The sequence below is a fragment of the Sebastes fasciatus genome, chromosome 21, assembly GCF_043250625.1.
Source record: "Sebastes fasciatus isolate fSebFas1 chromosome 21, fSebFas1.pri, whole genome shotgun sequence".
In the NCBI taxonomy this organism is placed as follows: domain Eukaryota; kingdom Metazoa; phylum Chordata; class Actinopteri; order Perciformes; family Sebastidae; genus Sebastes; species Sebastes fasciatus.
The window spans coordinates 511,047-583,135 of record NC_133815.1 but is presented as its reverse complement, the minus strand read 5'-3'; the positions used below and the strand labels follow the sequence as shown (position 1 = coordinate 583,135).

The 72,089-nt window shown below is 43.1% G+C and overlaps 2 protein-coding genes and 1 long non-coding RNA gene across 6 annotated transcripts in view; all 3 read right to left on the bottom strand.

Annotated features, from left to right (window-relative positions):
- LOC141759878 (uncharacterized) overlaps window positions 1-2,854 on the bottom strand; it is a 213,177-nt gene extending 210,323 nt beyond the window's left edge. The window contains exon 1 of the long non-coding RNA XR_012592219.1: window positions 1,866-2,854. This is a non-coding gene — a long non-coding RNA (uncharacterized LOC141759878). The remainder of the gene's footprint in view (window positions 1-1,865) is intronic.
- An 11,168-nt stretch (window positions 2,855-14,022) lies between these two features.
- dipk1c (divergent protein kinase domain 1C) lies at window positions 14,023-56,430 on the bottom strand. 2 transcript variants are annotated; one of them, XM_074622305.1, is made up of 9 exons: window positions 55,829-56,430; window positions 48,536-49,881; window positions 25,446-25,649; window positions 25,306-25,359; window positions 24,610-24,803; window positions 23,495-23,804; window positions 20,738-20,902; window positions 16,806-16,880; window positions 14,023-15,963 (listed from the first exon to the last, which is right to left on the bottom strand). In XM_074622305.1, exons 2-9 carry the CDS (start codon window positions 48,761-48,763, stop codon window positions 15,739-15,741), a joined length of 1,455 nt encoding a protein of 484 aa, XP_074478406.1. In that variant the 5' UTR covers window positions 48,764-49,881; window positions 55,829-56,430; the 3' UTR covers window positions 14,023-15,738. The 2 variants fall into 2 exon arrangements, with proteins under 2 accessions (XP_074478406.1, XP_074478407.1); XM_074622306.1 differs by lacking the exon at window positions 55,829-56,430 and adding an exon at window positions 54,209-54,799.
- Window positions 56,431-60,881: 4,451 nt separating this feature from the next.
- tubb6 (tubulin, beta 6 class V) overlaps window positions 60,882-72,089 on the bottom strand; it is a 12,636-nt gene continuing 1,428 nt past the window's right edge. The window contains exons 3-7 of one of the 3 annotated variants that reach the window (XM_074622313.1): window positions 71,762-71,872; window positions 70,956-71,071; window positions 67,204-67,332; window positions 65,522-66,336; window positions 60,882-61,477 (exon numbers count right to left, since the gene is read on the bottom strand). In XM_074622313.1, the coding sequence (XP_074478414.1) occupies window positions 61,414-61,477; window positions 65,522-66,336; window positions 67,204-67,332; window positions 70,956-71,071; window positions 71,762-71,872 (1,235 nt within the window). In that variant the 3' untranslated portion in view covers window positions 60,882-61,413. Of the gene's footprint in view, window positions 61,478-64,829; window positions 66,337-67,203; window positions 67,333-70,955; window positions 71,072-71,761; window positions 71,873-72,089 lie in introns of those variants that run through there. The other 2 variants (XR_012592208.1, XM_074622311.1) reach the window with 2 other exon arrangements.

Below are 72,089 nucleotides of genomic sequence, written 5' to 3'. Positions count from 1 at the left end.
TCATTAGTGTTTATCACCTGAAGCTAATCGTTGTGTTTATGTTATCTTAGACCAGAGGTCAGCAACCTTTACTGTCAAAAGAGTCATTTTAGACAAAAAAACATCTGTCTGGAGCTGCTAAACATGTGATCATTGTGATGAAGGTAACACAGTTTACAGTCTAAGTATATAGTATATCAGTCTAATGCAGTGAGGGCCAAAGAGACAATGTACTACGGAGTATTAGGGCCACATTGAGGGAAACAAAATAAATAAAGTCATAACTTTACGAGAAAATCATGTAACGATGTGTGACTTTAGCCCACTGCTAGCGTTAGCCTCCAGTCTTTCCTTTGTTTAGCCTCCAGCTAACACCGTGACCTCATCATGACGTCATCACTAAAACGGGCCTTTAGATCGCTGGTCAAACCATCTGATTGGTGGAAGCTCTACTCGGCTCAGAGGCACAAATTAAAAAAGAAGAATATTCACATTTAAAAGTCGGGACTGAAGCCGAAGTGAATCCACCTCAGAGGATTTTAATTTCAGTTTAAAAAAGCGGATTTGAAGTCACGATGAAGAACTCCTGTTTGTCCTCGGGGGGGTTCAGCGTCGTGAAACCCGACTCTGTCCGCTGCATCGAGGCATCAGCACGTGTCACGCTGGTAAACCGGAGCCTGAGGCCACTGTAATGTTACACCAACAGTTAGTTTGACCTCCTGACCTGTCGGGGGTCAGGATCTTCTGGTTAATCATCTCGCTACGCTGCTCTGGCTCCCAAAGATCTGTGGGAACGTTAAGGACCAGCCGGTGCTGTTAGATCACTGACGTTCAGGAATTTAAAGAGCCAGTTTGATTAGAAATTAATCTACGAGGTTCCTGCGAACTGTTCAGTAAATCCTTCTTTACAGCTGTAAACTGCAAACATCTGTAGAGCCGTCAAACCGTCAACCAGGACTCTCTTTATTCAGTAGGAAGTCTTTATTAGCACGAGGACGCCCCGCGGTGTCTGGCAATCATTTGATTCCAGAGGTTTAGCAGAGCAGGAACATCTGGAGCCGTCATGGGCGAGTCGTTGTTTGCAGATTTATCCAGTAGCGTTCGCTGATCAGCTGGATCTGGGTCTGGATCTGGATCTGGATCTGGATCAGGTCTATTGATGATCATCAGATCAGTAGTGACATTATATCCAAACCCAGGAAACCCACATTTAGTCTGAATGTTGTTTTAATCCTAGAGTTTATATCCACGTTTGGACCTGATTCACATCTCAGTGATTAACATAGTTACTGTGTATCCTCTTCCGTCTGCCGATATCTCAGCATTTCTTTCATTTCTGTGAAGGAAAACTAAATGAAAATGTTATTTTTAAAGTTTGTATTATTATTTAAGATGTAAGTTATGAATTTGATAAAGTTTATGTTAACGTTTTAAACAGGATGAGGGCACGGTGAAGACCTGAACTCTAGTTATATTCACAGAAACTTCCCTCTCTGCTGAACAGCCTCGTCCTGCTTTAGAAGACAGTTAAAACACTTCAAGAGCTGAGGGAATAATGGCCGAGCCTCAGGGAGAAGAAAACACTGAACAGTCAAATGTCAAAACAGATGCCTATTAAGTACGTCTGATTGTTAGACATTTAAAAATATATATATATATATACAAATAACACTTTTCTTCTGTCTTTGTTTCTGACTTTTTTTTTGGACATTTTTCATAATTTTTTTCGGAAATTTTCTTGGGAATTTTTTTCAGATTTCTTTTTTTTTTACAATTTTCTGACCTTTTCTCAGACATTTTTAAGACTTTTCTTTCCAGACATTTTTCTTACTTTTTTTCAGACTTTTTTTTTAGCCTTTTTTTTTTTTTTTTTACATTTTTCTGACTTTTTTTCTGTCATTTTTCGGACATTTTTGAAAATGTTACAGACTTTTTTTCGGATATTTTTCTGACTATTTTTCTGAACTCTTTTTGAAAGTTTTCTGACTTTTTTCTCGGACATTTTTAAGACTTTTTTTTCCAGACATTTGTCTTACTTTTTTTCAGACATTTGTTTTTGATAATTTCGGACATTTTTCAGAAATTTTTTTTCAGCCTTTTTTTTGACATTTTTCTGACTTTTTTCCGTAATTTTTCTGAAAAAAATTTCGGACTTTTTTGAAAATGTTACCGATTTGTTTTCAGATATTTTTCTGAACTTTTTTTGATAATATTCTGACTTTTTTCGGACATTTTTTTTGATAATTTCGGACATTTTTCAGACTTTTTTCAGAACATTTTTCAGACTTTTTTGAAAATTTTCTGAATTTTTTTCAGTCATTTTCCGGACATTTGAACAAAAACCCTCACACGTTTACATATCTGGACAGTTTTTCCTCGCCAACATTTAGCGTAAGTTTGGAGCGTTATTTAACCTCCATGCAGAGAATTGTATAAAAGTTTCTAAAAATAACAGAAAACTCAAAATTCATCCATATCACAAACTTCCTGCAGTTATTGCGTTCAGTATTTGGGTTAATTGTACAGTTTATCAGTTGTTCATCAACACCTTTGTCCATCCTTGACATGTCCGTCTGCAGGTAACACACAGAGACACCTCTGTCCTCCGTCTCTGAGCCTCCTTCAGGCTGCAGCTTTGAAGTCTGCTGCTCTGAGATCAGAGACGCTGCAGCAACTGCAGCCAGATGGCAGGAAACTGATCACGTTAGAGACCAGGAGAGGTCACCTGTGGGTGTCTTGAGTTTCAGAGTGGAGCTTTCCTAACACGATGTCGTCAGCCTGCTCAGACTTGTTAAGATGCTGCGTCGTCGCCCGAAATCTAAGCTTTTAAGTGTCAAACACTCACCATCTTTGTAGAGTTGAAAGGCGGCTCTGAAGAGGTCAAACTGTCAAAACTGTGCAGCCCATTATCCCCAACATCAACTGCCTGTCTGCTGATGGGCTCTTATTCTGTCATATTTAGTGATTTATTGATTAAACAACTTTATTCAAAAGAGCCGGAGGGAGATTTAACTTTGATTCTTTTCACGCCAAGACGGCAGCATAAGAACAACGATTAATCACAAATTAATATATCATCTGTTCAAAATGTCCCTTAAAGGGAGATTAGTCAAGTATTTAATCGTTCAGCTGTCAGTGTGTCAGTGTGCTGAGTTGACTATGACTTGCCCCAAACTGCATGTGATGATCATAAAGTGGGCATGTCTGTAAAGGGGAGACTCGTGGGTACCCATAGAACCCATTTACATTCACTGATCTGGAGGTCAGAGGTCAAGGGACCCCTTTGAAAATGGACATGCCAGTTTTTCTTCGCCAAAATTTAGCATAAGTTTGTAGCGTTATTTAACCTCCTTCATGACGAGCTAGTCTGCCATGGTTGGTACCGATGGATTCATCAGGTTTTATAGTTTCAGATGATACCAGTATCTTCACTCTAGCTTTAAAACTACTAAAATGCAAGTCGTGTTAATGCGTTAAAGAAATTAGTGCCGTTAAATATATTTGTTATTATCGCGTTAACTTTGACAGCCCTACAATACGATAGATAAATTAAGTTTCATAAAGGTATCTGAATGCTAGAAGACCATCCTGATAAACAAAAACATCATTTGTGTTTCTGTTGTTTCAGATTTTAAAAGTGGGCGGAGAAGAACTAAACATCAGGAATGTCTCTTTTCGGCAGAACATCGGCTCCTTTGCTTGAGGTGATCGTCTTTTTATCTGTTTTTATTCATATTTAATATCAGACAAGATAGAACTTTATTTATCAGGAGGGATATTTCTCTCCAGCTTCTGAGAAAGAAACCAAACGACGATGTTAAAGTCTAACAGCTCTGTTAATATCTGTGTGAGGAGAGTTATATCCTCTGATGTCTCACCACAGCTCAGAGAGTTTATTGCTCCCAGTTCAGACTTAACACAGTGTGAAATTAGTTTCTGAAGAACAGAACCAACGTGCCGTTTTATCACCTTTTATCTTGTCTGTTTTAATTGAACTGGACTCCGAGATCAATTAATTACAGAGTTTAATACTGCATCTTACTGAGAACTGAATGGAAACAGCACAAAGACTCGGGAACTGATTTCACTGGAACTCCTTTCTACCAACCAACAAACAAAGATCACACTTTGTTCTGTTCATTATCCAGAGGAACGGGGACACTGCTGAATTATTTAAATCCCCTTTTTCAATGCAGTTACATATTTATATAAATAAAACCAGGGTCTGAAATTAGCACCCGCCAAACGCGGGTAAATTGTTGCCAGTGGCGGATAAAATCATCAGGACATCTGCCACTTTGGTAGACGGGGAAAAAGTCTGCTTTCCCATCTTCTAGCGTAAATAAATAACAACCCTCCCGTAGCACACTTTCTTACTTAATTTTACCTAACAACCGTAACAACGTAACGTAACCAGTGTAAATAATTAACAACTTTCCTTAGCGCACTTACTTGCGTAACTTTACGTAACAAACTTAAACAATTTTTTAATGTAACAATGCAACTAGTGTAAAAAAATTAAAACCTCCCTTAGCGCACTTTCTTACGAAAAAAACATAAGAATGTAACATAAGAACGTAACTGCCGTAAATAAATAGCCTCCCCAGCGCACTTTATTACGTAACGTTACATTACAACCATAACAACGTAACATAACAACGTAACCAGCGAATAAATAATAATCTCCCTTAGCGCACTTTCTTAGGTAACGTTACAAAACATTATGTAACTTAAAGTAACAACCGTAACAATGTAATGTGACAACGTAGCTAGCGTAAATAAATAACAACATCTTTTAGCACGTAACAACGCAACGTAACAACATAACAATGTAACAATGTAACGTAACAATGTAACGTAAAAATGCAACATAACTTAACAACGTAACTTAACAACGTAACGTAACAAAAATGTAATGTAACAATGCAACTAGCGTAAAAAATAACAACGTAGCGTAACAACGTAGCGTAACAACGTAGCGTAACAACGTAGCGTAACAACGTAGCGTAACAACGTAGCGTAACAACGTAGCGTAACAACGTAGCGTAACAACGTAGCGTAACAACGTAGCGAAACAACGTAGCGAAACAACGTAGCGAAACAACGTAGCGAAACAATGTCGCGAAACAACGTCGCGTAACTAGCGTAAATCAATAATAACCTCCCTTAGAGTGCTTTCTTAGGTAACGTTACGGAACATTACGTAACAACCGTAACAAGTGAACTAGAATAAATAAATAACCTCCCTTAGCACGCTTTCTTACTGAACGTTATATAACAACCATAACAACGTAACGTAACAATGTAACGTAAAAATGCAACGTAACAACGTAACTTAACAACGTAACGTAACAAAAATGTAATGTAACAATGCAACTAGCGTAAAAAATAACAACGTAGCGTAACAACGTAGCGTAACAACGTAGCGTAACAACGTAGCGTAACAACGTCGCGAAACAACGTCGCATAACTAGCGTAAATCAATAATAACCTCCCTTAGAGTGCTTTCTTAGGTAACGTTACGAAACATTACGTAACAACCGTAACAAGTGAACTAGAATAAATAAATAAATAACCTCCCTTAGCACGCTTTCTTACTGAACGTTATATAACAACCATAACAACGTAACGTAACAACGTAACGTAACAACGTAACGTAACAACGTAACGTAACAATGTATCTAGCGTAAATAAATAACAACCTCCCTTAGCACGCTTTCTTACGTAACATTATGTATCAAGCGTAAAGTCAACATTGACTTTTGGTTTCAGACGTTACACGGACGGCGGTCTCTTGGGGTAAAGTCCTGTGTTTGTTTGATCTGTCTGGGGGGGTAAGGAGGGTTGGAGTCAAACTCATCATCAATACCAGCCGTGACAGGCTGAACTAACCCTCCAGCTCGGTGTTTATAACACTTCATTCACAACCAGACCGTTTATTAAACTTCAAACAAACAACAACAGAGTGGGACTTCTAAACGTCAACACATCTTTGATGAATCATATATTCCACGAAGTGAACAAACATCAAACAAACACTGCAGATCTTTAATTATCTCATTAAGTAACCTGTAATCTGATGACCGTCTTTTGGCAAACAGGAAGAATTCCAGCGACGGCGGCGGCGGCTGAACTTGTCTCCTCCTGCATGAAGGGGTACGAGTTCGGAATGGAAAGACACTTCTGAATCTGACAGCCCGACACGGTAAGAGTTCACTGTCGGATACTTTCTGCTCTTTTTCTGCCAAAATGCAACTGAATCCCAACTGAATCCCAAAAAGCAGGAAACACCTCCATCAGTGATGTTGTTAAACCCGTTCTTTAGTTCTTCACTGGGGGGGGAACGAAACGATTTTATGATTTTTAAATAGATGTTTTAACACCAGAATGGATATATCTGCTTCATCTGAGTCTATGTGGAGGTAGAAGGAAGTTACCGCTTTTATTGTGGTAGTCTGAGTAACGTGACGTCATATCCGTTCCGTATCCGTCAACCAAAACAAACCTCAGAGAGTCTAAAACGTTGGAGGGTCGTCGTGGATACGACCTGCACCCTCCCATGTTAAATCCAGCGTGGTAAACACTACACATCCAGTAAAGGATGGAAACACTTTGGGTTTCACACATTGACAGGAAAAGCAGAGCTACACAGAGCAGAGCTAAAGCTGCATGCTAACTTCTAAAGGACAAAATGTGTCTGAAAATAAGGCGGAAAAATGCAGAAATATGTCAAAAAATGTCTGAAATTTGTCCGAAAAGATGCTAAAAAAATGCCGAAGTATGACGGAAATATTGCCCAAAAAAGTCCTAAAAAAAGGCTGATATATTTTTGAATAAAAATCTGAAAAATACCTGAAAAATGTCAAAAAAAAAGTGTGATATTACATTTTTGGGTTGCTGGATAATAAAAAATTCCTGACAATGATCCTGATATATTTGACTTCAGGACATCTCTGACTACATACATGCTGAAAATCAGACACTTTTACTGGATTCATTTAGAGATTTAACAAAGTAAAAGTCCCTAAAAGTGTATGATTCATCTGGTTCCCTTCATGGTCTAGAGGTAAAATAAGTTAACAACAATCACAATAAATCAGAATATAGAATCAGCAGCAGGTATGGTGATAGTATAGAACCAGTATTGAATCATCCCAGTATTCTCTGTGGATTCAGCTCACTCTGCCACCGGGCTGAGCGACACTTTAACCTCCTCTCTGTTTATACTCGGAGACTCGAGAAGTCAAACAGCTGATGATCTGTGACGCCGGTTAAACAACGCTGCTGTTGTAAAAGTCTCCCGAACTGTCTGCGTGTCCTCGCTCTGTAACAACCTGAAGTCTCCCCGTCTTAATAAGGTTGTGTTCAGGCCGACGTTTAGAGAGGATCACACAAAAAAAAGCTGAATCTTGCTCAAGCTTTGGCGCAACAACGTGTGCAACCCAATCCATCCATCCATGTTCTGCCTCTTGCCAAGATGGTGACACGCAGCTGACGTGTAATCGTGACGAGGAAACGTCTGGATCTTGTATACTCCGTGTGGGTTTCTCCTCCCGGCAAACCGGACGTTATCCATTTTCTCCACCCATACGTAGTTAGAAAAATTTGGATGTGCACGGACGGACGAAAACCTGCCGCACCGAACGCCTGCGAAGGGTCACATCTACTTACTTACTATGTATTGAATATTATGAGAATAAAGTCATCTAATTCCTGCATAGCTGTGTATTCTAGATATAGTTCCCATTGTGGAGACACTGCTCTGAGAGAGACGCAGGATGACCTGTGTTATCTGGAAACACGCGGCACTCGCCATCAAATACGTGCATGCGCTCATTTCCTAATAGGTTACCTCGTAATTTAGTCTCAGCTGAGGTTATGAGTAACTCTGAACCTGGATGAGCAGCAGTAAACTGTTGGATGAGCAGGGGGAGACTGTTGGATGAACAGCAGTAAACTGTTGGATGAGCAGCAGGAAACTGTTGGATGAGCAGCAGGAAACTGTTGGATGAGCAGGGGGAGACTGTTGGATGAGCAGTGGGAAACTGTTGGATGAGCAGTGGGAGACTGTTGGATGAGCAGCAGGAAACTGTTGGATGAGCAGTGGGAGACTGTTGGATGAGCAGCAGGAAACTGTTGGATGAGCAGTGGGAAACTGTTGGATGAGCAGTGGGAAACTGTTGGATGAGCAGCAGGAAACTGTTGGATGAGCAGCAGGAAACTGTTGGATGAGCAGTGGGAAACTGTTGGATGAGCAGCAGGAAACTGTTGGATGAGCAGCAGGAAACTGTTGGATGAGCAGCAGGAAACTGTTGGATGAGCAGTGGGAGACTGTTGGATGAGCAGCAGGAAACTGTTGGATGAGCAGTGGGAGACTGTTGGATGAGCAGTGGGAAACTGTTGGATGAGCAGCAGGAAACTGTTGGATGAGCAGTGGGAGACTGTTGGATGAGCAGCAGGAAACTGTTGGATGAGCAGTGGGAAACTGTTGGATGAGCAGTGGGAGACTGTTGGATGAGCAGTGGGAGACTGTTGGATGAGCAGCAGTAAACTGTTGGATGAGCAGTGGGAGACTGTTGGATGAGCAGTGGGAAACTGTTGGATGAGCAGCAGGAAACTGTTGGATGAGCAGGGGGAGACTGTTGGATGAGCAGCAGTAGACTGTTGGATGAGCAGGGGGAGACTGTTGGATGAGCAGCAGTAAACTGTTGGATGAGCAGCAGGAAACTGTTGGATGAGCAGGGGGAGACTGTTGGATGAGCAGTGGGAGACTGTTGGATGAGCAGCAGTAGACTGTTGGATGAGCAGGGGGAGACTGTTGGATGAGCAGCAGTAAACTGTTGGATGAGCAGCAGGAAACTGTTGGATGAGCAGGGGGAGACTGTTGGATGAGCAGTGGGAAACTGTTGGATGAGCAGCAGGAAACTGTTGGATGAGCAGTGGGAAACTGTTGGATGAGCAGTGGTAAACTGTTGGATGAGCAGTGGGAGACTGTTGGATGAGCAGCAGTAGACTGTTGGATGAGCAGCAGTAAACTGTTGGATGAGCAGCAGTAAACTGTTGGATGAGCAGCAGTAAACTGTTGGATGAGCAGCAGTAAACTGTTGGATGAGCAGCAGTAAACTGTTGGATGAGCAGTGGGAAACTGTTGGATGAGCAGCGGGAAACTGTTGGATGAGCAGCGGGAAACTGTTGGATGAGCAGCGGGAAACTGTTGGATGAGCAGCAGGAAACTGTTGGATGAGCAGCAGTAAACTGTTGGATGAGCAGTGGGAAACTGTTGGATGAGCAGTGGGAAACTGTTGGATGAGCAGCGGGAAACTGTTGGATGAGCAGCGGGAAACTGTTGGATGAGCAGCAGGAAACTGTTGGATGAGCAGCGGGAAACTGTTGGATGAGCAGCAGGAAACTGTTGGATGAGCAGCAGTAAACTGTTGGATGAGCAGTGGGAAACTGTTGGATGAGCAGTGGGAAACTGTTGGATGAGCAGCAGGAAACTGTTGGATGAGCAGTGGGAAACTTGGATGAGCAGCGGGAAACTGTTGGATGAGCAGCAGGAAACTGTTGGATGAGCAGCAGGAAACTGTTGGATGAGCAGCAGTAAACTGTTGGATGAGCAGCAGGAGACTGTTGGATGAGCAGTGGGAAACTGTTGGATGAGCAGCAGTAAACTGTTGGATGAGCAGCGGGAAACTGTTGGATGAGCAGCGGGAAACTATTGGATGAGCAGTGGGAAACTGTTGGATGAGCAGTGGGAAACTGTTGGATGAGCAGTGGGAAACTTGGATGAGCAGCGGGAAACTGTTGGATGAGCAGCAGTAAACTGTTGGATGAGCAGCAGGAAACTGTTGGATGAGCAGTGGGAAACTGTTGGATGAGCAGTGGGAAACTGTTGGATGAGCAGTGGGAAACTTGGATGAGCAGCGGGAAACTGTTGGATGAGCAGCAGGAAACTGTTGGATGAGCAGTGGGAAACTGTTGGATGAGCAGTGGTAAACTGTTGGATGAGCAGCAGTAAACTGTTGGATGAGCAGTGGGAAACTGTTGGATGAGCAGTGGTAAACTGTTGGATGAGCAGCAGTAAACTGTTGGATGAGCAGTGGTAAACTGTTGGATGAGCAGCGGGAGACTGTTGGATGAGCAGTGGTAAACTGTTGGATGAGCAGCGGGAGACTGTTGGATGAGCAGTGGTAAACTGTTGGATGAGCAGCGGGAGACTGTTGGATGAGCAGCAGTAAACTGTTGGATGAGCAGTGGGAAACTGTTGGATGAGCAGCAGGAAACTGTTGGATGAGCAGTGGGAAACTGTTGGATGAGCAGTGGGAAACTGTTGGATGAGCAGCAGGAAACTGTTGGATGAGCAGTGGGAAACTGTTGGATGAGCAGCAGGAAACTGTTGGATGAGCAGCAGGAAACTGTTGGATGAGCAGCGGGAAACTGTTGGATGAGCAGTGGGAGACTGTTGGATGAGCAACAGGAAACTGTTGGATGAGCAGCAGTAAACTGTTGGATGAGCAGTGGGAAACTGTTGGATGAGCAGCAGTAAACTGTTGGATGAGCAGCAGTAAACTGTTGGATGAGCAGCAGTAAACTGTTGGATGAGCAGCAGTAAACTGTTGGATGAGCAGAGGGAAACTGTTGGATGAGCAGTGGGAGACTGTTGGATGAGCAGTGGGAAACTGTTGGATGAGCAGCGGGAGACTGTTGGATGAACAGCGGGAGACTGTTGGATGAGCAGCAGTAGACTGTTGGATGAGCAGTGGGAAACTGTTGGATGAGCAGTGGGAAACTGTTGGATGAGCAGTGGGAGACTGTTGGATGAGCAGTGGGAGACTGTTGGATGAACAGCGGGAGACTGTTGGATGAACAGAGGGAAACTGTTGGATGAGCAGTGGGAAACTGTTGGATGAGCAGCAGTAAATTGTTGGATGAGCAGTGGGAGACTGTTGGATGAGCAGCGTAGACGGAGGATAAGATGATTGTTGCTGTAATAACTCTCTCAGAGTAGAAGCAGCTGTGCAGAGTTGTGGTGTCTGATAAGCCATCAGAGTCTTCACATGTTGGCAGCAGAGAGCGCAGCATGAGCTCATTGTTGGAGGAAAGCTCAGGATGGAAGGAAGACAGGAAACTGATGCAGGGTTTTGGTCTCCGTTCGTGGCAGACGTGATGTTCTTTCTTCTTCTTCTTCTCTCTGCGGCGTGTGTCATTATGGAAATGAAAACAGCTGGACAGATGCCAGGCCGGGTTCCTCACGCTGCCAGCGGAGCTCTGCCAGCGTTTCCATGTAAATCATCTCAATAAAGACTGATGTGGTGACACCAGTTTGTCTCCGTCTCCTCTTTCTTGCGTGTCCAGGAAAAACAGTCTGAGTGGAATTAGTGCACATCAGGACCTCGTGCACACGTCTGCACCGGTAATATGAGGCCATGGCAGTCTGAGTCACACAAATACAGTTCCTATCTTCCAATTGTCCAGTTCTTAAGGATTCCCTCTCAGGGTCTGAACAGTGGTTCCATGCTGAGCTGAAGTTAAGGGACACAAAGAGGGAGTTGATCTGTGTAAAGCTAGTCTGACATGGTTGGTACCAATGGATTCATCAGGTTTTATAGTTTCAGATGATACCAGTATTTTCACTCTAGCTTTAGAACTGAGCCGCTACAACCTAAAAATCACAAGTTAATGCGTTAAAGAAATTATTGGCGTTAAAATGAATTTGCGTTATTATTGCGTTTACTCTGACAGTCCTTTGTTGACAGGTGGAGCTGCAGCGAGCGTTGCAGGTGTTTACTATGATACCAGTATCTTTTCTTCTTTCTTTGTTTCAGACTTTTTGTCGGAAATTTTTTGGACATTTTTCAGACTTTTTTTTGGGACATTTTTTGAGAATTTCTGACTTTTTTCTGACTTTTTTTGAGAATATTTGGACATTTGTTAAACTTTTTTCTGACAGTTTTGGGGAATTTCCACATTTTGTTTGAACGTTTTTCTGACTTTTTTTGACAATTTTTAAGACTTTTTTTTCCGGACTTTTTTTTTTTAACTTTTTTTCTGACAGTTTTGGGGAATTTCCACATTTTGTTTGAACATTTTTCTGACTTTTTTTGACAATTTTTGACATTTTTAAGACTTTTTTTTCCGGACTTTTTTTTAAAACTTTTTTCTGACATTTTTGGGGAATTTCTGGATTTGTTTCGAACATGTTTCTGACTTTTTGGGTGATTTTTTTGAAAATTTTCAGACTTATCTTCACTCTAACTTTAAAACTGAGCCCGCTACAACCTAAAAAACACAATGCGTTAAAGAAATGAGTTGCGTTAAAACGATTTTGCGTTGACGTGTTATTATCACGTTAACTTTGCCAGATCTAATAATGACTTGTGGAACCAGCGTCTCCTCCCACTCTGCAGCTCGTGTACTACCGATGGAAATAATCGACACAACTATGAAGAAACTAAACATTTGATAGTTTCCTTTTAATAATAAAGATATGTGCATGTGAGCGTCCCTCAGATGAGCCGGTGTGTTTTCTATCTGTCATCGGCCCTGAGGTCACAGAGGTCAGCCTCCTCTTAAACTCACTGGATGTATTACATTTCTGTGTCATGTTTAGTTTGAAGCTTTAGTTTATATTTTGAATTCTCAGTCCAGATGGACGGAGGTTGTCTCTGACATGTTGTGTCTACCCTCGGTCTCCTGCTGCTTCTTCTTCTGCTTCCTCTCAGTGTTCTTCTTGTTTTCTGCAGAAACACTGAAACTTGATCAGGAGGAGGAGATCTGCTGCTGCTGGAGGAGAACCCTCTGCTGTTCCTGTTAGAGTTAAGTTGCTCTCTTGATATTCATACCCACGTTCATGAGACTAAAACAACCGTTTCTTTCTTCCTGGCTGTGTAACGTGGTCAAGCAGCTCCTCACGTCCACGCCCGGCTGTCAGTAGACACATTAGAGACGAAGGAGAGCGTTTGTGGACGCTCACTGATGATGATGTGTTTTTGTTGGAGGCTGCTCGGCTCAGTCGGCTAAACCAGCAGCAGCTGGAGAAGGTTTGCAACCTGAGAGCAGCGAGTGTTTAAACAATAAGAATAAATCCTCAGAGTGCTGCAGTTGAACAAACCAGCGATCGCAGACTGTAAACTCCTCTCAGAGTAATCGGACTGTGGATGGCACGAGTCCAAACCCGTCTATCACATGTGATGGAGGAAGTACTGGGATAAAAGTGCTAATACCACGCTGTAAAAAGACTCTTTAATAGGATGGTATGTCAGTATACCCAGTAACATGTAGTTAAGGTATTAAAACTGTGACTGTTGTACTATTATATATTATTTCATTAGAGTATTATTACTCCTCATTAATGTGAAAGCAGGATTTGACTGATAAAACAATATGCTCACATCATAACATGGCAAACTGCAGCCCAACAGGCAACAACAGCTGTCAGTGTGTCAGTGTGCTGACTTGACTATGACTTGCCCCAAACTGCATGTGATGATCATAAAGTGGGCATGTCTGTAAAGGGGAGACTCGTGGGTACCCATAGAACCCATTTACATTCACTGATCTGGAGGTCAGAGGTCAAGGGACACCTTTGAACATGGACATGCCAGTTGACAGTTTGGAGCGTTATTTAACCTCCTTCATGACCAGCTAGTCTGACCTGATTGGTACCGATGGATTCATCAGGTTTTATAGTTTACTATGATACCAGGATCTTCACTCTAGCTTTAAAACTGAGCCGCTACGACCTCCGAACTATCAGTTGCCTTAATGCGTTAAAGGAATTAGCGGAGTTAAAAAGAATTGCGTGTTATTATGGCGTTAACTTTGACGGCCCTAACAGAACCATATTTTCCTTCAGATACTTACTGAAGGGACAGAAGACATTTAGAAGACCCTGAAGAAGACAGATCCATGTTGGCATGAACTGCCTAAAAACACTTTAACATCATGCTCAATATATAAACGATAACTTCAGTAACTCTCTCCTTGTAATCAGCATCATCGTGTTCCACCATCATTCAGATTATTGATCCAGATGTTTGAACATTTTTATTATCAGAACACAACAAATATGGTTTAAATTGTTTGTTCTCTTATCAACATGAACATAAACACGCTAACAGATGTTCTGTTGTCTCCCTGCAGGACAGACGGCGCTCGTTAAAGCTTCACTCAACTAATGAGTGAAGCTTTACGTGGTTTATCATGGAGTTAAGATGAATGTACGTTTCTTTGAGGACGTTGTACGCAACAGTTTGTTTTTAAAAATATGAGTTATCTGCTTTCAAACTGCACCGACACAGCCATTACTCGTTCATTTAGTTATTAACTGATATAATTAGAGATTAATAGATTTACCAAACGGTAACATCTGGTCTGCAGCTCACATTCATGTATCGCAGATGTTTTCTCAGTGCAGTCTCTCTACCAACGAGAGAGATGTTGTGTTTTAAATCTCACTGAGACTAACTGGACACGTAGAAGAAGACAGGACATGTCCCTCTGATGAGAAGAGGACATCGCTGAGCGTCTGGATGTCCTGATGAAGTCCAGAGTGATTCTCTGCCAACACAACATCCAACAGTCTGGTCATGAACGGCGGTCCTGGACGGCGAGCAGCGGAGCGTCCCCTCTGCTGGTTTCAGGCGTTCCCACCGGAGCATCGGTGAGGTTCAACACCGACGGCGGTGATGTCACGTCTCGGCTCTCAGTCGGTGGTCCGGTTCATCCCGAAGGTGCCGGATGGAGTTGAGGTCAAGCGGCCGGAAGAACACTGACGTCTAAAGGCCCAGACGCACCGAGTCAGTCAGAGAACGAGTGGCGATGGAGGACGCCTGTCGCGACGCCTCACATCAACACAATAACTCTCCACACCAGCAGGCGGCGGTAGTCTGTGTTCATCATTCAACAACTGGAAGACGGTGGATATACGAGTTATGATGCGTACATGAAACAAAGCGGCGTCTGGCGACCATTTCCACACCGCTCTCACTCACCACTTAGCTTCATTCCAGATGTTCATGTCACTGTGAGAACATCTGGAATGATCAGATGAGATGAAGATGGAAAACGAGAAGAGTTGTCTCGCTTTCCTCACGTCCGTTTCTCTTCTCGTGCACTGATTGGTTTGAGCTGAACAGCTAATCAGAGTGATTTCTCTCACCGGCGAGCTCCGACAGACTAGAGCCGACGGTGCAGGACACACCGGAAACAACCTTAAGATAGAGGTCAGAGGTCAAGGGACCCCTTTGAAAAGGGACGACGATTTTTCCACGGCAAAATTAAGCGCAACTTTGGAGCGTTATTTAACCTCCGTCATGACCAGCTAGTCTGACCTGGTTGGTACCGATGGATTCATCAGGTTTTAGAGTTTCATATGAAAGAAATGTAAATATTAAGTTGTGTTAATGCGTTAAAGAAGTCCGTGGCGTTTAATAACACGTTATTATCCCGTTCACTTTGACAGCCCTGATTTATACTTCATGTTTGAACAGATAGAATCCTGAAATCTTCCATAGTCTGTCCCGTTCCATCTGGATTCAGATCCTTCTTGGATCTGATTGAAACGTCCTGCTAGTGGCTCAAACTGTGGCTCTGGACCTGAAAATGAGCCAGTGGATTCATTCTCTCCGTCAGCAGACGAACATCTGTGTTCTCTCCATGAGAGTCATTGGATTCAGGGACGAACCTCCTCAAAGAAGAACTGATCTTTTCTCTCTGTAGGGCCCTTCATAGGTCGCTGACAGTCGTCACTTCTCCTCCTCAGAAGTTCAGGGCCGTGTGGTCGTGACCTTTCTCCTCCCAGGTCCCTCCTCCCTCACCTGAGGCCCCCCCCTCCTGGAGGAGGCGGGTCAGGATGCTGAGGAGGCGCTGATGGACGTCTCTGCCTTCTCCTCCTCCTCTACCTCCATCCTCCTCCCTCTCCTCCCTCTCCTCCACACCTCCGTCTGTTTCTGAACACTCCTGCACCGCTCGCTGCAGCTCCACCTGTCCAAAAACACAACAACGCAGAAGACAATTCACGAGAGCTGTCAGAGTTACCGTGGTAATAACGCAAATTCATTTTAACGCCAAAAATGTCTTTAACGCAACTTGTGATTTTTAGGTTGTAGGTTTAAAGCTAGAGTGAAGATCCTGGTATCATAGTAAACTAGAGAACCTGATGAATCCATCGGTACCAACCATGTCAGACTAGCTGGTCATGAAGGAGGTTAAATAACGCTACAAACTGTCAACTGTCATGTCCATGTTCAAAGGGGTCCCTTGACCTCTGACCTCCAGATCAGTGAATGTAAATGGGTTCTATGAGTACCCACGAGTCTCCCCTTTACAGACATGCCCACTTTATGATAATCACATGCAGTTTGGGGCAAGTCATAGTCAAGTCAGCACACTGACACACTGACAGCTGTTGTTGCCTGTTGGGCTGCAGTTTGCCATGTTATGATGTGAGCATATTGTTTTATGCTAAATGCAGTACCTGTGACAGATTTTCCTCGACAAAATGTAGTGTAAGTTTGGAGCGTTATTTAACCTCCTTCATGACCAGCTAGTCTGACATGGTTGGTACCGATGGATTCATCAGGTTCTCTAGTTTCAGATGATACAAGGATCTTCACTCTAGCTTTAAAACTGAACCTGCTACAACCTAAAAATCACAAGTAAAAGAAATTATCAACGTTAAAAAGATTATCACAGCCCTCGTATTAATAAAGTATACAAACATAATAATTTTAGATAAATCTAAATACAAAAGGTAAACATAAATAAATGCATATAAATATACAAGTAAATATAATAAGAGTATATAATAAAACACAGAACGGTACCTGCAGAGGGAGACCTGCTTTGGCCCCGAGCAGCGTGGGAGAAAACCACGGCCTGAAGATCTTCTCACAGATCACCTGAAGAGAAGAAGAGGAGAGAAGAAGAAGAAGAGATGATTGGAATCAAAAAGGAGGAGAAGAAGACGGGAGGGAGGACAGGAAAGAATAGAAAATATAGAAGAAGTATAATCTTCCTTTCATCCTGAGTTTCTTCTCCTTCATGTTGGTGCCTCCTGATGTTTCAGAGTTTTATCTCAGATTTTATTGCTTCTAATTTCTTGTTTTTCATTTCAACAAGCGACGACTGCAGATGACGTTCTTTGTGTCTAATTAATGTAAAATGTATAATGAGTTTTTCGTTCTGTCTCCTCGCGTACGAACGTCAGACGTGTTCCGTGTTTTTTTTTGTGCATCATCACATCCAGTCGTCGCCTCGTCTCGTATTCACACATCTTCTCCTCCTCTGATGAATGCAGGTGTCTCGTATCATGTGTCATGTGATACCGGAGCCGGCGGGGTGATGAGAGTCCGTCCGGGCGTTGTCACGGGGACGGCGGCGGTGATGTCCCGCTTGGCTTTTGTGTCCCGAACGTTTCCGCCGAGTCTGACGGGCCGATGCTTCAATAATGGCTTCAAGTTTCCGACGATGTGGAGGCCAACTGCAGGTTATCATTATTATTATTATTATCATCATCATCATTATCATTATTATTATTATTATTATTATTGTTATTGTTATTATTATTATTATTATTACTGTAATTTATATTATTATTATTTTACTGATAATTATTGTTTTTATTATTGGTAATTTATACTATTATTTTGTATTATTATTATTATTATTATTATTATTATTAATAATTGTTATTTTTATTGTTATCATTATTATTGGTAATTGATTTTATAATTCTAATTATTATTATTATCATTATTATTATTATAATTATTGTAATTATTGGTAATTTATATTATTATCATCATTATTGGTAATTGTTATTATTATTATTACTGTAATTTATATTGTTATTATTTTACTGATAATTATTGTTTTTATTATTGGTAATTTATACTATTGTTTTGTATTATTATTATTAGTAATTGTTATTTTTATTGTTATTATTATTATTGGTAATTGATTTTATAATTATTATTATTATTATTATTATTATTATTTGTAATTGATTTTATTATTTATACTCCTTCATAATAATGCCATAATTTAGCAATATGCTGATACATTACATCAGTAGTCACAATATTAAATAGTGTTAATAATATATTATTAATAATATTCTGAGTAATAATTTTGAATGATTTGAAAGTCGCGACAATGTCTGTAATTATTTTACAATTTGATGAGACATTATATATCTTAAAATGGTTAAAATGTAGTCAACAAATATACAATTAGTAGCACTATGATAGTAATAATAATAATTAAAAGAATAATTAAAAATCAATTAGATCTGAATTTGTGCTTTGAGTAAAGCAAAGTAGCAAAAATGCAAAATGTTATATACTGTATATACATAAATATAATTATATGTAAAACGTTGTGTGTATTTACGCAGCAGCTCTCGACAGTTTCAGGTGTTGCTCAAAGTGCCAAATGATAATTGTAATAATAAGGTAACTAAAAATAAATAATCAGAACACTGATTAAAATATTTTAGATGACACAAACATAAATATAAAACCAAATCATGAATTTACGCTTCAACAAATTCTTTCTTTTAATTTAATCTTCGATGATAAAAATGTCTTTGCAGTGAAAGAAAAGTAGAATTTGTGATGAAACAAACCGTCCAGTTTAACTGTTTTTTTCTAGATTATAGTTGTTTTGCATTTAAATAATTACAATAAATATTATTAGTGGAAGATAAAATAAAATAATGCAAAAGAAAGAGTTAAATTGCTGCACGCTTTCCCTCCTGATGACTGAAACCTTGTATTTCTAATGAAGTCGCTGCTGTTTAACTTTTTCTTTTGAATTTAAAGAATTAAAATGCAAAAAAGAATTAATTTATTTGAACTGAAATTAATTATCAATATTTATTTATACGAAACGCTTTAACTGAAGTTAATGATGATTATTACCATTTATTCATAAAGTATTTTTTATGATTAAAATGAGGATTTTATAACTTAAACAAATTATTTTTGCTTTTTAATGATTATTTCCACGATGTTTTATCGGTCAGTCAAGACTGAGATATACCGAAGACGAGGAGGATAAAGTGTCGACACAAATATAATTAATAATAACATAACATATATATTGTCTTTTATTTCTATAACTTCTTTCTAAATATATCAACCAGAGCAATAAAACCTTTTACAGATTTCTAGAAAAGAAAATAAGAGTTATCTTTCTCTTTCTGTGAATGTTGAACCTTCAGAAGAACACACATATATATATATATATAGGTTAGATAAGATAATAAAACATTAAAGTATCTGAACAGAATAAATAAAATAATAAAGAAAAGAATAAATAAAAGGATAAATAAAAGAATAAATAGAAGCAGGTTTGTAGTAAAACATTTCTTCATGGCAGATTTAAAAACCCGAGCTGTTCCGGCCTCCCGTCCTCAGATCAGTAATTATCATTCCACTCGCCGCTTCACTGCACACGTGTAATTAAACGTTGTGAAGGATGGATTACCCAGAATTCTTGAGAAACAGACGACCCTGTAATTTATCAGCCGCCTTCTTCAGGACGGAGGCGGACGGAGGCGGATGGAGGCGGACGGCGACGGACGCACGGCGGCGAGAACGTGTCGAGTAAAGTATCCTGCACGGGTGAGCGATAGTAGGAGCGGTCAGAGTTACACCGGACCGGCGGTGGACGTACAGAGACGTGTTTGGACGTCTGGAAACGGGACAAACGGCAAAGAAAGAACAAATTAAAGGGAAAAAATAAATTCTTTAAAATCTGAATTTTGCAGATTTTGTTTTCTTTTGTTTTTCAATCTCAAACTTTTATTTTTAGAAAATTAGATTGTGTCTTTTTAAATTCTCAAAGACACTTTCTTATTCATTTCTGTCATTTAAACTAAACAAATTTATTATTAAAACTGATCAATTGAAGTTTAAATTAATTAAATTTAACTGAAATTATAATTCCTTCTTTTATGAAAACATAAACATAAAAATATTTTCTCTAAAATTATAAAATTATTTGTATTTTATACTATGAAAAAAAATATTTATTTAAAAAATATATATTATATTTTCTCTCAATTTTATCTCTCAACATAAAGATCTAAATTAAAAATAATTAATTAAATGATGTTGAAGCAAAACTGAATTATTTATTCATTAATTTATTTAGCCCCAAAATAGTCTAAAAATACAGAATTTATACTCCATACAGGTTCCTAAAACTACATTTACTCATATTTAAATCAAAATAAAGAAATGAAACAATCAAACCTTGTGATGAGAGCTGTATAGACTCAGTTTGCTGTGATTCACAGCCTTCATGTTATTTTTTATAAAGTTTTATTGAAACAAACTATGATGTATTTTTTTGTATTTTCAAGTTTAAATTTTTTGTCTTTGTGATGATATTTTAGAACAAAACCAGAATAATGCATCACAACAAACATCAATAAGTTAGAGATCTCCATTGTGACGTATTCTGCTACAACATCCTGACACCATGAAATCAATTAAAATAGTTAATCGGGATTAATCGCACATTTCTATCTGTTCAAAATGAACCTTAAAGGGAGATTAGTCCAGTATTTAATCCTCTTATCAACATGGGAGTGGACTAATATGCTGCTTTATGCAAATGTATGTATATATTTATTATTGTAAATCAATTAACACAAATCAATGACAGATATTTGACTTATTAATAAGTTATTAGTTATTATGGCGTTAACTTTGACAGCTCCAGTCGAACCTCCTGACCTCCGTCTCACCTGCAGGTTGCTGTTGCGGCGGCGGGCGCTGCACCTGCGTTTGTTCAGGTTACACCTGGACGAGCAGTCGAAGAAGTTGCAGTCGTCGTCGCTGCTGCAGTTCTGGTCCAGGATGTCCCTCATCTTGGGCTCAAAGAACGCCATGTCCACGTCGATCGCCACCACCTGCAGGACACGAGAGACGACGCTGGCTTCAGGTTCAGCCTGCTGCTTTCATTTCAGAATTTAAATGATGTCATCACGGTGACAAACAGCGCCGACATTTAGGACGACAACACATGTTGACATAGAAGTAAAAACACTTTCTGGGGGTTTCAGTGGTTTTGGAGGTCGGAACATTTAGAGGTTTTGGTCTATTTCACTTCCAACACGTCTTCTTTCAGTCTGGACCAGAGGTCAGCGACCTTTACTGTCAAAAGAGACATTTTAGACAAAAACAAATCTGTCTGGAGCCGCAAAACATGTGATCATTGTGATGAAGATAACACAGTTTATAGTCTAAGTATATAGTATATAAGTCTAATGCAGTGAGGGCCAAAGAGACAATGTACTACGGAGTATTAAGGCCACATTGAGGGAAACACATCTGAGATTTACAGAATAAAATCATAACTTTACCTCCACCACGCTAAACATATATTTTAGTCACATTTCCCCCACACGGTTTGGAGGTGTTTGAACGAGTCTTTGGACATAATTCAGACGGGGCTTCCTGTTTTGGAGCGAGTGATTTCATCGGAGGAGAGTTGTCAACGCTGCTCAGGGACGTTTAGTTCTCCACGACTTTGTGCCGTAAATGGAGCCTTCGTTGTCCCGAGAGATCGCGACCCGTCGGCAGAGCAGAACGACTCACAATGAAAAGCACCGAGCGAGCGTGAGTGGCCTTCGTGCTCTCTGAGAACGTAATGAACATAAAGAGAATGAAAGAAAGCAAAGCGGGGAGCTGAGAGGAAAGAGATGAAAGGATGTTTTTAAAAAGGAGAAAGCTCTCAGAGAGGAGAGCTGGACGCTGGATTACGGGTTTGAAAGAGAAGGTCAGCGTTTTGTTTGCATGTAGCTGAACGTCGTCATCTATCACTGTTAACCAGACTGATATATCCATCCCATCATACTCATCTGTAAGATTAAAACTAGGAGTTGAAGGTTGCTCACAAATAAAGAAAAGTGGACGTTCTTCCCTCAGAGTATAAATGAGTCACGAGCAGCGGTGAGGAAATCAAACGGCTGTCAGCGGTTGTTTTCTCAGCGTTATCAGATGGTTCTATGGTTCATGCAGCAGACGGAGTCATTAATCCAGCTCCGTGTCAGCTCTGCGCTGGGCTCCGGCCAACAATCACTACTTTATCTACAACACTTCAGGCTCACGGTTACAACACAACCAGCCGTTTAGGCTCCAAACAGACGTCCAGTGAGCCGGAGAGGCTCGTTACCGGTCTCACGGCAGCAGACATGGAACAGATTTAACAACGCACGGTTTATAATGCCAACGCTGTAAAAGGTTGTTTATATAATGTTCACCGTGAAAACAACGAGAGGTTTATCTGCAGCAGCTTCCTCGTTTCTTTTATGCTGAATAACTACGCTGCTGGAAATAGTCCCAAACAAATGAACTACTTCCTCCTGTTTGTTTGATAGAAACTACAGCGAACACTGGTTTAAACATGAAGCTACTGTATATGTGTGTTTTTAAAGATTTACGTCTTCAGTAGGAACCAATGAGCTGAGAGACCTTAACATGTCAAACTGCAGCCCAACAGGCAACAACAGCTGTCAGTGTGTCAGTGTGCTGACTTGACTATGACTTGCCCCAAACTGCATGTGATTATCATAAAGTGGGCATGTCTGTAAAGGGGAGACTCGTGGGTACCCAGAGAACCCATTTACATTCACACATCTGGAGGTCAGAGGTCAAGGGACCCCTTTGAACATGGCCATGACAGTTGACAGTTTGGAGCGTTATTTAACCTCCTTCTTTACGAGCTAGTCTGACATGGTTGGTAGCGATGGATTCATCAGGTTTTATAATTTACTATGATTCCAGTATCAGACTTTTGTTCTGCCTTTTTTTCGGACTTTTTTCAGATTAATTTTCAGACTTAAAAAAAAAAAAATCTGACATTTTTCAAACTTTATTGGACTTTTTTTTTTTAAACGTTTTTTGACAATTTTCCGACTTTTTTTCTGACTTTTTTTTTTACAGTATTCAGAATTTTTTCAGACTGACATTTTTCAGTAACTTTCCGACTTTTTTTTTGGACAATTTTCTGACTTTTTCTTTTTTTTTTTTTTTTTTTTACAATTTTCTGACTTTTTTTCTAAAAAAAGATTTTGAACACTTTTCGAACTTTTTTCGTAAATTGTCAGACTTTTTATTGGACATTTTTTCGGACGAAAACCCTCACACGTTCCTATATCTGGAGGTCAGAGGCCAAAGGACCCCTTTGAAAATGGCCATGTTTTTCCTCGCCAATATTTAGCACACGTTTGGAGCGTTATTTAACCTCCTTCATGACCAGCTAGTCTGACCTGGTTGGTACTGATGGATTCATCAGGTTTTATAGTTTCAGATGATGTCTGGAATGTCACTCTGGCTTTAAAACTGAACCCGCTACAGCCTTTGAGAGACAGTCAAATCAGTCAGGATAGCGGGTCGGGTCTCAGAGCTTTTTTTCCGGTGGATTATGTGACATTCACGATTCTGTCTTTACGTTTCAACAACCTGCAGGATGTGCAGACGTTTTATAGATGAAGACTCACCGTCAGGTCCTTCCTGATGGCAAAGTTCTCCGGTTTGATGTCACACAGGTGCAGCTTGTGGGTGAAGTCGTTGTCAAAGTGCCACACCATGTCCAGGAAGCTCAGCGCGATGCGATGCACCATCTCCCTGGCGGTCCACCTCCCCCGGGCTCCGGCTCGGTCCTGACCCTGCAGCCCCGAGACGGCCACCTCCTCCAGGGAGAAGATGTTCTGGTCCCAGGCGTGGCCGGCGGAGAGGTACTCCACGGCGTAGAAATGACCGCAGGAGCCCAACACCTTGGCCACGTGGGTGCTGAGGTCCTGCAGGACTCTGGAGATGAAGGTGCAGCAGAGCACCAATGAGTACGCAATCTTTATTTTACACACGTCTGTTTCATACTTCTGATTCGGACTCTTACTCTGTTTATTTTGACCGTTATGCACCAAAACACCAACTGATCTGGTCAGACTTCAACTTACTCCTGATCAGTCGTTTCAACTGATTGAAATAGTTCAATTAATCATCACTGTTTTATGTTAAGTGATTTACAATAATAAAATATACATAATATATACATACATTTGCATAAAGCAGCATATTAGTCCACTCCCATGTTGATAAGAGGATTAAATACTTGACAAATCTCCCTTTAAAGTTCATTTAGAACAGATAAAAATGTGTGATTAATTAGCGATTAATCAAGATTAAATATTTTAATCGATTAAAAAATGCAAAAATAAATGAATAAATAAAAATATAAGCAAAAATAAATAAATTAAAATTCCATGCAGAAATAAATGAATTAATTTATAAATTAATCAAAATAAATACACAAATAAATAAAATTAAACAAAAAAATTTAAATTAAACAGAAAATTAAATAAATAAGGGAATTTCTATAAAGAATAAAGAATAAAGAAGAATTATTTGACTTCACACTGAATCTGGATCTTTGATGTATTTGTACACATCTGCTGTATTTATACTATAGAAACAATATTTCATCATTTTCTGCCGTGTTGAAAACTGACATGTGAAAGTTGTTTGATCCTTGGAGGATGTCTGTGCTGTAGTTATATATATATAGTTATATATATATATATAGTTCTACTGTATGTGAGTCCTGTTGTTGTACCTGAGGAAGGTGTACTCCTCCTGCTGCAGCAGAGACCAGAGCGAGGCCAGCTCTGCTCTGGAGTAACTCTTATCTCTGTTCTTCAGCTTCTTCCCCCAAAGCCTGGCCAGAGAGCTGTTACTGCCTCCTCCTCCTCCTCCTCCTCCTCCCTCTTCGTCCTCGTCCTCCTCAGCCAGCCCCAGAGAGTTTCGCACCTGAGATCAGACGAAAAGGGAAGTTATGATTTTGTTTCTTTACACTCAGCAGATATAAACCAACCTGTTCTCACTACCATCTCCTCAAATACCGCCGTCTGGTCAGCGCCCCTCGGCATCAGAGACCGACGCACGGAGGCAACCTTTAGCGACAGTATGTGACGAACCGGGCTTTCAACTAACTCCAATGTAAACCCACCCGCGCTGTTATTCAACGGTCGGAGCAGTGACGTAGTATTAATAGCGTGAGAGTTACTAGTCACATAATTCGTTTGTATCGTCAGTTCTGTGAGTCACGTGAGTCGTTAGTATCGTTTATTTTGAAAGGACACTATACATGTAAGAAGCGTATATTGACACGCCGTCCCCGGTCCGTCCAACAGTAACACTAGAGGGGTACGTCGTGCGTTGGTCTCCGATGCCGAGGGGCGCTGACTGAGCGGCGGTATGTGACGAGTCGGGAGTGAGAACGTGCTGCTTTATTAGCGGCGGTCTGACTTACTTCCAGAGTGGCGTAGAAAACCACGTCCAGCGGCGAGAGCTCCTCTGCCGTGTCCTGTCGGAGAGAATCACTGTGAATCACTACTTAGAGTACTTGGGATCTGAGCCGAGCGTCCCCGGATCAGTAAGAGGAGACGTCACCTGGTAGTCCAGAATTCCCAGCGGCTCGTACGAGGAGAAGTTCTCCAGCTTGGACTTGAGGATGACGGGGTTTCCTCTCCAGCGTGCCTCGATCACCTTCTTCCCGTTCTCGTAGTAGAGGCAGCGCTTGTACTCGACCAGGCCGAGCACACACAGGTCCTCGCACATGTCCCCCGTCACCGAGCCCTCGCCGAACTCCAGGCACTGTACGGAGGAGCAGAGTCACAGACTGGAGTCAGTAAAGCTACAGACCAGTTCCCAACAGGACCAGCGACCACTACTGCGTCGTCTATACGAAGACAGGTTGTTCCTTAAATGAGCGACGACGCACAACGACGCGTTCAGATCAAATGAATCAGGGTCATCTGTCGGGTGGAGCCGGCGGACCGAGTTACCGCTAGGTGTCTCACTTGACCCGCCGGCCGCTCCCCACTGGAACATAATGACACTGTGTATAAGAAGTAGACGTAGTCACCGTGACGTCACCGTGATGTCACCGTGACGTCACCGTGATGTCACCGTGACATCACCGTGATGTCACCGTGATGTCATCGTGATGTCACCCGTTGGTTTGTGGACTGCTGTTTTTAAGCCTCAAGTTTTTTCTGTCTCCATCCATCTCATAATCATTGTTATATTTCGGTGGAGGACCGACCGGCTAAATGTTCGTCTTGAGTTTTCTACCGAAATGTTTATTCCAAACAAACCTCTGCAAAATCCTCCCAAAGACACCGACGTCACCATGACGACGACATGACTTTAGTGAGACAAATGAGTGGTAATATCTGGTATCATTTCTTGTTTCCTAACTGACAGACTGTTGAGTTATCCTCTTATCCTTTAATTTAATGTAAAGACGTCTTTTCTTTGTCTTTGTATAAATGATAAGACATCAGGATCTGTCTGTCTCAGTAACAAACACACACACATGGATCCTGAGCAGCGTGTCCAGAGACGTGTGAGGGACGAGGTGGAGGATTAGCGTTGTCCTGGTCAGGGATTACCCCGCTAATCCTCCGTCTGCACACATTCCAACACAAACATCCGTCAGTAAGGAGCTCAGAGACATCACAGAGACATCACACAGAGACTAAACCCAGAGACATCACACAGAGACTAAACCCAGAGACATCACACGGAGACTAAACCCAGAGACATCACACAGAGACTAAACCCAGAGACATCACACGGGGACTAAACCCAGAGACATCACACGGGGACTAAACCCAGAGACATCACACGGGGACTAAACCCAGAGACATCACACGGAGACTAAACCCAGAGACATCACACGGGGACTAAACCCAGAGACATCACACGGGGACTAAACCCAGAGACATCACACGGGGACTAAACCCAGAGACATCACACGGGGACTAAACCCAGAGACATCACACGGGGACTAAACCCAGAGACATCACACGGGGACTAAACCCAGAGACATCACACGGGGACTAAACCCAGAGACATCACACGGGGACTAAACCCAGAGACATCACACGGGGACTAAACCCAGAGACATCACACGGGGACTAAACCCAGAGACATCACACGGGGACTAAACCCAGAGACATCACACGGAGACTAAACCCAGAGACATCACACGGAGACTAAACCCAGAGACATCACAGAGACATCACACAGAGACATCACACGGAGACTAAACCCAGAGACATCACACGGGGACTAAACCCAGAGACATCACACGGAGACTAAACCCAGAGACATCACACGGGGACTAAACCCAGAGACATCACACGGGGACTAAACCCAGAGACATCACAGAGACATCACACAGAGACATCACACGGAGACTAAACCCAGAGACATCACACGGAGACTAAACCCAGAGACATCACACGGAGACTAAACCCAGAGACATCACACGGGGACTAAACCCAGAGACATCACAGAGACATCACACAGAGACATCACACGGAGACTAAACCCAGAGACATCACACGGAGACTAAACCCAGAGACATCACACGGAGACTAAACCCAGAGACATCACACGGAGACTAAACCCAGAGACATCACACGGGGACTAAACCCAGAGACATCACACGGGGACTAAACCCAGAGACATCACACGGGGACTAAACCCAGAGACATCACACGGGGACTAAACCCAGAGACATCACACGGAGACTAAACCCAGAGACATCACACGGAGACTAAACCCAGAGACATCACACGGAGACTAAACCCAGAGACATCACACGGGGACTAAACCCAGAGACATCACACGGGGACTAAACCCAGAGACATCACACGGGGACTAAACCCAGAGACATCACACAGAGACTAAACCCAGAGACATCACACGGGGACTAAACCCAGAGACATCACACAGAGACTAAACCCAGAGACATCACACGGGGACTAAACCCAGAGACATCATGGAGACATCACACGGAGACTAAACCCAGAGACATCACACACCTCCAGCTTCACTAACAGCTGCTGGACGGACTCAGGCTGGACAGGTGAACGTCCTCTGAGGACAAGAGGAGCAGACGGGGTTAATAGGCCTGAGAAACAGAGACTCCTGATGAGAGCAGACTGCTGATGGACGATCCATCAGACAGTTGACACGTTGACGGGAGACTTTAGATCAGGTGGAGATCAGTTTCCTGTTTCCTCTACCTGTCCTCTACCTGTCCTCCTGCTTTACCTGTCCTCTACCTGTCCTCTACCTGTCCTCCTGCTTTACCTGTCCTCTACCTGTCCTCTACCTGTCCTCCTGCTTTACCTGTCCTCTACCTGTCCTCCTGCTTTACCTGTCCTCTACCTGTCCTCCTGCTCTACCTGTCCGCTACCTGTCCTCCTGCTTTACCTGTCCTCTACCTGTCCTCCTGCTCTACCTGTCCTCTACCTGTCCTCCTGCTCTACCTGTCCTCTACCTGTCCTCCTGCTCTACCTGTCCTCCTGCTTTACCTGTCCTCTACCTGTCCTCCTGCTCTACCTGTCCTCTACCTGTCCTCCTGCTTTACCTGTCCTCTACCTGTCCTCCTGCTCTACCTGTCCGCTACCTGTCCTCCTGCTTTACCTGTCCTCTACCTGTCCTCTACTTGTCCTCCTGCTCTACCTGTCCTCCTGCACTACCTGTCCTCCTGCACTACCTGTCTTCCTGCTCTACCTGTCCTCTACCTGTCCTCCTGCTCTACCTGTCCTCTACCTGTCCTCCTGCTCTACCTGTCCGCTACCTGTCCTCCTGCTTTACCTGTCCTCTACCTGTCCTCTACTTGTCCTCCTGCTCTACTTGTCCTCCTGCACTACCTGTCCTCCTGCACTACCTGTCTTCCTGCTCTACCTGTCCTCTACCTGTCCTCCTGCTTTACCTGTCCTCTACCTATCCTCTACCTATCCGCCTGCTTTACCTGTCCTCTTGCTCTACCTGTCCTCCTGCTCTACTTGTCCTCTACCTGTCCTCCTGCTCTACCTGTCCTCCTGCTTTACCTGTCCTCCTGCTTTACCTGTCCTCTACCTGTCCTCCTGCTTTACCTGTCCTCTACCTATCCTCTACCTGTCCGCCTGCTTTACCTGTCCTCCTGCTCTACCTGTCCTCCTGCTCTACTTGTCCTCTACCTGTCCTCTACCTGTCCTCCTGCTCTACCTGTCCTCTACCTGTCCTCTACCTGTCCTCTACCTGTCTCCTTCAGTCTCTGTATCGTTCTCCTCCCTCAGATCAAACCTGGAAGTGTTTCTCATGATCTCAGGCTGTGAGTGTGTGTGTGTGTGTGTGTGTGTGTGTGTGTGTGTGTGTGTGTGTGTGTGTGTGTGTGTGTGTGTCTGTGACTGTGAGTGTGTGTGTGTGTGTGTGTGTGTGTGTGTGTTGATGGACTCAACAGTAGTGGGAGGGGAGGTGCTGAGAGTCAAAGTGGACTCTGCGATTACCGTCCCCCGTCCTCCCTTTAATAGTTCCTGCTGTCTCTCATCACACTGTGTGTGTGTGCGTGTGTGTGTGTGTGTGTGTGTGTGTGTGTGTGTGTGTTATTGTAGTTGTTCGTCTCCGTGTGTACGAGAGCAGGTCATGTTTTTGAAGAAGACTTCTACTTGTGCATCAGAATGTTTGAAATGTGTCTGAAACGCTCCGCTGCTTTTACTTGAACTGTGTTTTCATCTGGTCCGTGGGGAGCAGCCGACACCGAGGAGGAGTCGCTCCACTCGGCTCGGACATCTGCAGACTCCTTATTCTCTCTGTCTTTGTTCCGGCGCCGTGAGCTCTGCGGTCCTCACATATCCGCTCTAATTCCCTGGATTTCCTCCGTCTTGCATCACATCTCTCTGTCCAGCTGCTTCCTCCTTCCTCCCTCCTCTGTCTCTGTGTGTGTTCAGTCTGAGCTATACGAAGGTTCAACACGGTGTTTACTTTGAGTTGGACTACGACGGTGTAACACAGATTATGTTGGGGTGAAACAGACTCAGATTACATTATTAAACTGTATTTAGATTATTTAGAGGAAGACAACACCTCATTCACTGAACACATCGTTTCTGGGGATGCAGTTATAGGAACATGGACCGAACTGTTGTTAGAGGCTGGCGCGGAAAACGAAAAACTTTAATATTCTCTGAGATTGAAGTCAGGAATTTTAGATTTATTTTTGTAAAAAAAAAAATTCTGGTAAATTTACGACTTTAAAGGGCCTGTTAGTAAGAATCCTAAATGTGTTGTTAACAGCTTCACCTGTGTCCGTTGAGTCAACTAAAGTCAGCGTCCTGTTGCTGGCGCTTGTGCTCGCTCTACATAGACATGAAGGAGCATCGCTCAACACAGTGAGGAGACACACGTCAGCTAAAAGCACAGTATCACTCTATATTCCAGCTGCTTGGCAGTAATGTTAGCTGACCAGACCAAGGTCTCTCCATGAATCAATGCTGATCCTAGTGTTGGCTTTTCCCGCCTCAGCCTCCCGACCGCGGCCGGAGGGAACGGGGGAGACGATAACGTTTCTCTCTGCGGAGCCCCGTCACTTCACAAGACACGGGAAACCTCTGTTGGTCTGGAGGAGCTGCAGCAGTTATTTCTGCACAAACGTCCACTGAACATTCACTAGATATTCTCAGAGCTAAACTAACTCTTCTGCAGTGTGGAGTGAGCAGCATGCACGTGAGAGGTGGAGAGAGAGAGAGAGAGAAGGAGCGCGGTGTGTGAGTGAAGGCAGGCAGAGGAGCAGAGGAGCAGAGGAGCAGAGACTCCGGTCCTGGAGACCAAAGCTACGGTCTCCTCCGCGTCCTCCGACCGCGGCCAACACTGTTTAACAGCTTCACTAGATACAACCAAGAGGTTTTGGTGCTTCACTGTAGTTTGTGTTGGAGTCTGAGTCTGAACAGCGGAGACACACGAGAGACCAGGAGACACACGAGAGACCATGAGACACACGAGAGACCATGAGACACACGAGAGACCACGAGACACACGAGAGACCAGGAGACACACGAGAGACCATGAGACACACGAGAGACCATGAGACACACGAGAGACCATGAGACACACGAGAGACCATGAGACACACGAGAGACCAGGAGACACACGAGAGACCATGAGACACACGAGAGACCATGAGACACACGAGAGACCATGAGACACACGAGAGACCAGGAGACACACGAGAGACCAGGAGACACACGAGAGACCAGGAGACACACGAGAGACCACGAGACACACGAGAGACCACGAGACACACGAGAGACCACGAGACACACGAGAGACCAGGAGACACACGAGAGACCAGGAGACACACGAGAGACCATGAGACACACGAGAGACCATGAGACACACGAGAGACCAGGAGTCACACGAGAGACCATGAGACACACGAGAGACCAGGAGACACACGAGAGACCAGGAGACACACGAGAGACCAGGAGACACACGAGAGACCAGGAGACACACGAGAGACCAGGAGACACACGAGAGACCAGGAGACACACGAGAGACCAGGAGACACACGAGAGACCATGAGACACACGAGAGACCATGAGACACACGAGAGACCAGGAGACACACGAGAGACCATGAGACACACGAGACCATGAGACACACGAGAGACCATGAGACACACGAGACCATGAGACACACGAGAGACCAGGAGACACACGAGAGACCAGGAGACACACGAGAGACCATGAGACACACGAGACCATGAGACACACGAGAGACCAGGAGACACACGAGAGACCAGGAGACACACGAGAGACCAGGAGACACACGAGAGACCAGGAGACACACGAGAGACCAGGAGACACACGAGAGACCATGAGACACACGAGAGACCATGAGACACACGAGAGACCACGAGACACACGAGAGACCATGAGACACACGAGAGACCACGAGACACACGAGAGACCACGAGACACACGAGAGACCACGAGACACACGAGAGACCATGAGACACCGACTCGGATTGATTTATACGAGTAAGAAGTTACAAACAGTCCCTTTAATTTCAGAGAATTTCAGACTTTTTTCTTGTATATTTACGGCTTTAATCAGACTTTTTTCCAACAGGCTCCATAATTGAGTTATTTTGTACCTATAATGGCCCTAACACGGCTTCGTAACAGACCGGCGCCGACTGTTGCAGGTGGTCCAGATCCTGTTTACTGACGGCTTTAACTAAAGCATCGTATTTGATTAGCTCATTGCTTGTGTTTACTGCTCAGTGTCTAGTAACTGGAGCTATCAGATACATGTGGAGGATTAAAACGTGAACTATTGGAGTCAAAGGGAGTCAAAATGTCTCACAGAGTGAAACCTCAAACTTTAAATTGGACTTAATCACAGGATGGGAGAACGTGCTCTGTTGTCCCCCTCCGCTCCGCACAGCTGAAGGAAAAGTGTTATCAGTCGGAGCCAAACGCAGTCATGGTTTCTTGATCTGTATTCAGCCATGTCTGCTGCACGGAGAGAAGAAGAAGAAGAAAGGGAGGGAGAACAGAAGGTCAGAGAGGGACAGATAAGAGAAGAAGAGAGAGACGAGAGCAGCATACCAACGAGGAGGCCTTCAGGGTCACAACAAACGCCGTCAACAAGGCTGCGTCTCTGCTATTCTCTCTGAAGACACCGCTGACCCCAAAACTGTTTCTAACGACGCCGGCTTCCAGCTGCACGTTCAAACCGTGGCGCCGCTTCTGAACTTCATGTCACGCTTAGATCACTCTTAGCTCCTCATTAAAGCGTCAGATTTTCAGAATAAAAGAGGTTTCAGGCAGCCGGTTGATCAGCTGAGAGTTTGCCTGCCTGCCTGGTTATTATTTCTTAGATGTTACTGGTTGTGATTCTGGATCTCATAGACGGGTTTCTGCACAACGTCATCACAGCGATGCAGCCGGGGGCAGAAAGCACGGCGTGTCTAGCAGAGCCGAGCTCCAAAACAGAGATGACAAGAGAACAACCGCAGAAATGATGGATGTGAAATGTTTAATAATCGGAGGAGATCACACGGCTCTGCTGAAAACACATTATGGATCCAGGCCTGATGGGAAAAGCATTGTTCTTCTCACCAGAGCTGCTGGCGTTGTTCGTGTGTTTGGATGTTTGCATGAGCCTCGTAGATGTAAATGAGCTGCTGGCGTTTAATGGCTCCGTTGCATGTCACCATCAGTGGAAACAGGGTTGTGTGTTAACCACAGAGCAGACACACATCACGCTCTGCTCAGAATCGGCCTTTTGTCTGCACACACAAACACACACAAACACACACAAACACACACACTCGCTGTGTGTTTGTCAGTATTTGCATGCTTCACGCCCTCTTACAGCGGGAGCGTCTCTGTGACGACGAATGGGAGTTTTGACAGGATTTTATTGCTCGCGGCCAAAACCCGACTCGGCACAAAGCAGCTTCAGCTCTCCGGTTACATCATTGTGTTATACGACTCATGAAACATTCACCTGTAGGACTCTAAAACTCCAACCTGCAGCTGTCTGAGGAGCAGCTGCTGCTGCGTGGGCAACACGAAGAGTCACTTCAAACTGTTGCTGTCTAAGTTAACGCACATTTATTTTAAAGGGCACTAATTCCTTTAACGCATGAACGCAACTGGCACGTTTTAGGTTGTGGCAGTGTGTGTGTGTTTCGCTGCAGGCCTGTTGGCAGCACACAGTGTGGTTTCACTAGGTTTATGAACATTTTGAACAGAGTGAGGAGTTTATACCTTCAGGGCCACGATGAGCATCCCGACACTCAGCGTCTGAGACTCAACATGCTGCTTCACCTCAGGCGTTTAGAGACGCTCAAAATTCACGGTGATGCTGTCAGTGCTCAGCGACACTAGTGACTTCAGCTCAGGCGTTTAGAGACGCTCACGCTTTGTCCACACAGGGAACGTCAGCAGCGCGTGGCGGCTGCATGCGGAATAGCTGCGCGTTTCACGCGGGTGGCGTCCACACAGGCTGCTGTCAGCCCTTTCTTTCTACGTAGAGTTTGCCTTTCATAATGGCCATTTAATTTCATTTATATTTATTTTAGACAGAAAAAGGTTAAGAAACGTGTGGTGATTAGTCACATGACGAAGGACTGACGTGACAAAATAAGTCAACGTAGTTTCACACGGCACACGAACAGCGGTCTCCTGGTTGAAAGTCTTGTATTTGTTTGAACCATCCACTTCCCCTCCCGCCCATACTGTCGCTAAAGGGCGCCTCCGTGCGTCCGTTTCCGAAGCCGAGGGACGCTGACCAATCTACGGTATTTGGTACGCAGCCAGCTCTCCAAACGGATGCAGGATGTGCAAGGAAACGTCTTCCTCCACTTCTTCTTCCTACAGAGCTGCTGTTTGTGTGCTGACAGATGAGCGCGGCCGCCCTCTAACTGGCCTCGTGTGTGTTTACTGCTTCGTTAAGTCCACAGCTGTAAAGGAGCAGTCACCTGCTCGTTAGCTGGCCTCGGCCAAAGCAAAGTTTGTGTGTGCGTTGATTAGCAGGGAAACAGTGATGTGTGTCTGTGGACTCAGCAGCTGTGAGATCGGCCTACACTTCCAGTGAACTGACCTGGAGGTCAACCGGTCCACCCACGCCGTGTGTGTGTGTGTGCAGCGGTGAATACAAGCCATTCAGCCCACACCTCGTATACACGCCACGGCCTGTAAAAATCACACCATTGTTCTCGGCGCTGTGCGGCCGCCCGGCACAACGAGAACACTGATGGAGTGTTGATCTACGCGTCAGGCCCGTGAGGACACCGTACGTTACTGCACTTGACCTCTGACCTCCTGTCAGCAGTGATGAATCACCTATTGACTGTTTGAGAGCGAGTGATGTTTTTCACTTCATGGGATTCAGCAGCCGTGAGCCGTTAGCTGCTGTTAGCAGAAGGTTAAACTATTAGCATCCCTTTCTCTCCGTCTCTGAAACGCTTCTCCGATATTGTCCGACTCTCTTTGTGACTGACTTTACTGAAGGATAGTTAACTATAGACATCCACAGATTTATACGCCCTCAGTTTATCTTTACAGCGCTGCCGTTGGCCTCCAGCCCGCTGGTCGGACGGCTCCACGCTACAGGAAATGAGTCCAACAGAGGACGGCGCCGGGTCACGGTCCCTCTGCCTCACTCCTCGCCGCTAGGAGACGACTTCACCTTGTTAAAAAAAACAAGCCAACAATAGTTGCTAGCCAGCGTTAACTAACGTGTTCAGAGGATTATTCTGCCTCCACTAAACACGTCACCATGGTTACCAACAGAGAAGAGGTTTATACTGTTACTACTGTGATGGAGACAACCTGATGCCACAGAAATGAGAGTGAACCTGCTGCTATATTGACTTGAGGAGCGAATTTACAAAATTAAAAACAACTGCAGCCTCTACGAGTCATTTCAGCGACTCAAGACGACTTTAAAAAGCAGCATCAGTTGCTGTTAATTAGAAGAGAATCATCCTTCAGATGCAAGCGAGTGAACATGTCCAATGTGCTCCAATAGTTTCTAGTAAAACGCTTCAGGCTGCTAATTCCTGAAAACCCTTTACAACCTCGGCGAGTTCAGACACAACGTTTTCTCTCTCTCTCTCTCTCTTCTGTGTCCGCCGCCGCCGCCGCGGTGCTCGCTGCGCTCCGCCACTCCGCCGAGGTCTCCGAGCTCAGCACACTCAGGAATGTCATTAAGGCGTTTTAATGTTCTTCGTGTGTTCAGGCTTTTACATTATGGAATGTAATACTGAGAGCAGAACAACAAAGAGCGCCTTTCACTGTGAACCACACAGCTCAGCTTTCTCCTCGTCCTCCTCCTCGGAGGTTAAAGTACTACTACTTCACAGTCCTGCATGTTCAATACTGCATTCACGTCTTCACTGGAGCAAAGTACTAGTACTTCACAGTACTGCATGTTCAATACTGCATTCACGTCTTCACTGGAGCAAAGTACTAGTACTTCACAGTACTGCATGTTCAATACTGCATTCACGTCTTCACTGGAGCAAAGTACTAGTACTTCACAGTACTGCATGTTCAATACTGCATTCACGTCTTCACTGGAGACACTGTAGAGAAGGATCAGCTGTTCAATGTACTCAGGTATCAGATGTGGAAGTACTTTAGTTTCTGATGAGATGATGAAGGGAGTAAAGAAGGGAGGAAAGAGACAAAAGAGAGGAATAAAGAAGGGAAGTGGGAAGAAATGAAAGAAAGGGAGGAAGGACAGGAGAAAGTTACTGTAGGATGAAAACAAGGAAAGAAAGAGGTGAAGAGAAGGGTAGCAGGAGGACTGAAAGAAAGAATGAAGAGAAGATAGAAAAGAAACAGAATAAGGAGATGACAGAAGGAAGGAAGGAAGGAGAGAGGAAATGTGGAAAGAAAAAAGAGGAGGTGAAAAGAAAGAGTAGGAAAGGTAAGAACGAAGGAAGGACATCAGGAAGGAGAGTTGGATGAAAGAAACAAAAGAGAAGTAGGAAGAGATGAATGAAAGAAAGAAAGAAAGGAATGAACAATGCACAATGAATACTTTTACTTTAAGTAATTTAAGTATATTTTACTGCACAGTGAGTACTCTTACTTTAAGTACATTTAGATGATTACATACTTTTACTTCAGTAATGTTTTGGATACTTGTAGTGCAGTATTTATACCTCAGTGAGGTATTAGTACTTTTACTGCAGTAGAGGATGAGAATACTTGAAAACATGAGATGTGATCTGAGATGATCACAGACATGAACTCAGCCTCTGAGCTGTGATATAAAACTGAATTATACGACGCTCTCTCTCCCCCTCTGATGATTTACATCCCGTCCCGTCACCTTCATCACGACTACATTTCACATATTTAATTAGAGCAGCATCGATCACTGTCCTCTGTGTTTCTGAGGCTCTGTCGGTCGTAACGTGACGCGTGATGATGAAGATGGCAGCTGACGTCGAGGCTCTGTGAGCAGGAAACGACTGTTTAACCTTCAGTTAACGTTTAATCATCAGTCGGGGTTTCAGAGATGATCTCAGAGTTCATCCTCGCTGCTCCTCTGAGACGTACAGGAGTATAACGCTGCTCAAAAACGCTTCACATACTTTGAATTTGTACTTAATCCCAACTGGTCAAATACCACCGCGTGGTCAGTACGGTTCCCCTCTAGCGTTACTTTTGGACGGACCGGGGACGACTGTCAATATACGCTTCTTACATGCATAGTGTCCTTTCAAAATAAACCTCCATTCTCACAGGAAGTTAGGTTTAGTAGCAAAATCTAACGAAATATTCTGTTTCAGTCCATATTTGTTGGCGTTTAGCCTTTCAAAAACAACACTTCACTTCACTGTGGTCAAGCTCAGCTTTTCTTAGACACAAGTCGGGGGGGCTTTAAGGAAAACGATTTAAAAAGATGCATTTTTTGCTAAATAGCAGCAAAATCTAATGAGATATTCCGTGTCAGATCATATTTGTTGGCGTTTAGCCTTTCAAAAACAACATTTTCACCTCGGTTAAGCTCAGCTTCTCTTAGGCAGGTAGACAGGTTGGGAACCGCCGTTTCATGGGAACAATAAAGACTAATACGGCGATCGTTACTAGTGCAGTCAGAGAAACATCACAGGAAATGAGACTGTAACACGTCTTTTGAACGATTCTGTCATCAGACACGACATCCACCCCCTCCTCTCTGAACAAACCCGTTCATTCTCCTCTGACAGGAATCAAACCTGTGGCCTGCAGCTGTAAATCTCCTGAATGGAGAACACAGATCCAGGATTTACCTGAGGTTCTTCCTCCTGTCGGCTGCAGTCTGGGTTGATTTAAAGAAGCAGCTGCTGACAACATTCAACATCTGCACAGACTCAGCTGTAGAGACGCAGCAGACGCTGTAAATCTGTCAGAACCAGACGGTCACTGACGGAGCAGCTCCTCCGTCCATCAGCCACAGCTGGAGCGCGGTGAGTGCTTGTATGTTAGGTTTTAGTATGTAGTGTGTTTGTAGCTCTCTCTTTGCTGCATGTCATCCCTCTCTCTTCCTTTCATAACAGATAGGGCTGTCAAAGTTAACGCCATAATAACGTTGTTTAAACGTCACTGATTTCTTTAACGCATTAACACAACTTGTGATTTGTAGGTTGTAGATTTCTCAGTTTTAAAGGCCGTGTAAAGGAAAGTCAGATTTGTTCGATTTGTTTCTAAACTCATTCTAAATGTTGGAAAATAACGACTGATAACATGAAAACACTGTGAACGTTGTAGATCTGGATTGTGGAGTTAAAGACCGTTAAACTGTTTTTCGCCAGTTTTGTGTTCAGGATGTTTTAGGCGGGGCTGAAATCATGGCTCGATGACGCACTGGAGTCGTCCTCAACGTAACTCCACCCGTCTTCACAAACCGGGTTTTGGAAAGCCAAAATAGAAACCATGACATTATCAAGAGTTATCGCGGCTGGCTCAGTCGGTAGAGCAAGAAACTTATACTCCCAGGGTCCGGGCGGGCGGGGGGGCTGTAGAGCCACCCTCGCCCCGAGCCTTTCCAAGCCGACCGACCGCCTCGGATGAAATGCGCCCGGCGGGGGGCCAGCCAGCGCTGGGGAGGGGTCCCGCGAGGGGATCCTCCCACACCGAGCGGCCGGCCCTAACCCGCCGAGTTGAATCCCCCCGGGCAGACTGCGCGACGGGGGGCCGTTACCGACCTCACACCGTCCACAGGCTGAGCCTCCATCGGAAGGACTCAGGCCCCCGAGCCACATCGGGTAAGCGGTCTTCAGTACGCCACATTTCCCCACTCTGCCCGTCGGACGGGGATCCGGCTCTTCCCTCTTCACTCGCCGCTACTGGGTGTGGTTTCAGCGACACGCCCCCAGCGTCTCAGAGCAGAGAATACTGATGATTTTATATACTTGGCGATTTTTTTTAATCATTCCAATTTAGCTGGGTGTTTAGTAACACATTTATCTGTGGTGTGACAAACCCAGAATGCAGATTTATTATTACTTTACACGGACTTTAAAGCAGCTGGACTGAAGATACACTGGTATCATAGTAAACTAGAGAACCTGATGAATCCATCGGTACCAACCAGGTCAGACTAGCTGGTCATGAAGGAGGTTAAATAACGCTCCAAACATAACATACATTTTGGCGAGGAAAGACTGTCAGCTGTAGATAATGAATTCAGTCCTGGCTGTTCTCTGGTGAATGACTCTCTTTTGGAGTCTGAGGCTCATGAAACTCCGTCAGAACATGAAACATGCTGTAAACTCTGACTTCAACACCTGGAGGGTCATCAGGGCGTTTTAGTTTACCCGTCGGCGGTGTGTTACGCTCCGCCAGCCTCCGGCGTCTAAATGCTGTGTTTTGTGTCATTCCTGAGAGACGGGAGTGAAGTCTGAGACGACCTCTCTGTCGGCCTCCTCGGGGCGTGTTTGTTTTGAGTGTCGGGACCTCCTCACTGTTATGAAGGTAATGAAGGGACGTTCCCTCTCACGGTTTAAGAGTTTTCAGTTCCTACATGAGGTTAAGGCTCTGAACGCCCTCACAGGTGTGTTCAGGTGGTTGATGAGACGTCTGCTCAGGGTGAAGGTGGGTGGAGTTACAGAGGGGGTTACCCGACCACATGGACTAATAAGAATGGGTGCACTTCAATGTCCGACTCAAACTAGAGCTGTCAAAGTTAACGCATTAATAACACTATTAACCAGCAACCCCAAAATATAAAGAATAAAGACATGTCCCTCACAGATTAGTGTTTTAATTTATAATGTTTTATACTTCTGGTGAATATAATCCATCAATCTGATTTCCATAGATGTATTTTGTATATACCGCCATACCATAACGTTACCACCGTATCATAACGTTACCTCCATACCATAACGTTACCACCATACCATAACGTTACCACCGTATCATAACGTTACCACCATACCATAACGTTACCACCATACCATAACGTTACCGCCATACCATAACGTTACCGCCATACCATAACGTTACCGCCATACCATAACGTTACCTCCATACCATAACGTTACCTCCATACCATAACGTTACCACCGTATCATAACGTTACCGCCATACCATAACGTTACCACCGTATCATAACGTTACCGCCATACCATAACGTTACCACCGTATCATAACGTTACCACCATACCATAACGTTACCACCATACCATAACGTTACCTCCATACCATAACGTTACCTCCATACCATAACGTTACCACCATACCATAACGTTACCTCCATACCATAACGTTACTTCCATACCATAACGTTACCTCCATACCATAACGTTACCTCCATACCATAACGTTACCACCATACCATAACGTTACCTCCATACCATAACATTACCTCCATACCATAACATTACACCATACCATAACGTTACCTCCATACCATAACGTTACCACCATACCATAACATTACCTCCATACCATAACATTACACCATACCATAACGTTACCTCCATACCATAACGTTACCACCATACCATAACGTTACCTCCATACCATAACGTTACCTCCATACCATAACGTTACCTCCATACCATAACGTTACCTCCATACCATAACGTTACCACCATACCATAACGTTACCTCCATACCATAACGTTACTTCCATACCATAACGTTACCTCCATACCATAACGTTACCACCATACCATAACGTTACCACCATACCATAACGTTACCTCCATACCATAACGTTACCTCCATACCATAACGTTACCACCATACCATAACGTTACCACCATACCATAACGTTACCTCCATACCATAACGTTACCACCATACCATAACGTTACCACCATACCATAACGTTACCTCCATACCATAACGTTACCTCCATACCATAACGTTACCACCATACCATAACATTACCTCCATACCATAACATTACACCATACCATAACGTTACCTCCATACCATAACGTTACCTCCATACCATAACGTTACCTCCATACCATAACGTTACCTCCATACCATAACGTTACCACCATACCATAACGTTACCTCCATACCATAACGTTACCTCCATACCATAACGTTACCTCCATACCATAACGTTACCTCCATACCATAACGTTACCTCCATACCATAACGTTACCTCCATACCATAACGTTACCTCCATACCATAACATTACCTCCATACCATAACATTACACCATACCATAACGTTACCGCCATACCATAACGTTACCTCCATACCATAACGTTACCTCCATACCATAACGTTACCTCCATACCATAACGTTACCTCCATACCATAACATTACCTCCATACCATAACATTACACCATACCATAACGTTACCGCCATACCATAACGTTACCTCCATACCATAACGTTACCGCCATACCATAACGTTACCTCCATACCATAACGTTACCGCCATACCATAACGTTACCTCCATACCATAACGTTACCTCCATACCATAACGTTACCACCATACCATAACGTTACCTCCATACCATAACGTTACCACCATACCATAACGTTACCTCCATACCATAACGTTACCACCATACCATAACGTTAACACCATAAAATAACGTTACCTCCATACCATAACGTTACCTCCATACCATAACGTTAACACCATAAAATAACGTTACCTCCATACCATAACGTTACCTCCATACCATAACGTTACCTCCATACCATAACGTTTCCTGCTAACTTTATCGCACTTTTTTTCGGATATTTTGCAGACATTTTTTTTCCTTTTTGGACATTTTTCAGACTTTAATTCAGACATATTTCTGACTTTTGTCGGACATTTTTTGGGCCATATTTCAGACATAATTTGGCATTTTTTCGGAAGTATTTCAGACATTTTTTTTATACATTTTCTGGCCTTTTCTTTTAAGATTTTTTTTTGGACATATTTAATTTTTTTTCGGACTTTTTTCATCCTTATTTTTCGGACACATTTTGATCTTTTTTAGAAGTTAGCATGCAGCTTTAGCTCTGCTCTGTGTAGTTCTGCTTTTCTTGCAATGTGTGAAACCCAAAGTGTTTCCATCCTTTACTGGATGTGTAGTGTTTACCACGCTGGATTTAACATGGGAGGGTGCAGGTCGTATCCACGACGACCCTCCAACGTTTTACACTCTCTGAGGTTTGTTTTGGTTGACGGATACGGAACGGATATGACGTCACGTTACTCAGACTACCACAATAAAAGCGTTATCTTCCTTCTACCTCCACATAGACTCAGATGAAGCAGATATATCCATTCAGGCGCTAAAATATCGTAAAAATTGCGATACATAATCGAATCCATTTTTGTCCCACCCCTAATAAACAGGCTGTTAGCCACTTACAGACGGAGCTCTCTCACGTCCCTGTAAAGGAACATTAAAAACAGAGCATGGCCATAAAAAATGTAGCATCGGGCCATAAATAGTCAGAGGAATGCCAGAGACATGTAGGGACAGGGTGAGACCATGCAACAGATCACACAGTAGACCATAAATAGTCAGAGCAACATACAACAGAAACCATGTGTGCAGAGCTGACGACAATGAGTAATCTGACATGAAGAAGTCAGTGGATTACAAACCCTCACACAGTTTATATGAGACCGAACAGCAGCGTGACCGGCGTTTATACACGGTAGGACTGAAGGAAGTTAATTCAATAACCCCCCCGAGACCCGCGACCCCGACCGACTTTACTGTCTTTCAGAGGCTGTAGCGGGTTCAGTTGAGCTAGAGAGAAAGATACCATCTGAAACTTTAGCTAAGTACGTAAACTAAATAAAACATGTACGGAAACAAATACGGAAAACACAAACGTCAAGAAAACAACACGTTGATAATCGTCACTAACGTAAATACTATTATCATTTAACTATTTTAATCTTTTGGCAGCCCTAGTTATAGTGCTTCTTATCACTTGTATGTGTTAACAGGCCGGTCCTGACATTACATACATACTTACATTCGGTCTTCAACCGACGCTGACTCATGTGACATCACGTGAGGCCGTTTATCACACAGCTCCCTCTGGAGAGGCTTCATATTATACTTTACTACTACGACCGCTGGAGTTCTCCTTTAACTCTGGATCATTCTCTATTCTTCTGTTTTTTTTACCCTCTGAACAAACAAACATTTCAGTGTCGTGGTGACAGACAGCAACATACAAACGCTGTTGTTGTTGTTAGAGAAACCATTTAATCAAACTCTCACAGAGACTCAGAGAGAAATCCATTTTCCATCACGGAGGCTGTGACGTCACCCTCCGTCCTGATATTAAAGCTCTCACAGATCCAAAGTGGAAACTGATGAAATCCCAAATAAACAGGGAGATCCAAAGTCAACAAACAGTGCATGTTTGCTGCTGTTTTGCTCCATCCATCACGTTGTTTGAAAGGTTTCAGCTCTTGGAGGTTCGGAGGACGGAGGCCAACGAGACATTTTGTGTTTCCAGGAGCTAATTTGGATCTGAAGATGGCAGTAATTCAGGACAGATGCACTCCTGCTTCTCCCCAAAAAAACACCACACAGCTCTGCAAATCTGTTAAAGACGGAGAGCTCTACAAACAGAACCTCACGTCGGGCCGGCGTGACTGACGGGTAATCCTGCTGTTGTCGCCTCGAGTTAGCAGATCACCGCGGCGATCCTCTGAGCGGCCGAGGTTCAGGCTCGTCTCAGGTGTTGTAGCTTCCTGAGGGCTCGTCCCTCCACTCTCAGACCTTTCAACCTGCCTTTGAAGCTGCAGATCCAACAGCGAGAGCGTCTCAGAGGAGCACCTGAAGCTCTTTGGGTGAAAGATTTCACTCACATACATACAGGTGATGAATCATCATCATCCAGGAGGCTCATTAAACAACAACAGTCTAACGGCAGCTCCTGAAATATCACACAATCTGATCTCTTTGATTAGTTTACATGAATTTACCTTTTTTTATTCGTGACGCTCAGCACGACTTTCAACAACGTGTTTTCCGTGCTTTTTGAATATCCAGCAACACGTGACTCACATGTCAATTTCCAATCCAGTCTTTTCAAAATAAAACTACTTAGTTAGGTTTAGGAAAAGATCGACTTGGTTAGGTTTAGGTAAAGATCAACTTGGTTAGGTTTAGGTAAAGATCGACTTGGTTAGGTTTAGGTAAAGATTGACTTGGTTAGGTTTAGGCAACAAACCACTTGGTTAGGTTTAGGAAAAGATGGTGGTTTGGATTAGTTAAACAAAGGAATGCTGTCAGAATGCTGTTTTCAGACCCGCCCCGACCTCCTCCCTATACGGCGTTCTTTATACTTCCGGGTTCACGATTACATACGAACTGATTTCATGCTGACCATCATGAAAACAAATGTTAAATTCATGTCTGGGTAAACGGATCAGTAACTGGGCGGTATTAAAACAGTAGAGAGCAGGTTTTCATGAGCAGGAGGAGCGAGCCAGCTACCCCTCAGCTTTTTACGAGGACTCGTTGAGGATAATTTGCTTCATTTGGCGTATCGTTCCACCGACCTCTAACTGGAACAACATGTTGAATGTGATGAGCTCACCTTTATGTCGGAGCACAGCAGACGCTGCTTTCAAAGCCAGGATTTTAATGTTTGCTTCCAGACTTCTGAATGTTCAGTGATTCTGGTCTGGTGTTCTGCTCATTGATCTCTTCTCCTAACCCTGACCCGCCGGATGGTTTGTTACACAGAACCATCCGAGAACACGTCACTTGAAACTGTTTTTATGCCAATCACATTCAGTTTTAAAATAAGTAAATGCATACATTTACATAAAGCAGCATATTTGTCCACCCCCATGTTGATAAGAGTATTAAATACTTGACTAATCTCCCTTTAAGGTTCATTTTGAACAGATAAAAATGTGTGATTAATTAGCGATTAATCATGATTAAATATTTGAATCGATTGACAGCCCTGATTTCATATTGTATTTCATTCCCATGCTGCTGCTCAGAGTAATCACAGTGAGCGTCTCTTCTGCCGACAGCGCCGGGTCTCCCTCTCCAGCAAAACTCTCTGATTTTATTCTGCCGGCATTCGTTAAAGTTCATTTAGGTTTAGACATGAAAACTACAATAGTCATAATTCACACGGCTGCAGGAGGAACATGTAAACAGAGGAGGTGTTTAAACATTTAACGTTGTCTTTCATCATTCATGCGATACTATGAGAGAGAGATTAAACGGAGGACACTGAGGTAGAGACGAATGAGAAAGAAACAAAGAAAAGACTGACAAAGGAAGGACACGAGGACAATAAGAGACATAAAGCTGGATGAGAGAGATGAGAAGAAGAAGAAGGAGGGATAAGAAAGAAAGAAACGCAGTGACAAGAGGAGAAAATGAAACTTGAACTAGAGAACAAAGAAGGAGAGAGAGAGAGTCTTGTTATCAGTGTTTACCCATAGTGCACCAGTAGATGCTGCAGCAGATAACACAGCAGGCCATTAAAAGCTATTGACCTCTGGCCGGTTATCTCCTCCCGCCTGCCTGTTTACTGGACGCGTCTGACTGATGAGCGGCGGCGGCGACGGCATTCACAGAGACAGTCGATGAGAGACGCAGCTCGTCCTCCAGACGAGGGCGACTGGAAACTTATTTCTTTCCAAATCATCATCAGTTTTTAGATTGATCTCCTTCCTCCTCTCCGGGCAGAGAATCAGCCTGCAGAGACTTTCAACCTGCTGCAGACCTACAGAGCCAGCTGGATGTCTGTCTCCGGACCTGTCTAGGTCTACTAGTCTCCTAGCGGAGAGGAGTGAGGCAGAGGGACGTGACCCAGCGCTGTCCTCTGTTGGGCTCATTTCCTAAAGCATGGTGGAATTAGCAAGGTAGCTAGCTAACTAGTACTATTGTTACCCTTAAAGTACGGTGACCAGACTGTCCCGGTTTTCCTGGGACTGTCCCGGTTTTCAAGCTAGGTGTCCCGAGTCCCGACAGATATCTGTAAAACACTCAAATATCCTGGTTTTCACCACAATTAAAATAATAACATCATACTTACAGAGACGTTTATCATGTTGCACTCATTCATTAATTTGTTCGCATAAGATAAATATACAGAGAGGCAGCACAGCGCACCGCTGCAGTCTCTATAGAGAGTGATGCTGCACGCTGTCAAGCCTCTATTACGAACAGACGCAACAGATATCCGCTGATTCCATTTAGTGCAGTGTTGAACCACAGAACCCTCCGTGCTTACGTGCACATCAAACGTGTCGTTGTGATGAATTATTCTACACAGTTCCTTCTGCGCATCGACAGGCATTTCACTCCGATTATAACTCCATCAGGACCGTCCGTCCTGTCAGTCTTTCACCCAGACGGTGTCTCCATCCTGGACAAAATGTCCTCTGAGCTCCACAATGTTTATTATAATAGTCTACAGGTAGATGTGAGGCTGTGGCGAGCAACATGATGTGATAGAGATTGTTTGGGTTCAAAACTAAAGTTGAAAAATTATTTCCTTAGTCCCAGATAGGGGAAACTCTCTACGGGACTCCCAAACTGTCAGTGTGTCATGACGGGGATAGCCTGTGATTAAAGGGGGAGAAAGTAGAGAATGCGATAAATCATGACTGTCACAGTCTCTAATGCTCCGCCCCCCCCCCCTGTAATAACGCCTTCTTTCTGATCCCACTCCGTGCTCAAATACACCACAGGTGGGCCACGTTAGCCATCCTGATGAAAACGCCTATGGTGCATGCAAGTGTGGTACACTCAATGGTCCCGGTTTGGGGGTTTGAAAATATGGTCACCCTTAAAATGCACTTAAAACTATACTTTTATTAACTACTGTAAAAAGTGGGCCAGTTTAGTCCCAAGAAGTATTGAAGTAATACACTTACAAGTATACTACTAGCTCATTGATATTAGTATACTTACTACATAAAGTATACTCAGGGAAACATACTCGAACTTTACTTAAGTATACTTCATAAAATAAAGTTGAAGTATAGCCTACTGCTTTTTCTAGTGGCATGTAGTACTTTCACCCCGCGGTACGTTGCAGATAGATTAACGGCGACATCGTTTTTCACCGAGAGCGGCAGACGTGCATGAGCCGGTCCTGAGCACATCCTTTAGGAAGAGTCCTCGTGGTTGCTTGTGATACTAGAGATTAGTCATCTGTGTGTGGCATGATACTGTATGTCAACCTTCTGAGCATGATGTAAAGACTCAGGTCAGGGAGAGGGCACAAGCATCATCCGTATTTTAGACAAAGGCTAGCACTGTTGTTTAATGCATCGTAAGCTGCAGGACGTACAGAGTAAAACTGGTTGCACATTGCACAGTTATGAGCAATCAGCCTTGTATGAGCAGCACAGGAGCTCATCATGTGGGTTCTTTGTCCTCAGAGCGCTATAAAGGTGTATGTCTGATCTAGAGAGACACCCCCCCTCTCTCCTATTGTAATCACAATATGATCGTTTTACTTTAAACCCATCAGTGTTTATTTCAACATAAAGAAGACGCCACACTAGAAGACAAAAGCGACATGGAGGTGAGGTTCCTGCTTTCTGGGAAGTGTTTTAAAACTGTGTCTTTTCATGTGTTACAAGAGATTAGATGAGAGTGTCTCAGTGTAGCATGAAGCCAAAATGTCTCGACTTCCGTCTGGAAAAGTATCTCGTGCACGTGGGACATGCGCAGTAGTGTCCGCTCGGTCACATGACTTGGTCACGGGGTCCCAACGTCACGTCGTCGTCACAGCTTGGCGCTCCAGCCTCGGTCTGGGTCTCATTCACATGAACGGAGGAAGGGAAATAACTCTGGATTCAGCTATTAGTGCGTTTTACAACTTTAAAAACCTGATGAGTTAAATAAGGACTATTAGAGTGTTCGTACTGGGGAGTTGATTCACCTCAAAATAAATGATCCTCTGAGTTACAGACGTCTCTTTCCCAATGGAAGTCTATGGGAAAAAGTATTTTTGGGCCCAATGCATCACGTGACGGACACGGAAGTTGTAGTACCGCCGTTTGGCCACTCCGACAGTCTGGATCAACGACCGGCGCTCTTCCTGGAGGCTTGGTCCATGTACACCGCCGCCTCTATTTGTTTAGACGTTCCAGCAGACAGGATGACTCAGATGATGAAGGCAGCACATTTCTGTCTTGTCAGCATTGTGACCCGTACAGACCTCTGCTAGCAAACGAGCTTTACCTGCCTCGGAGCTGTCAAACTAATCTTTTATTGACAACTGTCAACAGACAGAACGATCCTCAGAGGTCGACAGGACGTGATACTTTCTATTTCACACGTACAGCGTGATCACGCAGGTCGTGGCTGACGATTGGACCTTACAGTGTGAGCACATAAATCGTGAGCTTTGGCTTTACATCACAAACGATCTACTCATACAGTCAGAGTAGGAAGTACACAACAACATTTCTAACATCGTACAGTGTATGCCCAGCTTTAGAGTTGGTTTGTTAAATGTACGTCTGGTTAACAGTTCTCCTGTGGGAACCATCCAGGACTGTCTTCCACTACTTTTTTTAGGTCAAGAAAGAAACAATAATATCTACAGGTGTAACAGTGAGTTAACTCTTTAACAAGAACTAGCTTGTAAACTGACTTCAGGTGTGTTCCTCTTCATCTATCAGCTTTACTGCACAGTCACGGTCTCCAGAATCATCCTTTAACATCAGTGCCTGTAATAACGACGGTCTGACTCACCAGTCTCTGCAGGATCCTCTTGCTCTTGTCGTCGGTGCAGTAGTCGGACAGGATGCTCCTGTGGACCAGAACCAGGCCGTTCAGGAACAACCAGGAGCCGAACCAGAGCAGAGCGAATACCAGGGTCCCCCGACGGGACCACAGCCTGAGGCCCAGCCACCGGAGCAGGCACAGCCCGCCGCCGCCGCCGCGACCCCCTCCACCCGACACCAGCCCTCCGGGGAGCATGACTGCACAAAATGTGTCCCAGGTCTTCTGAATCGTGTGCTAAAAAGTGGTCCGACTAAAGACGGACGTCGCAGAGCTCCAGATTCTAGAAAAATATCGTGCACAAAAAATAATCTATAACCTCAAGAAAAAGTGTTTGAAAATGTTAAATAATCTCCTTTAAAAAATTGCAAGTAGGACAGAAAGGAGAGTAAATACTTAATCATACTTAAATTCAAAAAGAGTAAACGTGTGTTAAAAAAATAAAGGATTATATCGTCAGCGTATCTTGCTACACCAGTAAGGAACCAGATTTTCATTGTGCCTTCATATCTCCCATGATGCTCTGCAGCCAGTTAAGGTGGAACGGCAGTAATCCAAGATCCAAGAAATTTGTGTTGAATGATGAAAAGTATCCACATCATCAAAGCCCGCTTCTCAGTTTCTCCTCGACGTCAGGAAAACTCACAAGAACTGGAGGACTGATGAAACACAGACGAGCCCAAATAGTTCAGCAGAAGAAGAGAGCAGTGCGTAATTACCCAATTAGAGCAGCACGCTCCAGTCGCCGGGTCCGACCTCCAGCTTCGCTCTGCAGCTACTCCATGAGATGTCTCTTCGTATCCGACCGGTCGATTTATTTTCCTCACGGCGAATCAACAAATGTTGAGCAACAGGAAATAACGCCGAAGCAGCCGAGTCGCCGTCGCACTGTGTTGATGTGGGTGATGTGGGTGATGTGGGCCCGTCTGCAGCGCAGTGTGGCATCCGGACACACGAGCATGCAACATGCAAAGCACACACACTCTCTCATGCACGCTAACACGCTCTCTCTTCAGCATGCACACACACACTCCCTGCGATGCCGTCCTCGTGGCGTCTGTAGTTTCTGCAGTCCTCTTGAACATCGAGCTCGGACCAAAATGTCCCTGAAATCCTTCACAGGGAACAAACTTCAAAACATCCAACAGAAGAAAGTCTTCGTATCGGAGAAAGCTGGAAAATGTCCTTGATATTGGAGTTCCTTAATGAGCGCCTGACAAGAAAAATAGAGCCAGAAACGTTTCCTTGATGTCAGAAAACAGGAAAAACACTTTGTTGGTGGTGTTCTGATGTCTGAACGTCGTTGACAGAAAGATCTGTGGCGAGAGAAGAAAGAGGGAACTGATGTCAGTGCTTTTACTCAGATGGACTTTTCAGTCTTTTGCTCTAAAAAACAATAACTTTATTATTAATCAGTGATTTCACTCAGCAATTAACACTCAGAGAAACTTTGCTGATCAAAGTTTTCTTTTCATGAACTCAAGCGTCAATTTTTATTGAGTGTTACAACTCTGAAAGCAGAACTGTGATATTTGATCATCTCTCGGACTCTCTGGTTTCGTGGCGTGTTGAAGGCGTCCTCGCTAACTCTTGTTCCTGAAGTTGGTGAAGGGTTCAGGAGAGGAGAGCAGCTCTGAAAGCTCTCTGATTTCTCCTCTGATGTTCTTGTTGAAAAAGCTAATTATCTGCTCTATCTGCAGGGTCAGTCCAGGGTTTCTCACAGCAGGAGTTTAGCTTGTAGACTCCAAGAGAAAACGTCTCAGTCACTGCAACCCGTCACATACGGACGCTTGATCAGGACCCCTTGGCGTCACTGTGGTCAACGTATCATCACACAACGGTTCGTCTGATATCTTGTGAAAAGTTACTCTTACATTTTTCGTGCGTTCTCCTACGAATGTCCAGCAACACGTGTCAATTTACCCTCGTTACATGCATACAGTCTTTTCAAAATAAACTTCCATCTTCACAGGAAATGTGAATTACACGATAATTTGTAAGTCATTTTGTGTGCAATAACAACGCCTTGCTTTTGACCTGTCTTGTGTACGCCAGGAGACCGGTGTTCAAAGTTTTGTTGAGTTATTTTTTGTGACGTGTTTTCTGTACTTCTCCTACGTTGTTTACGTACGTGATTTACCTAGTTTACGCACTTTTTTTAAGCCCAGCCATGATGTTTTTTGTTGCCTAAACATAACCGCGACCATTTCACGGTAACGACGTGCCGTTAAACGACACGCGAAAAGCCTAAAATACGTTATCATGACATGCGGAATGTCCTTAAAATGTCGTGCTTTTTATACACCTTCCATGAGATCGGGTTGGTTTGTTACGTAACTTCCAACGTGTTTCCGTACTTGTGTTACGTTGTTTACGTACGTGTTTTACTGAGTTTACGTACTTATTTTAAGCCCAACCATATCGTTATTCCTAAACCTAACTAAGTGGTTTTGTTGCCTAAACATAACCATTTCACGGTAACGACGTGCCGTTAAACGACACTCGAAAAGCCTAAAATACGTTATCATGGCATGCGGAATGTCCTTAAAATGTCGTGCTTTTTATACACCTTCCATGAGATCGGGTTGGTTTGTTACGTAACTTCAGTTAAGTAAGTATTTTAAGTAAGTTAAGTACTTTACGTAACATACTTGCGTAACTTAAAATAAATCAACGTTGACCTCTGGCCTCACACGGGGCACCAATATGGGTCTCCTGGTGAAAGTCTGCTGTTTTTAGACCCGTCCATCCGCCCCGACCTCCTCCCTACACGCCGTTTGTCGCTCTTTATGCTACATCACCTGACTTCCAGAGCAGCCGTCCTGGTAATCAATTCATTCTGGTTTTTACTGGTCTGAATCTGAAGAACAAACACCTTAATTCTCAAACAAGCAGCTCTGGGAGTCCATCAGACCAGTAGAGATGTTTTCTATCCTGCTGCAGCTATAAAGACTTTGCCTGAAACATCCAAAAACTCTGCTGTCCAATTATTTAGCCCTCATTACAGCTTCCTGATGTGGTTGTGGTTCCTCTCTCTGAAGCATCCAAACCATGAACGGAGGAGAAAAAAAGCTCTTAAACTACCGCACCTGGAAAACACAAAGAGACTTGCCAGAAGTCCTCCCCGCTGTCGCCTGTCGCACAGAGACTCTAACTAAGTCCTCACATCCTAAAGGGAAGTAAAAAGCAGCAGAGGTTCGGTCATCTGCTGCTTCTCAGAGTATCAGTGTTTCCTGTTGATGGGAACGTGGGTGGTGAGAGGCGACGGCTGCTGCAGCTGTTCTCAAACTGCTCCCAGGAGATAAAAACACAGATTAGCTGCTATTCACAGGATCTTACAGGTTTGATTCATGCAGCATGTGTAGTCGCGTCGTAGTATGAGTGAATAGTTTTCCCTGGCTGGGCGTTGCTCATAGGGGGAGACAGTTTCTGCCACACCAGGATCTCTCTTTCTGGCTGTCGGTGCTTAAACCAGCGGTCAGCAGCTTGCAGCTCTTCAGCTCCTCTCCAGAGGCTCCCTGTGGACCTTTAATAACTGATCTCTGTTTACATTTTCAATTGTATTTATCATTGTTGTAGGTCTATGGTACGACGGTACGACGGAGTATTAGAGAATAAAGTCGTAATATTACGAGAATAAAGTCAGAAGGTTACGAGAAAAAAAGTCGTAATATTATAAAGTAATAATTTTACATGTTATTTTCTTTATTTCTCAATAAGTTCTGACTTTATTCTGTAAATCTCAGATGTTTTTTCCCTCAATGTGGCCCTAATACTCCGTAGTACATTGTCTCTTTGGCCCTCACTGCATTAGACTTATACACTATATACTTAAACTATAAACTGTGTTACCTTCATCACAATGATCACATGTTTTGCGGCTCCAGACAGATTTTTTTTTTTTTTTTGCCTAAAACGGCTCTTTTGATAGTAAAGGTTGCCGACCCCTGACATAAACAGAACCATAAAACAAGTGTAATAATGCTGCCAGCGGATGTTGTATTGCAAGATATTTTGGCAAATGATACTAGAAGGGCACTCGGAGACCTCCGTCCAAGGCCGTTCCCATGAATGTAAAATGATGCCTGTATCCGCCCCGTGGTTCTAATCCACTCCAAACTGTGTTGGGTTCTTTCTCAGCCCGTGCTACACCCTTCCATCAAGTTTCATAAAAATCGTGTCTGTAGTTTTTCTGTAATCCTGCTGACAAACAGACAAACTAACTGAACAGGAAACACAACCTCTTGGTGCAGGGAGCATTCTGTCAATGAACATTTTACTGATGTTATAAACGCTTTAGTGACTTCCTCAACATGCCGATAGAAAACAACGACGTCAAGTTTCTTCAAAACATATTTACTGTTGTAAATTAGTTTAACGCCACTAAATTCTTTAATGCAACTTGTGTTTTTTAGGTTGTAGCGGCTCCGTCTTAAAGCTAGAGTGAAGATCCTGGTATCATCTGAAACTCTAAAACCTGATGAATCCATCGGTACCAACCAGGTCATAGTAGTGTGTCGTGAAGGAGGTTAAATAACGCTCCAAATGGTCATGTCCATTTTCAAAGGGTCCCTTGACCTCTGACCTCCAGATGTGTGAATGTAAATGGGTTCTATGGGTACCCACGAGTCTCCCCTTTACAGACATGCCCACTTTATGATAATCACATGCAGTTTGGGGCAAGTCATAGTCAAGTCAGCACACTGACACACTGACAGCTGTTGTTGCCTGTTGGGCTGCAGTTTGACATGTTATGATTGGAGCATATTGTTTTATGCTAAATGCAGTACCTGTGAGGGTTTCTGGATCAATATCTGTCATTGTTTTGTGTTGTTCATTGATTTACAATAATAAATATATACACACATTTGCATAAAGCAGCATATTTGTCCACTCCCATGTTGATAAGAGGATTAAATACTGGACTAATCTCCCTTTAAGGTGAACAGATACAAAAATGTGTGATTCATTACAGATTAACTTTGGACAATCATACAATTAATCATGATTAAATATTTTAATTGATTCTAGTATTAACTCATGTCTATGGTGGGCGGATTGATCGATAGTACAGATACCGACGTCTGGTTTTGATTCTTACATCAATAGGATCAGTACAGAAGGGATCCGTTTCTCTCTTCAACACGTACACTAATAAATAAGATCTTTTTCTTTAACGTGATTAATTAACGGTGGAAAGCGACATGAAAGTGCATAAGCTGCTTTTAATTATAAATAAGTATTGGTACGGGCGATTCTGACCCTGTATTACTTGTTATCGGATCAACACCAAATTTGTCCAGTAGTGCCCGCCCTTAATGTCTCGGAGACGAGGTCGGTAGTCTACACATTTACCATATGTGGGACCGCAACCGCTTCTTCAATTACAGTTATTGAACTAGTTAAATGTGTCCCAGATCTCCCAGTTGTCTGGTTTTAACTCAGACTTTTAGTCGGTGTGCACGAGCCGTCCGCTGCTTCTCATCAGCTCCTTGATGAAGATTCAAATTAAGCTGCAAAATGATTTTCCACCTGGATCAGAGTCAAATCAGACCGTAGCCGCCGGCGGTCGCTCAGACGCAACAGGTGCCAAAACCCTCAAATAACCCTCCCGATCTCCTGCAGGCGGTTAGTTTCACTCACCGAGTCCTGTTAGTCCCTGAAGCCGGTCTGTGCAGCGGCGTCGCTAAGAAGGAACGCAACAGGAGCCAGTTAACCTGCAGTTAACCTCCTCACCGTCACCTTTTACCTTCTCTACAAAACCTACAGCAGACCGTCCAAGTCCTGGAGCTGCAGCGGCGGCTGCTGGAGCCGTCCTGCATCTCTGAAATGTTAAAAGGGGGTCCGCGAGAGTCTGGCGGGCGACCGCAGGACTATAACCGTTACAGTTAACCCCTCGCAGTCTTCGCAGAGGATTCAGCAGACGGTGTTTTTAGTAGAAGTCTCATGGGACGCTGGAGAGACCGAGATCCAGGAGAAGGACTAAACTATTAATCTCACTTTAATGGCAAAACCTTAAAAGCAGAAGAGGTTCTGTAATCCAGACACCGACAGGTCTGTTAACGTCCTCGAAACTCCTCACCAGCCAAGAGACTAAAGTCAAAACTAGGGCTGTCAAACCATTCAAATACTTAATCGCAAATTAATCGCACATTTTGAATCCGTTCAAAATGAACCTTAAAGGGAGATTAGTCCAGTATTTAATATTTATATTTATATTTATTTAATATTCTATATTTATTATTGTAAATCAATTCACAACACAAATCAATGACAGATATTGACCAGAAACCCTCACAGGTACTGCATTTAGCATAAAACAATATGCTCCAATCATAACATGTCAAACTGCAGCCCAACAGGCAACAACAGCTGTCAGTGTGTCAGTGTGCTGACTTGACTATGACTTGCCCCAAACTGCATGTGATTATCATAAAGTGGGCATGTCTGTAAAGGGGAGACTCGTGGGTACCCATAGAACCCATTTACATTCACTGATCTGGAGGTCAGAGGTCAAGGGACCCCTTTGAACATGGACATGACAGTTTTTCCTAATCAAAATGTAGTGTAAGTTTGCAGCGTTATTTAACCTCCTTCATGACCAGCTAGTATGACATGGTTGGTACCGATGGATTCATCAGGTTTAATAGTTTACTATGATACCAGTATCTTCACTCTAGCTTTAAAACTGAGCCGCTACAACCTCTGAAATTGCGTTAATACGTTAAAGAAATTAGTGACGTTACAATGAATTTGCGTGAACGCGTTAACTCTGACAGCCCTAATATAATATATTTGAATATATTTCTCCCTGATGGTCTGGGTAATACGCTAAATTTAGTCGCTATTTAGAAATAAAAATGGAAAGTAGCAGAAAGTTACATCCATTACATGCTATTTATGGTGAAATATTACAGTTTGCAAACCCAGCACGGCGGCATAAATACCCCACAATGTGATGCGGTAGTGTACGTATAAGTCTTCACTTTGCTGTTTGAGGTCAGAGGTCAAGGGACTCCTTTGCTAGTATGACATGGTTGGTACCGATGGAGTCATCAGGTTTTATAGTTTACTATGATACCAGTATCGTCACTCTGGCTTTAAAACTGAGCCGCTACAACCTCTGGAATACGTTAAAGAAATTAGTGACGTTAAATGGCGTTAACTTTGACAGCCTTAGTAAAAACCTAAAGATTGATTTCCCTCTGATGTTGTAATAAACACAAAAAAAAACTCCCAAAAAAGTGAAATGTGACGGCTCACCGACAGCAGATAGTTGATGCTATGTGTCTCTCAGATCCTTAATCTTTCTTTTGAAGTGATGAAATACTTTTGTCTGTAAAGTCCGGATGATTAAACTCTCTGATTTTCCGCGAGGTGATGATTAAAACTCCCAAAAGAAATGTCTCAACTGAAGGATTGTGAGCAGGTGTTCAGATCCAGATACCTTCCACTGTTTGTCTGCAAAGTCCAGATGACTAAAACTTCTTCCTTTGGTGGTTTGTAATCCTCCAACTGGTGGGTCCTTTGGTTGGAATAACGCAGACGTCTAACTCTCTGAAACCTGCTTAAACCAACCACCAGGTCTGCAGAGAGTCTGTCTGCGGGTCCTCCTGACATCAGCTGGAGGAGCAGGTCTCCGTCCGTTAAGATGCTGGCGGCTCTGGTTTCTCCTCGCTGTGCTGCTGCCGTTGCCGCTGCCTCGCTCTCCCTACGTCTGACTGCCTGGCTATGGAAGTGTGTGTGTGTGTGTGTGTGTGTGTGTGTGTGTGTGTGTGTGTGAGAAAGAGTGTGTGTTCAGGCTTGTTCGTTCAGCCCCATTCCTTCCTCCCTTCAGTCTGCTGCTGCACTCCCTGCTTTTTCCTTTCCTACCAAATCTGAGTGTGCATTTGTGTGTGTGTGTGTGTGTGTGTGGGTGCGTTTTACCCACCTTGTGGGGACATAAACCTGTTTGCACGGTCACATTGCGGGGACTCGCCTTCCAAATGGGGGAAAAAAATGTCAGCAGCCGGCGTTTGCATTCACAGCGAGTGATCTGACGTAAACATTACTTTAACGAAGAGGAGTCAAAACTCAACAGCTCAGATCATGTTCCTGATGTTCACCTGAACTTAGTTTACTCACTTCCTCCTCTTCATCGCCTTTAACAATAATAAGGCAGCTATGAGATCTCCTCCATCTCATTTAGTCCGTGGCAACATGATGCTCCTCTCCCCGTGACGGGATCCTCTTGCCCAGCAGCTCCTCACACTTTAAGACCACAAGCTAACAGGGCCGGTTCCAGCTAGCGGGGCCAGTTCCAGCTAGCGGGGCCGGTTCCAGCTAGCGGGGGCCGGTTCCAGCTAGCGGGGTCAGTTCCAGCTAGCGGGGGCCGGTTCCAGCTAGCGGGGTCGGTTCCAGCTAGCGGGGTCGGTTCCAGCTAGCGGGGTCGGTTCCAGCTAGCGGGGGCCGGTTCCAGCTAGCGGGGCCGGTTCCAGCTAGCGGGGTCGGTTCCAGCTAGCGGGGGCCGGTTCCAGCTAGCGGGGTCGGTTCCAGCTAGTGGGGCCGGTACCAGTAGCAGGGACGGTTCCAGCTAGCGGGGCCGGTTCCAGCTAGCGGGGCCGGTTCCAGCTAGCGGGGACGGTTCCAGCTAGCGGGGCCTTAACTTTTAAACTTTTAAACTTTTAAACTTAATTATTTTTGTTTATAGCTTATTTTGTAAATTGTACATTTTTATTCTTATTTTATTCTAACATTTTATCTATTCTTTTGTTATTATACTGTCTGACTTGCACCAACAAAACCAAAGAAAATTCCTAGTGTATACCTCTTACACCTGGCAATAAACACCATTCTGATTCTGATTCTGATTCTGATTGTGAACTTAGCTGCATTGTTAGCATCAAAATCAAAACAAACATGCAAATTATAAATAAAAAAAAACAAAGTGACTTTTTAAAATAAAAAAAATTAAATAATTGGATAAATTATAAATGTATGAACAAAAATAAACAAACCATTTTTGATGTTTTATTATGTTAACGGTCCCTTTAAATGATTAACTAAACAAAGCACTGTACAAGTGTATGTCCGGCTTCAGGAGCTAGGGAATGCTATCAGGGAGTGTCCTCACAAAGATAGAAGTACGAGGCTGTGAGTATTTTCAGGGAGGCGGCACCTCCGGCGTCTTTCCTCCCTCTCTCCTCCCCTTCACCCTCTCCTCACCCCTCTCTTATATTTACATGCTACTGTACCTCTCTTTTTACCCGTCCTCCCCCTCTTTACCCCGTTACCACGGCAGCAAATCTCTGCTAAGGTTCAGTCCCCACATGCAGCCTCACAGAGCCTCGCCAAATTAAAAGCTCTCACCCCATTCATCTCACTTTCCCTTTCTTCCTCCTTCCCCCCGTCCTCGCCTCTCTCTCCCCCGTCCTCCCCTCTCTCTCCCCCGTCCTCCCCCAGCACTCGCTCCTGTGCCATGTAATAAAAACAGCCCCAGAGGCCCAGGGCATGGCGGTAATTGCTCTATTTGTATAAATGCCAATAAAGTTGCTGCAAACATCAAGAAAGAGCCGTCACTGCTGAGGCCGCTCGATGAGGAGTTTCATGTTTTCAGGGATGAAAAATGTTTGAGGAGTTTTAAAATGCACTGACGTGTTCGTGTGATGTTAAACCAGACTGGTAATTAGTAGAGCTGGAACGGTACGTTTTACTTTCTATGGTTCCGATACGATTCAAGGACGATATTTGGCTCATCTAGGGCGATCAATTAACTCTGTATTTTTTTCTTGGAAATGTATTAACTAAATTACTAGCTATTGGGAAATAGCGGAATATAATTATTAAATAATGTTTATAATAAAGTAATTTTTGATAAATTCTGAGGTAAATATTGGGGTAATTTGGCAGTACTTCCAAAGAAAATTCAAATAGGTTACTTGCTAATTATCACCTAATTACCATGAAATTTGCGGACCTGTAAAATGAAGTGATACCATAGTTTATACACGTCTAATAATTATTTTGGGACCAACACAGTGGCCAGATATTGTTCAACCAGATATCTACATATTTGATTGAATCACGTTAGGTTAAGTCTGTTTAAAATTTGCTTGACAATTGAATGGAAACACGACTACAGCTAAAGGCCAGCTGGTGAACATAGTAGAGCATTTAGCAGCTAAAGAGACAGATATTTCCCTCAGGAGGTGGTGGAGACCAAAAACAGAGCTAAAAGAGAGGGAATATTGGATTCATCAGGTGATACGCAACACAAAGACACCTAATGAATCAGCATGTAATGTGGAAATAAGCAGCTGTTTGCTAAAAAGTTCGCCTTATCAACTTATTATTACTGATAGAAATGATGGACAAGACATCTGGTACGTTTTGTCCAAACAACAGAGAGACAGATTTATGTTGAAGTCAGAGAGAAGCCCGTCGATGTTTGGGTGAAAGAAGCAGAAAGTGATCCAGCAGCAGAATCCCAGTCGACTTTCTGGAAACGACCAGCAGCTGCGACCAGACGGCCTCTCTGAATATTCAAACACTCGCAGCAGAGCGCTTTTTGTCCCTGTAATTGCCAATTAAACCATCTGGCGTACGGCGAGCTCGTCTCCGCAGCGTTTTGGCAGTCGATCACAGAGCGGTATTCTCGTTAACATTATCCACTCATCTGAGCCGCCGTGTTACAGCCGGCCACTTATCACAGCCTCCTCGTTAGCCGCAGCCAATTATCTGAGGTCGCTCGTTAGGGGCAGCTACTTATCTCACCGGTACGTTCATTGACTAAAACACATACTCAGAAAGTTGCTGGCTTAGCAAATGTCTCCGAGATTTTCACCTTTATCTTTCCTGAAGTTCAGTTGGAGGTGAATTTGTTTTGCAGGAGAGAAGAAGCCAAGATGTGGAATTATTCATTGGAATACATGCATGCATTTGCATTGGAGGTATTGGCATGCACACACACACACACACACACACACACACACACACACACACACACACGCACACAAATTACCCTTGAAATGCTGGCTGATTGCATCACTGCATAAAGTCAGAGTGTTCTTATATGTCAGCTTATATGCAGTTATTGGCATGTATGGATTACTGAACGGGCCGACCGGGCACAACCCCCCCCCCCCCCCCCCCCATGCAAAACAGCTGCAAAGAGACACAAAGAGATTCACAACAACTATGTAAAGGTGCAAAACAACCACTAAGACATTCAAAATGACTACAAAGCAAGTACAATAAGACACAAAGAGATACAAAATGAACACAAAAACATAATGACCACACAGAGACACAAAAACGACCACAAAGCAAATACAAAGAGACACGAAACGACTTTAAAGACACCAAAACGTCTAAAAAGAGACACAAAAAGATTCCCAATGACTATTAAAAGGTGCAAAACAACCACAAATCGACTCAAAATGACAACAAAGAGTCACAAAACGACTATAGAGAGACGCAAAATGACCACAAAAACGCATAATGACCACAAAGAGACACAGAACAAGAACACCCAAATGTTCACAAACAGACAAATACAACAACATACAGACGCAAAACAGAGAAACAAGAAGAGGCTAAACAACTATAAAGTCAGTGTGTGTTGCTCCTTGTAGGAGAGGCCCATTGTCTCATAATCCGCCCATTGTTATGTTGAATGTTCATCAGGCTGTATAATAAGTTGTGCTGCAGCGCCTCCTGGTGGCTGCACCCGACAATTACAGCAAATGATGACATCAGCAGAAGAGATGAGGAAGAAGAAGGAGAGAAAGAGTGGAGAAAATTAGAAAGTTAAACAAGAGAGAGAAAATAGGCTGCAACTGAACTCAACAAACAGCACCAATGTGTTTTAATAATACAATCATCCACTACTGAGTACACGTGTAGTTCCAAAAGGGAAATCAGTTGCACTGCATCAACAGTAAAGATATTATAAACCAGACATGTTACCGTCAATACCTCACAATAGACCCAGTGAGTGAATATCTGCTCCGTATTTTACACACATCCAGTTAAAAACCTCCCATAAATGATATAATAACATTTAACTTTTAACTATAAAAAACACAACTTTGACTTTACACACAGATGTCTAGAATAATACAATTCTATTTCTGCATACTGGGGTCCTTAAACAGTCTTGAATTTCTTGTAGATCCAATGAGCCCAACTGTATTCATGTGTGACCTTGACCAACGTGACCTCTCTGTATAAAATGACCTTGTGGTGACCTCTAGGATAATCACATCCTCAAGAAACTTTACAGCCACAAACTAGAGACCTAGAGCATTCAGAGGATGGATGGATCAATCTAGAGACCTAGAGCATTCAGAGGATGGATGGATCAGACTAGAGACCTAGAGCATTCAGAGGATGGATGGATCAGACTAGAGACCTAGAGCATTCAGAGGATGGATGGATCAAACATATACTTCTATCATCATGTTCTAAACCCTTATACACTTTCACTAGTAATTGTAATCATTACATTATTTTTGTATTAGTGATTTATGACTAGAACAACTTGACACACCCCCTAAAGACCCCTTTGACCCCCCTTAGAAAGACAGAAACGGGTCTACCGTGGGTCTCAGAGGGTTAAAGAGGAAACACATTGCTGTATTTTGGACGAGGAATAATCAACTGGTTTCTTTTTTTATTTCTGAGTCTTTACTTCGATATGTTGACGCTGAATTTTCACTTGAAAGTATTTTTTCCATTGTGGTTACAATACTAGTGCAGTAGGCCCCTAATGACCCACATCTATGGGGCGTATAGCGACTGATACCAGTCTCATCGGCCGAACATTCACATTGCAGGTTTTTTTCCCAGACGACGACCCGCCTCTGCCTTTAATTGATTGGGCTTTCCTGCTCTCTGATTGGCTCGTCAAACTGCCGCTCCGCCTCCCAGCTCCTGATGAAGGAACAACAGAGAAACTCAGTTACATTAAACCTGTCCTGTCACTCACACTGTGTTAGAGAAACTTAATCAATAAAAGCACGAAGCTGCTGCTGGATGAGGCTGAGGTCTTCCACACCAGACCGGGAGAACCATTTCTTCATGGAGCTGGTTTTGTTCGATGAGGACTGTCTAGTCTCTTGGTTGTTTTACCAGGGCTGCGTTCGAAAAGTCCAAAAATGACGTCTCTTCCTGACCACTTCACCTTGACCTCGATGGAAAATGTCATGAGGTCAAGGAAAGATGAGAAGGAGAATTCAGAAGGACTCAGGAAAAGACAGCGGTGGTGTTGAGAGAATCCGACTGCTCTTTCACTTTAAGCTCCGTCATTATGATGCGACGGCGGCGGATGTTAATGACGCAGGTCTGCTGTGATGAAACTACAATGTTCTGAAGATGGACTACAAAAGGCGCCACTTCCCAACACGCGTTGTTAAACAGCTCTTTCAGTGACAGACTGCTTCACCCGCGGTGTGTTAAAGAGAGATACCACAGGTCCTCCTGCTGCTGGAACACTCTATCAACAGATCATAAAGATCATCTGACCTAACGAGGACAACCGGTGATAAACATCACTTCATTACCAATAAACAGGAATATAGGATAAATATTAAGTTAATAGTTGGAGTTATGGAGAAGGTGTAGGATCAGATACTGACATGTAATATGTATTTATGTTGATTATTTGTTAATTGATTGTTTTATTAGTTATTCTTGTTTTGTGTTTTACTGAGGTATTTGTTACATGTTCAAAATAAATAATTAATTAAAAATAAAGTGAAACTAAATGGTTGTCACTGTCCACTCATATTAAACATGAATCCCAATTAGTATATGAGCGTATGAAAATAATATGCAGGATGAGCATATTGTTTGTTATCATGAACGGCCGAATGGTGCGTCGCTTTAAATGCTGCGGTCGCAAGGAACTGTGGGATGTTATTCTCTCCTTTCCTTTGGTAAAGGATGCTCCAGTGTATCCTCTGCTAAAGGAGATAATAAAGGAAGCATTGAAGCTCCTTTCCTCAACATTCCTCTCATCATGGCTGCTACTGAGACACTGAGAGGGTCATTTCACTCCGTTAGGAACCGTCCTGAGAGAAAAAGGACTATTGGACCGCAGCCCGGCTCTCCGTCCATGTCTCCAGCCCCTGCTCACTTCCCCCAGGTCATGTACTCTCCTCTCTCTTTCCAGATCTGACATCCTCCAACCATCCACTGGCTGCCCTCTGACTGCCCGCCCCGCCCTCCGACTCACCTGTTCCCACTTCTCTCATCAGCCCTGCTCTCCTTGCCACGTCCTCACAGTTGCTGTGTGCTTTCTAGTATCTGTTTCAATTCAGTTTTCAAAATGTTCTTTTCTCGTTCCGTCTCTCCAAAGAACGAACCCTTCAGAACTTAATGACTGCATGACCTTTGCTCTTTCACCACCTTCAGGACAAACCTTCACCTCCACTACTGGTCAGACTCTCTGAATAGATGAGTCATCATGTTGTTGGTTGGTTGTAATAAACGCTGCAGCCTCCAGAGGATGCCAGCAGCACGTTAGACTGTTTGTTTCAATGCTTTAACCTGCTGCTCAGCCTGGTCGTGCTAAAAGGGGCTTGAATGACACGATACTTTGCATTTAGTGTGCAATAAGAACGTTGTTCTTGCTTTTGGAGCGTCATGTGTACACCGTGTAGTCTGTATTGACTGCAATGTGAACACATCCGTGGGAATATGCTATGCTGCTTCCCCCAGAAAAAAAGACTCAGACAGGCGAGACAGCAGCTGGACGTTTGTGCCGTCACTGATATAATACATTCCTTAGCCCCGCACCCTACCCCTATTTCTACCCCTACAACACAGTCTTAGCTCTCAAACAGCCTTTTGAAACAGCGAGGACCAGACGAACTGTCCGGTAGATGACGCATAGCGGCGATAGCAACGCTTTGAGTGGATTGATTATCACTCTACTGTACGCGAGTCTGCTGAATGCCTCGTGTTGCAGAGATACAAAGAGCCCGCCGGTGGAGAATAGATCCGCAGACATCAGCTCAGGCCGACAGACATGAGCCGAGCGTTTTTTTTGTCCACATAATCCACCGCACAAACAGAACTGCTGGGAAATCAGGTCCCACACACACGAGGGAGATTAACACGCCGTTGACGGGCTGATGTGGTGCTGTGTCGGTACAGTGAGCTGACTTCAGGTCCTAAAGCAGTGACCTCAACAAAACTCTTTATTTAAAGCATTTAGCAATACCTCCAACACTTCACAGATTCTCCTGTTTAACATGAGGTGACCATATTTTCAAACCCCCCAAACGGGGACCCTCAAGGGTACCGCACGTTCACGCACGCATTCGAGACGACGTGTACAGTCGGCATATTTTGACATCAAACTCGGTGAAACAAGAGTTTATTTTGACCAAACCAGAGTTGGAGATTGTTGGAAAGACTAACGACGACGGTGTTGGTGAGTTTTATTCTGTTTGTTGAAAACTGGGATATTGGAGTGTCCAGACTCAAGACACATCGACTTGAAAACGGGACGTCTGGTCACCGTAGTTTAACAGAGAAATCTAAACTTAACAAATCCAGTTCAATTTGGTTTCAATACAAAGCAGCTGCACAAGATTTTAGTCTAAAACTGAAAAAAAAGTTTGAATGCAGGAACCATCTGATCAAAAAGTGATGCAACACCCACTCACAGCTGGCAGTATTTAGTGTAACAGACACTAAGGTGTAATCCGGAGCAAACAGGAAGCAGTTCAGCTGCACTTTGACGTTTTGTCAACAGAACGTTTTACATATAAAGAAGAGTCAGGTCTTTTTGGTCAAATATGCACCAACTTGAGCAGATCATGTCGAACCAGGCAGAAAATCCGTGATCGAAACCTTAAAGTGTCCCAGAGAATTGGAATTTAGTTTTAAAATGTGATATTTTTAAATGCTTTGAGAGTGAAGAAATTAAATTACAATCACGTCCAGCAAATTGAGAGCTCAACAACACCAAACAAGGAAACTATTTGCATAGCAGGATACTCAGTGTGCAATAAGGAATTCATTTAAACCTCATTTTATCCCCAAATAATTTAAGAATAAAGAAGGAAGTCAGGTGATGTAGTATAATGGATGGGTCCAACAAACACAGGACCGTCACCCAGGAAATCGCTGTTTGTGTCCCGTGCGAAACCAAAAGTCAACTTTGACTCATTTTAAATAACGTATATAAGTTATGTAACAGACGTTCTTATTTGAACCCAAACCATGAGAAGTAGTTGCCTAAACATAACCAGGTAGTAACGTACTGAACTTACTGTCACAGTGCAAGGCCTTGAAAGAAGCTTTTATTTCAACCTCTCTGCAGACACTCGAGACGGGTACAAAAATCACATGTTGAAAACAACAAACACTCAAACACAATACAAAAAGGGTTGACCGGGATCAAGCGTCGTCTTTCCACCATCGACTTTTACCACCTTGTGTATGTCCGTGCATTTATGACACCTACTGCACACATTCACCGCATTCAATTACTGATTTATTATTATTATTACTATTATTACTATTATTATTATTATTATTATTATTATTATTATTGTGGTGCCTCTATGGTGAAAGCACAAAAACTACGTGGTTAAAGTTGGAGAAAGACTTTCGTCAGCGTCTAAAGAAACCAACGTTGACTGTTGGTCGGACACTTATAAAATAGATTCCCTAAAAAGTTCAGTATTATTATTGTTGACGTTATGAAGTTTGTCACTGAGGAAAAAAATACATCTGAGATTTAGAGAATAAAGTCATAATATTAGTGTATATATATATATATATATATATATAAATATATATAGTAGTATGGTAGTAGTAATTTTGCGTTATTTTTTTTTTCTCGTACAGTTATGACTTTATTCTCGTAGTATTCCGAATTACTTAATGTTATTACTCTGACATCCCGCGATCCCTCTACCAGTGTTGCCTCAGACTTTTACCGGACACGTTCGATCTCCTTACTCGACGATCTCGTCCTCCTCGTCCTCAAAGTTCTCCTCGCCGTCGTTGGCGGTGGCCTCCTGGTACTGCTGGTACTCGGACACCAGGTCGTTCATGTTGCTCTCCGCCTCTGTGAACTCCATCTCGTCCATGCCCTCGCCCGTGAACCAGTGCAGGAAGGCCTTTCGGCGGAACATGGCGGAGAACTGCTCTGAGATCCGCTTGAACAGCTCCTGGATGGCCGTGCTGTTGCCGATGAAGGTGGCGGCCATCTTGAGCCCCCGGGGAGCGATGTCGCAGACGGCCACCTTGACGTTGTTGGGGATCCACTCCACGAAGTAGCTGCTGTTCTTGTTCTGGACGTTCAGCATCTGCTCGTCCACCTCCTTCATGGACATGGGCCCGCGGAAGACGCAGGCGACGGTCAGGTACCGTCCGTGGCGAGGGTCGCAGGCCGCCATCATGTTCCGGGCGTCGAACATCTGCTGGGTGAGCTCGGGGACGGTGAGCGCTCGGTACTGCTGGCTGCCCCGCGCTGTCAGAGGAGCGAACCCCGGCATGAAGAAGTGGAGTCTGGGAAAGGGCACCATGTTGACGGCCAGCTTGCGGAGGTCCGCGTTGAGCTGCCCGGGGAAACGGAGCGAGGTCGTCACGCCGCTCATGGTGGCCGACACCAGGTGGTTGAGGTCGCCGTAGGTGGGCGTCGTGAGCTTCAGCGTGCGGAAGCAGATGTCGTAAAGGGCCTCGTTGTCGATGCAGTAGGTCTCGTCTGTGTTCTCAACCAGCTGGTGGACCGACAGGGTGGCGTTGTACGGCTCCACCACGGTGTCCGACACCTGATGGGTCAACAGGAGATCCGTTTAAAGACGTGTTGGCGTGTCAGCGAGGAGGAGAGGTGAAAGAGAAACAGAGAAGTGGAGTTCAGAATAACGCTGGATTCATGATTCACCTCAAGATAAATGATCGTCTGAGTTACAGACGTCTCTTTCCCAATGAAAGTCTAGACCAGGGCTCAGCAACCTTTACTATCTAAAGAGACACAACAATCTGTCTGGAGCCGCAAAACATCCGATCACTGTGATGAAGGTGACTCAGTTTATAGTCTAAGTATAGAGTATATCAGTCTAATGCAGTGAGGGCCAAAGAGACAATGTACTACGGAGTATTAGGGCCACATTGAGGGAAAACACATCTGAGATTTACACAATAAAGTCATAACTTTACGAGAAAAAAGAAAATTGTAAAATTAGTACTACTATACTACTATGTATGTATATATATATATACATATATATACATACATAGAGAGAGAGAGAGATTAAAGTCGTAATATTAGTGTATATATATATACACTAATATTACGACTTTATTCTCTAAATCTCAGATGTATTCTTTTCCTCAATGTGGTCCTAATACTCCGTCGTACCGTCGTACCATAGACCTACAACAATGAGAAATGAAAATGAAAATGTAAACAAAGAACAGTTATTAATAATCCTCAGAGAGCCGCTGGAGAGAAGCTGAAGAGCTGCAGGTTGCTGACCGCTGGTCTAGATGGGAAAAGTCTTTTTGGGCCCAACGGCATCACGTGACGGACACGGAGGTTGCAGTGCCGCCGTTTGGCCGCTATGTAAAGTTAGCATCAGGGGTTTGGTTTCTACCCATCCAGCCCTCCATCCCTCAGTGCTGAACCCCTCCGATACCTTGGGTGAGGGCATGACGCTGAAGGTGTTCATGATCCGGTCGGGGTACTCCTCCCGGATCTTGCTGATCAGCAGGGTGCCCATGCCGGAGCCGGTGCCCCCCCCCAGGGAGTGAGTCAGCTGGAAACCCTGCAGGCAGAATTACAGCCGGAAGTTGTTTATTTCACAGCAACAACAGTGACCAGAAAGATGTCAGATACGTGCAGTAGATCAGGCTTATGATATTTATATGTAATTATTTGGTACTTTCATTAGACGTGCATGACCTCAGACCCATGGAGCTGTAGGTTTATTCTTCATCATGACGAAACGATACCTGAGTTGTGGTCCAGATACCAAAAACTATTCCTTGTTTATACCTTACTTTGATTTTCATTCAACAAGATCAGACAAAGTTCTCAAATGTTAAATATTGTCTAAATACGAGCTGCCAGACGAGAACTTTGAATAAATCAAATATCTAAAATAGATTAGAAATCTGACATTTGATACCAGCTGTCAGCAGCCTTCTTGATACTCTGCGCTACGGACATGTTTTGGTCTGCTTACGGCTGTCTACGGTGACAATGATTGGCTCAACAGTGCGATATGTGATTTTTTTTTTTTTTTTTTTTTTTATTTAGCGCAAGTTTGAAGCGTTATTTAACCTCCTTCATGACAAGCTAGTATGACATGGTTGTACCTGATGGATTCATCAGGTTTTCTTCTGCCTTTCTTTCGAACATTTTCCGGACAGTTTTTTGACATTTTCAGACATTTTTAGAATATTTTTTTCGAACGTTTTTCAGACTTTTTTTGGACATTTTTCAGCCTTTTTCAGCTTTTTTCAGAATATTTTTGGGACATTTTTTGTACATTTTAATAATATTTTTCAGACTTTTGTCTGATTTTTTTACATCATTTTTCTGACTTGTTTTGGACATTTTCAGATTACTTTTTGGCCATTTTCATACATTTTTGAAAATTTTTCACACTTTTTCAGACTATTTTTTTGGACATTTTTCAGACTTTTTTTCCGATATTTTTCAGACTTTTTTTGGACATTTTCTGATTATTTTTTTCGAACATTTTTCAGACTTTATTCATACTTTTTTCTGATTTTTTTCTGACATCTTTTCAGACTTTTTTTCAAAAGTTTTTCAGATTTTCTTTGAACATTTTTCAGACTATTTTTTGGACATTTTCTAATTATTTTTTTCGAACATTTTTCGGACTTTATCCAGACTTTTTTCTGACTTTTTTCCGTCATTTGTCAGACTTTTTCAGACTATATTTTTGAAATTTTTCAGACTTTTTTTCGGTAATTTCAGGTTATTTTTTGGCCATTTTCAGACATTTTTCGAATCTTTTTTTCGAACATTTTTCAGACTTTTTTCTGTCATTTTTCTGACTTGTTTTGGACATTTTCAAATTATTTTTTGGCCATTTTCAGACTTTTTCCAGACTTTTTTTGGACTTTTTTCCGTCATTTTTCTGACTTGTTTTGAACATTTTCAGATTACTTTTTGGCCATTTTCATACATTTTTCCAACTTTTTTTGGACATTTTCTGATTATTTTTTTCGAACATTTTTCAGACTTTTTTCCGTAATTCTTCTGACTTCTTTTGGACATTTTCAGATTATTCAGACTTTTTTTCAAAAGTTTTTCAGATTTTCTTTGAACATTTTTCAGACTATTTTTTTGGACATTTTCTAATTATTTTTTTCGAACATTTTTCTGATTTTTTTCTGACTTTTTTCTGTCATTTGTCTGACTTCTTTTGGACATTTTCTGATTATTTTTTGGCCATTTTCAGACATTTTAAGGATATTTTTTTCGAACATTTTTCAGACTTTTTCAGACTATATTTTTGAAATTTTTCAGACTTTTTTTCCAATATTTTTCAGACTTTTTTTCGGTAATTTGAGGTTATTTTTTGGCCATTTTCAGACTTTTTTCAGACATTTTCCCGACTTTTTTTTAACATTTTCTGATTATTTTTTGGCCATTTCAGACATTTTGAGAATATTTTTTTCAAAGATTTTCAGACTTTTTTTCAAAAATGTTCAGACTATTTTTGGGACATTTTTCCGACTTTTTTTGGACATTTTCTGATAATTTTTTGGCCATTTTAGACATTTTGAGAATTTGTTTTTCAAAGATTTTCAGATTTTCTTTGAACATTTTTCAGAGTTTTTCAGACAATTTTTTTGACTTTTTACAGACTTTTTTACCGATATTTTCAGGTTATTTTTTGGCCATTTTCAGACATTTTTCGAATCTTTTTTTTTAACATTTTTCGGACTTTATTGTGACGTTTTTCTGAATTTTTTTCCATCATTTTTCCTATCATTTTTCTGACTTGTTTTGGACATTTTCTGATTATTTTTTGGCCATTTCAGACATTTTGAGAATTTTTTTTCCGAAGATTTTCAGATTTTTTTCAAAGATTTTCAGACTTTTTCAGATTATTTTTCTGTCATTTTTCAGACTTTTTTTCGGTAATTTTTCGGTTATTTTTTGGCCATCTTCAGACATTTTGAGGATATTTTTTTCCAACATTTTTCTGACTTTTTTCCAACATATCCGACTATTTTTTGGACATTTTCAGACATTTTTCAAATCTTTTTTTCAAACATTTTTCGGACTTTATTCTGACGTTTTTCTGACTTTTTTTCCATCATTTTTCTGACTTGTTTTGGACATTTTCAGATTATTTTTTGGCCATTTTCAGACATTTTGAGGATATTTTTTTCCAACATATTTCTGACTTTTTTCCAAGATTTTCCGACTATTTTTTGGACATTTTTCAGACTTTTTTCCGACATTTTTCAGACTTTTTTTCGGAAGTTTTCAGGCTATCTTTTGGCCATTTTCAGACATTTTTCGAATCTTTTTTTCGAAAAATATTCGGACTTTATTCTGACATTTTTCAGACTTTTTTTCAGACTTTTTACCGACTTTTTATGGGAATTTATCAGATATGTTTTTCAATACCAATGGATCCTTCAGGTTTTCTAGTTTCACATGATACCAGTATCTTCACTCTGGCTTTAAAACTGAACCGCTATAACCTAAAAATCACAAGTTGCGTTAATGTGTTGAAAGAAATTAGTGGTGTTAAAATGAATTTGCGTTATTACCGCAGCTTTAGTTGATGCTGATCGGATGGATTGGATCAATGTCTTTATTTATGCATCTCTACCAGTAAACCAGAGTCTTGTTGGAACATTAATGCATCGTTTTGACCAGCCAGTGTTTGACAAACTAATCAATCATGAATTTATAGTAGAGAGTTGCAGCTGTAGTTTACAGTCAGTTTGAATGAATGAATGAATCTCAGGCTCTCTCTAACAGCGCTCTATAAAAGGAGCAGTGAGTCAGATTTGGCGGCATCTAGTGGCGAGGTTGCAGAATGCCACCAACTGAAACTACTCCAACTACGACCAAAGAACGTTTATCGCCTACAAAACGTCCGCCTACAAAAGTAAAACTAAATTATTTCTATTCCATTGTCATAATTTTAATGTCCTGTGTTGAACAATAACAATATGATGAATATTTATTAAACTTTTTTGCTTCCCAGAGGAGCATAAAGTGACTACCCGCTACAACCTCTGGAATATCAACGCGTTATTAGCGTTAACTTTGACAGCCCTCGTAAAAACGCAAAAAGCCTAAAATGCGACATGATGAATCGTTCTATTTATACACCTTCAGAGAGATCAGGTTGACACATAAACATCTAGAAAGCATGAAGTCCTTCATCACCTGGAGACAGTCGCAGTGCTCACACTCCTTCCTCACTATGTCCAGAACCGAGTCCACCAGCTCCGCCCCCTCCGTGTAGTGACCTTTGGCCCAGTTGTTCCCGGCACCCGTCTGACCTGCAGACAACCGATCGGCACAGAGAAAAAGAACCACGTGTGAAATGTAAAATGATCGCCACGACAGATGGGAATGTGCGTGCAGACACACACTCGACTGGTGACACATTTGTCGGTGGTGGGGGGTTGGGAGGTGGGTGGAGGGGTGGGGGGGCAGACGGACAGAGCTTCTTCTACTGAGACGTCCGTTTATTTCTTTTTCATTCTGTTTACGCTGCAGATTTAAAGCTGGAAAGTTGAATTGCTGCTCCAGAGGCCTGAACCAGGAAGTTCAACACACCCAGGGCATCCTCTCCTTGTCTGGCTCCACTGACCCGAACAACCGAGATCACGCTACGCCAGGGGTCAGCGACCTTCACGATCAACAGAGCCATTTTAGGCAAAGAATGAATAACTGTTCTTTGTTTATCATTGTTGTAGGTCTATGGTACGACGGTACGACGGTACGACGGTACGACGGTACGACGGAGTATTAGGGCCACATTGAGGACAAAAAATAAATCTGAGATTTAGAGAATAAAGTCAGAATATTATAAAGTAGTAATTTTACATGTTATTTCCTTTTCTTCTCGTAATATTACGACTTTTTTTCTCGTAAAGTTATGACTTTATTTTCGTAATATTACGACTTTTTTGCCAACTGAATCAGACCCTGAATAAATGTGTTGAGGAAAAGCCGGCGATCGTTACCAAAGATGAAGTTGTCCGGTCTGAAGAGTTGTCCGAAGGCTCCTGAGCGTACGCTGTCCATGGTTCCTGGCTCCAGGTCCACCAGCACGGCCCGGGGGACGTATTTATGCGCTGCACAAACAGAGAAGAGTCGTCACTTTCTGGCACCAAAATGTTTTTAACCTGTGAAACGAGACCGGTCCTCCTCAGCATCAGTTGTTTCTTTTTAAATACTTTCAGACGACTTAATGTCTACGTCTCCCTGAGCGCCCTGAGCAGCTTTTCTTTTGGTTTCAGAGGTGAAATGTGATTTATTTCCAGTAGAAACCAAAGTCAGACCATCAGCAGT

Excerpts from the sequence above, each read along its gene's own strand:
- dipk1c (XM_074622305.1), bottom strand. The coding sequence starts at position 48,763 with ATGCTCCCCGGAGGGCTGGTGTCGGGTGGAGGGGGTCGCGGCGGCGGC. Across the intron at positions 25,650-48,535 it reads AGAGGATCCTGCAGAGACTG|TGCCTGGAGTTCGGCGAGGG; the intron begins GTGAGTCAGACC and ends TCCTCCGTACAG. Across the intron at positions 15,964-16,805 it reads AAGCAGGTCTCCCTCTGCAG|GTGGAGCTGCAGCGAGCGGT; the intron begins GTACCGTTCTGT and ends GTTTTTGGACAG.